Raw genomic sequence first — 72,089 nt, forward strand, 5'->3', positions numbered from 1 at the left:
AAGTGACCGAAAATTTCTGCTCTAGTCATCTAAGGAAGTAAGTGCTGATCAACCTCATGAATCTTGGTTTATATAAGTTGTATTACACTTGTGAACTCATAGATTCATATGGGTAGTTTTATATTATTGGAAATCTTGTGAGTGGGTTCTATGAAATCCCACAATGGTTTGATGAATTGATTTGATGAGATTTGATATTATTTATGTTGGATTAGTGCTTAATCTAGTGAAAATAAGTTGTGTTGTGAAAGAAAACTCAAAGGAAGTGAGATGAGCAAAAGTGACGATTCTGTCCCTGTTTTGTTGTGACCACTAGTGCACTTTTTGTGGCTCAATTGACTTGATTTTGATGTAAATATGTTGTGTGGGTTGTGTGGAAAGTTTCCACCAAAAATCATCCAAATTGGTTGGCCAAAAGTTGAGATTTTGAAAATGTAGCAAAACTGGAAACGTAACCAGAGCCTCTCTGGCAGTGGTTTTGTTTCGGCCATAACTCTTTGCTCCGATGTCGAAATCGAGTGTAGTTTGTGGCATTAGAAACTAGACACTTCTAGTTTTCCAACAGTATAAAATACATGCCCTAATTCCACTTAAGTGAGCTATACCAACCTTGTAAATTTGCCTATTCTATTTCTCGTTTGTACTGAAAGCCCTATTTTAGTACTTTGGAAGTAGTTTCCAACGGTACTGAGTTTTCCAATTTTAGACTTATAGAGAGTGAGATACGATTTTTCAAAGATTGCTCGACAAATCTGAAATTTCCGAACTTAAAGGAAATTGAAGGTTGCGAACTCTCTATTTTCCTTCGATATTGCTAGACCGTTCTACACTTGATTTCAAAGATGAAAATCAAATTTTGCTTGTGTTTTAAAACCCAATTTTTGAGTCTCGATTTACGAGTAATTAAGGCTCTCTTTAACGACATTTTCTTAATATTGTACAAGAGTACAATCTTTCTTATAACAAGGGGGTTTATAAATAACAGTGTGTGATAGTCAATTACTATTTGCTCAGGTGCTCAAGGAGACCTTCAAGAGGATCTCGAGGGGAACACCTAAAGGCTTGTTTACGTACTTACTCCCTTGTTTCGATTAGTGAGTATCAAGTGCTTGAATTTGTTGCTAAGTGGTTAACTATTTATTATCCGTTATGTGAATTTGAAATTTTGAGAGAAGTGTGTACTTTACCGCACTCGTTCTCTTTTGAACGAAATTGTATTCGTATTTTGCTATGTGAATTCATATTCGACTTGTGCATAGTAATATGGATGTGATTCGTATTTGTGATTCGTATATGTGATTCCTATTTGGAATCGTCGATTTGAACGTTGCTCATCGATTTATATTCATATTCGTATTCGTATTCGGGGGACGCCCAAACTCGTTGGCTAAATTTGCGAATTGAGCCAGCATGGCTTGGTCGATAAGCTTAGCAAACCATGAGATATTTGTAAAGTATGATCTGTTGGAGAGATTTTACTCAGCATACTCGCGTAGTACTGCCATGATATATTCGAGTATTATCAGAACTTTGATGAGCGGGCCCAGTAAGGGGGTGTAACGGTGATGGGATTCGAAGAAAAGTGGTGTATCTACGGATTTGATACTTATGTGGTTGACGGAGTGTCAACATGAGTTGTGATCAAGATTTTGACTCGACTACGTGGAATTTAGCTCCTGAGAGCTACAATATCCTTGAATTGTTTCTGTTTATTTTTTCTATTCGAAAGGTGAATTATTCGAACTTTATAGCTTTACTTACTATGTAGTTTGTGGCTACTTGGATTATGTGTTTGCATGTGTGTTTCTTGACCTCACTGAGTATTGGCTCATCCCATTAGTTTGTTTTCCTTAACAGGAACCCGATTGGAAGGAGTTAAGAAAATGCCGACTTGAGACACTTTTGTATTAGTGTTTTGATTGTAATCGATTAGACACTTTTGGATGTTGTATATTTTGGAAAAAGTGATTGTAAATTTGAAATTATGATGTAAGACTGGATATTTATGTTTGGAAATGACTTCGTACCTTTATTTCAACTTTTATTGTTAGTATTAGACTAGGTTTGAATTGGGTTTGTTTCGAGTCCTGGCGAGAGTTGGGCAGGTGTCCCGCGGATGCCCTTGGGTTCACCCTTGGGAGAAGTGGGTGTGAGGACCTGAAAATTTTCTTATTTTTATAGAATATTACTGGAATATTTAAATGATTATTCACTGATTTTCTTCGAATCATTTATTTTGACCATTTTAAATCCATTTATATGCAACGACGCCTCTTTATATTTTTAAAGCGTTTTGTTGAAAAATTCGCTTTTTGAAAATTTGTTTAGTCCGGAACGACGGGTACACGTTTTTCTAGGCTATACTTGAATCGGGAGTGTATTAATATTGGAGAATTAAGAACAATCAATAATAAATTAAGAACAATCAATAATAAATTAAGAAAGGTTAATGGAGAATTAATACTCAATTCACGTGGGGACTCGTAAAATTATTATTTTTAAAATCCCTAATTTTGGCTCAATTAATTATCTATTTGGATTTTTGCCCCGAATATTATTTTCTAACCTTATTAGACCTAAGTACGTGGTTTTATAGTTTCGTTATATTTTTAAAGTGTCTCATTTCAAAAAAATTATTTTCTTAAAAGCTTGATTAGAAAAAAAAAAGAAAAAAAAAAAGAAAAAGTGAGAACGTGTCTAAACACTTTAGCCAATTGGGAATGCAATAAGCTCAAAATTTTGAGATATATACAATGGTCCTAAAATAGGCAATTTAGGTTTAAAAACTCAAGTGATAGTTGGTAGTACGATTGTTATAAGAATTTCTCGAAGGTTTCATTTTATTGCGTCTAAATTGGAAATACGTGTTTTCACGTGCGCGCTTAATTGAGGGACTTTGGACAATTATTTTGGGACAATTAAAAATGAATAATATTTATATGAATGTAAGTGCCCTAGAGGTTTAGTACACTAGTGCAACAAACTTAAGAGAAATCGAACACAAAACGCGCGCGTAGGCGCACTAGTTGCAATTGATTTTTACGTACTTAAAATATTACACGAGTAGCGTTCCTTATACGCCAAAGGATCAGCAAACCATTTCCTTTCTTCAAGCTCCTTGGACGGCTAGCAGCTGCAAAGAAACAACCAAAAACTTTCAGCATTCCCTCTACAAATCTTACTCAATCTACCAAACTCTCAAAAAAATTCAACTGCATCTACCTCAACACTTGGGAAGTCCATTTAGCTACAAAAGGAAGGAGCTATCCACGATTTTCTTCAAGCTTCAAAAGGGCCAAAACTTCTGTCTTGACCAACCATTAAAGTAGGTAATGATCTAATACCTTAAACTTGTCCTATAGAAGTTAAATTACACTTATAAACTTGAATTTGCATATGGGTTGTGGTTGATGTTGGAGAAATTGGAAAAGTGGGCTCTATGAATTCCCACTCTTGGGTTGTTGCTGATTTTGTGCTTGATGATGTTTATAATGTCAGATTAGTGTTTAAGTTAGTGGTTTGTTGAAGGAAAATTGCTGGAAACTCACGTCAGGTGCAAAGGCCAAATCTGACCATTTTACCCCTACTTTGTTCGGCTACTTTAATGCAGAAATTTGAGTATTTAATGGATTGATTGTGTTGTTTACATGTTGTAGAAGTTGTGTACAAATTTTCATTGAAAAATGTTGAGTTTTGGTTGATCAAAAGAATTTATTTCCCAAAGCTGGTAATCTGGAAACGGTTGCCGTTGTAACCAGACCAGTGTTCGTATTTCGTCCATAACTCCATACTCCGACATCGAAATCAAGTGTCATTAGCGGAATTTGAAACTAGACATACCCATCTTTCCAACAGTATATAATGCACATCTGGTTCCATGTGTGTGAACCGCACCACTCTTCTGAATTCAGCTGCCCTGTTTCTCCGTTCTGCCGAAATGATTTGATGATGCTGCAACTCTAGGCTTAATTTTGAGCCAGTTGCATGCTGAAACTTAAAATGATTTCTTCTGTGAAATTTTATCCCTATGAATGTATTTTCTAACAGTATCAACCATGCCCAAATCCAAGTTAAATTGAGTGAGTTATGATCAAAATACGGTGACTGCCTTGTTCTTGAAAACCTTAGATTTGGACAGATTAGATGTGAGACTTGTTGTGGCCTTACCAAATGAATTTCTTGATGCTAAACACCTACCAAATGTACCATGTATACTCCTTAGACTTTTCTTGCACAAATGAACCATGCTTGGAGGTTTTCCTTAGCCGAATGTTTGGAAACGGAGAGAAGGAGAGCTAAAGGCAGTTTGGCCTTAGTAATTTCAAATTTTGGTTGATTGGTTAACCACCTTTCCAAAGGTATTTTTCCACAAAATTTGATTGAGAGATACCCTTCATATAGGAGTATTTTACTACAAAATTTGGTATCAATCCAAGTCCGTTTCGACACTTAACTAAAGGTCCAAAGTCGGAACCAAATCTGGAAATTTGTTAACAGTCTTGAAATTTACCCAACTTTGAGCTACCATATCTTGGTGCTCGAAACTCCGATTCTTATCTACTTGTTCTACCCTAAACCTTACTTGCACCTCTAATTGAGCTATAAATTTCAAGGGCTGATTTGCAACGAGTGAATTCTGCCGAATTTTCAAAGTTAGCGAAAAACCAACCCCGGCTCAATCCTGGGTGATTTGGAACAGCAACGTTAAGCTCATTTTTGAGCACTTTTCACTTCGATTCATGGAAAAGTGTCTTCTAGGAACTTTTAGTACTTTCTAAGAGGTTTCCAACGGTATAAAATTTTCCAATTCTCGACTTATGCCGAGTGAGTTATGATTTTTCAAAGATTCATAACAAAACTGAAAATTTCCAACTTTCAAGGAAATAGAATTTTTCAAGAACTCTTTATTCTTTTGATATTATCTAAACGTTTTATCCCCGATTTCCTAGATAAAGATTTAAATACTTTTGAATGTTATCAAACCCCTCTCGAATCTCGATTTACGAGTAATTGAGGTTCATTTTCACAGAATCCCCTAGATTAATACTAGTGAACGAATTATTCCTTGATATTTGGGATTTGGATGATAATTCACTATTATTTGCTTAGGCGCACACGAGAACCTTCAAGAGGATCCCACGGTGGACGCTTGAACTTTCCTTGACCTTACTTACACCTAATACTTAGTGAGTGTCAGGTGTATGTAAACTTGTTACATGTTTAATTGTTATTAATGATTGGAAATCTTGAAAGTGGAGTCGATTGTGTACTTTACCACACTTGTTCTCATTAGAAATGTATTGAATGAATGATTGAAATGTATTGAATGAATGAATGAAATGTAATGGTATGCTATAGTTGCCTACGTCGTTGGAGTGAATCTTCTCGACACACAAGTGCACATGGGGATGCCCAAATCTCATTGACCGACCTTGGACTCGAGCCGGCATGGGCTTGGTCGGGAACCTTGGCGAGCCATGAGATATATAAGCTTGACCTAGTGAGAGGTCTTACTTGGCATACTCGAGTAGTATCGCCACAAACAAATGACAGGTGGGCCCGATACAGGGGTATGTAAGGTGAAAGGGGACAGGTTAAATGGAGTTCTACGGACTAAACCTACCCGATTGACGGAGTGTCAATTCGTGGAGGTTATTAAATATGCAAGTGGAATATAGCTCCTGAGGGCTCCAGTATCCTTGAATTGTTTCTGGTTATATTTCCAGTAAATTGTTAATTACTAAAATATGATTGCTTGACTTGTAAATTGAGATTGTTATTTGAGCAATGTGCTTGTATGTGTGTTCTTGGCCTCACGAGTGTTTTTGCTCACCCTGTAGATTTGTTTTCCTTAACAGGATTGAACTTGGCGAGATATCGCAGAAACCTTCTATAGACACCAAAATTTTGGTGTTTTATTATTTATTTATTTACTATTTATTTTTTATTTGTTCTATTTTTATTTGTCACAATTAGTTTTATTTACTTTTAGTTTTAGTTATTTTAGCCATTTTTAGCGTAGAATTTCTCAAAGGAAAAAAGAAAAGCGTTCAAAAAAATATGTTTTAGTTGTTTTAGATTTAGTTTCATTATTTAAAAAATGAAAATGAAAAAAAAATGAAAAATTGAAAAATGAAAAAATGGAAAATGGAAATTGCACTTTGTTGCTTCTAGTTTATTTATTTTATCCAATGTTAATTAAATTATTTTTGTTATTTATTTTATTATTATTATCATTTGTGTTAAATTACTTTTCAAAAAAAAAAGAAAAAGAAAGACCGCAGCATGCAAGCTGCGTATTGTCGCAGCTTGCAAAGGACAGATGCATGCCCATCGGATGGCCAGGACAAGAGGTTGAGAGGAGATTGATTGCTGGCCATTGAGAGCAGGGTTTAAGGGTTGAAAACTTGATATAAAAGCTGAAAAAACAGCAGCCGCAAGGGGGGGAGAGAGGGAAGAAGGCTACGGTGAGAAGAAAAGGAGGGTTTTGCTACTGGAGCTGAAAAAACCTTCACTACTGCCAGCCTTCCATCGCCACCAGCAGCTCCTCACCGAAACAAAAAGGGAGCGGAAAAGAGAGGAGAGAAAGAGAGAGGGCAGCAGCTGGTTTTGAGAGAGTGAGGGAGCATTGGATAGAAACCAGAGAGGAAATAGCCAAAGAGGGAGAGTCTGGAGAGGTAGTCGGGGGCTGGGGTTGATGAAAGAAAAGCTGCGGGCTTTGGGGAGAAGGAGCTAAGAAGAGATGACGGCTGGAGTCTTGAGAGATAGAGAGGGACGGCTGAGAAAAATCAGGGTGAAGGTGACGGCTGCAAACTTGAAGAAAAAACCAGAAAAAGAAAAAAAAACAGGGAGTAATGGCAAGGAAGGGTGAGTGGAAGAGACTGGCGGCTAGGTTGTGAGGGGGGAGAGAAGAGCAGCAAACGGCATGGGAGATAGAGAGGAACCAGAAAAAGAAAGCTGAAAAAAAATTCTGAGGGGAGTTTGACGAAAAGAAAATCTGGAGTCAAGGGAATCGTGGGTTTGAAAAAGAAAATGAAAAGCTGAAAGCAAGAAAGGAATTAAGGAAGAAAGGTTGCAACTGAGAGAGGGAGAGCTAACAGTTGGGCTTCAGGAAGAATCTGGGTTGCAAGGAAGGAAGAAAAAGGTTCTGGTTCGTTGGAGCAAGGGAAAGGATCAGAAGGAGGAACTGCTGGAAAACTTCCTTCATCGGCTGATTTTTGTTCACAGACTGCATTAGCTTCTGTCAACTCTTTAAGGTATACTTCCAAGTTCCCCATCAAAGCTATATTTTAGATCTTTACTTGAAGCTCTTGGATGAAGTCTAGTTGTTTTCTTTTCCGTAAATCTGCTGAGGAGGGGATGAACTGTGGATCTTGTTTTCCTTCTTTTCTTGTTTCCATTGTCAAGAGTTTTGTGGGAAAAAGCTAGAATTTTTCTGTTGATTAAAACCTTTTAGCAGCAATCTTAATAAAAATCTGAAGTTTTGTGCTCTTTGGCAGTAGCTTTAAGCGTGGTTTCACTTTCTCTTTTGCTGTACTTCATGCCCTGCTGTTTCATTTAGTTTATGGGAGTAACGGATGTTGTGTTTTCCTTGCTTAAAATCTAAAAGCTGGAAATAACGTTTGATGAACCTGTAGTTTGGTCATAGGAATGTGTTGGTTAATGTTTTTACACAAAGAGAAAAAATTTGCTGCAACAAGCCTGATGCTCTCGGCATGTTGCAGCAGTAGTGTGATTTGTTTTCCTGCTCTCTTGGTTGCTGCAATCTTGGTTTATTTAACTTTTGGTATGTTGTTCTTGGCTGTTTTTGGGTTGCATTTGTTTTGGGTTTTAGCGTGGTGTAATGGGTGGGTTTTCCTTTGAAAAAAATACTTCTTCAAACCAGATTTTCTGAAGAAATTCTAGCATTTCAGTTTCCTTTGTTTTTTATCCTGCAATCAGTCACGGTCTAGCCTAGCTCTTCCTCTTGAATGTTTTGAACCCACTTGATGGAAACCCAGGGACCAGAGTCATTAGCTTTCCTTCACCTATAATTCTCTGCATTGTTAGTTTTTTCCTTTCTTTTCTTTTTCTGAAATTTGCATTCGAAGTTGAGCTAATGGTCAGCTCATTTTATTGCATTTTGTGGTCGGAAGATTGTTGGAACTTACATCTTTCCCTGATTACAAGCTGTCGCATTTGGTATTGTAATGAGTCAGGGTTCATTTGAATAACTTTGCATGAAATTTGTCCCGGATGAACAAAGGTGTTGCAGAAATTTGTTGTTCCTTCATAGCTTGCATGAAGCTTGCATGAAAGTGCTTCCAAGAATTCCATTGTGAATAAGTGTTTTAGCCATACTTAGTTGGAGTTTTGTTAATATGTGTTTTAGCCATACTTAGTTGCATGAAAGTGCTGCATGAATCCTGTTTGCCGAAAATTCCCTGGAGTTGCAAGAGCTCCCGAATGAAAGATGCAGCAGACATTCATTCTGGTTTTTTACGTAGCTTGCATGAAATCAAAAGAAAGATTACATTCTGACCCCTCAAGTCTCCCATTGTCCTACTATGACCCAATCAATTGAATGATTTTCTCAATTTGGTCCCTTGTAGCTTTTAATTTTACAACTTCATTGGTTGTTTGTTTCAATTAATTACTATGCTTTGTTTCAATTGCACTTAAGTCATGACTTTAGGGGCTTTATGACCAAGTGAGCTTGTGTTTGCCTATTTTCTTTAATTTTTCCAAATAAATTGGTACCTTGACCATTTCTTCTATTTTGAAGGATAAATAAGTGACTTCACCCCATTGGAGCTCCAACTCAAGGGAGGTATAACTTCTTTTATCTTTTTTGTCTCTCCTATGTGATCCAACGTGCTATGTGAAAATTGCATGTCTACTTGCTTCCCTTGTTTTTCTTTAATTCCTTTCATTTACTTCATTTACTTTTGCTTTTTATTTAAGTTATTCTTTATGGGGTATGTGTACACCTCTTGGCTTGTAATAGATAGGGCTTAGAGAGCATTTGATGAAGACCTATTGAAGACGTGTGCCTAGCTAGCAAATGTAATAGGTCCATTAGCTTGGTTGCTTGCTATATGTTATGTGTTACTTGCTTTATTAGGTTCTTGCATCTAGTTGAGCATGCTAAGTGTTATGTGCTACGTGTTTATAAGTGTTTGACATGTCTACTTGCTTTCTATAGTAGTAGATGAATGTGATGGATGAATGTACGTCACCACACTAGTCCAATGCTAGTTGTGGCTCATTATTCCGTTAGGAATTCATAGAAAGGGCTAGTCCAATGCTAGACCCTTAGGCATTTCCTTTTCATTAGTGCATACTTGCATGTTCACTACATTTCATGCATTTTTCTTAGTTTTTATCATTTGGCATGCCCCTCCAACCTTTTCCCTCATTTTAGGATTTTGCATCCTCATGCTAGTTATAGGGTACATTTGCTTGACGAGTCCCCTTTCGATAAGGGAAACGAGCGAGTTTGGCTACAAAATAGCCTTAGCACGCTAGTTCTTCCTTCTAATCAAAAGGGAAAATCAAAGTCGTAAAGTTAGGAGTCCTTCCCGTGCCCGACTTGATGCATTTCCTTAGGGTCATACGCTTGCATTCTTTTTATATCACATCCACACTTTTAGCCACATTTTCTCACTAATTAGATTTTTCTCAATTCATTTTCTCACCACCTTTTTCCTATCCCTCATCTATTTTTCTACTTCACAAATAGCACTCAAATTGCACTTATACGTATCTAATACTCTATTTTCATTCATTTGCACACACAAACACCTTTCTTTTCTCACACTTGCACACTTGCACTTGAGTCCTCACTTGCATTAATCACGACTTCCATGAGAGCTTTCCTTATTGGGCACCACAATTCATGTGGTTGGGACCCAAAAGCCTCATGAGAAACATTTTAGGTTTAGGATTGCATTTTTCTTTTTTTTTCGCATCCATTAGTCATATCCAACATGCGATACATACCTTGGGTAGAAAATTAGGAAAAGTGGGGCTAAGTCACGCAACTAGCTCTTGCTAGGGTAAGGGAGTGCCTTAGGCTTTGCCTTTGCCTTCTCCCTTATCAAATGTGACCCCCGATCCCTTTCTTTGGTTGCGTAGACCTAAAAATTCTTTAAAAGGGTTTATTTACTTTTTCGTTCAAAAAACAAAAATCATTTTTGGGTGACTTGGTACACCCTAACTCCATACCAAGTGGCGACTCCATTTTTCATCCAAAAACCCTTTTGAACTTTATTTGGCCGAATCGTCGCATTTTCAAGTCCCACGGCCTTTTATTTTCATTTTTTCACACACGTTCACATACACACTACTTTCACACACACCACCATCAAAAAGTGGGGCGCGACAACTTGGCGACTCCACTGGGGACTTCCTAAGTGGGTCCAAGCATTCGATTTAGCTATTCTTTTCCTTTTTTTACCCCTTTTATGCATTGCATTTTGGATATTAGGATTGCATTTTTCCTTTTTTAGGACTCTTTGCCTCACTCACATCTCAAACTACTCCATCGCTTCCGAATGTATGATTGGTTGATTGGATGTATTTTTACTTATTTTATCTCGCGCTTTGCATTGCATTTGGGGGGGGTGTGTGTCACCTATAGAGTCTCGCGTTGGTTCTCAACCCTTTCCCTCAAAATAGGGAGCACTTCATACGTGCACGTTTATTTATTGTTATCCCATTTTATTTTATTTTCGTGGGCGTTTCCCACACCGCCTTGTAGGATTAGGATCGATCGCCTTGGGTAGGCGGATGGTGTGCGCTGCGCCCATAGCGCTACCTAAGGGATCACTCGAGCCACCGACCAAGGGCCCTGGGAGTGATGACCCTTCGCCTTTAGGTCTGAAGGCTTGGGAGCCGAAGCCTTATCGAGTCTAAATGCATTAGTGAACCCCAACCTCATGCATCCATATTAGAATTGCCTAGGTAAGAGTCGACCTTATCCTGAACTAGGGGCACTAGGCACGAGGGAAGGGGTTCCACCCCTTTTACATGCTTTATTGTATTTCTTTTCTTGATTGCTCCCAATATGTTATGTGTACTATCAATTGCACTAACCATTTTTTTTGTTTTTTTGGGTTGCATTCATGTGCCTTACCAATAAGAGGCCTCTTTGGCACTCTTTTAGTGACTTACCCACTAGATAACTCACATGTTTAAATTTCAGTTATTACACTTAATTTTTAATAAATACATTTCATTTTAGACCTTTTCCCCCCGATGCATTATTTATGTCCTTTAGGCCATATTTGTCACATATTTACAATTGCTTTAATAAATGGCATCATGCATCCACCTTAGAAGAGAATGCCACATAGGGAAACTCGTTTTAGAAATAAGCCACCCTATGTCTCGGATATTTAATCCCAGGAGACTTGCACGTTTACATTTTGTACCATCCAAAGGGGTAGTGCACAAGGTAAGGTAGGATCCGATCATTTTCATAGAGCGATCTTTGGAATATGAGCGTCTAATAATCACTTTTTGGCCATTTTATCGAAATTGGTAAAAATCCCTTGCGTAAAGGACATTAATTTGAAGAAATTCACAAAAAATAATTCTTCACTATTGAGACGATAAATAAATTGAGGCCAAAATTTGATTTTAGAAAGCTTATAGACTAATGCATTGCAATGAATTTTCGAAACTATCAGTGGATAGATTGATTTTTAAATAAGCTGTCAATCCCATTGGATCATTTTATTCATCAATTTCATCCGGTCCATTTTAACAATTTGTTCATTTTTAGGGCAATCTAGTCGATTTTTGAATAAATCACCAATTTCATTCAATTCATTTGATTATTTAAGGCAATTTTGTCGATTTTCGATAAATTATCAATTTCGTCTGATTCATTTGACTAGTTTACCCTTTTAGGGCGATCTGGTCAATTTTGAATAAATTCTCGATTTCATCCAATTCATGTGACCAATTTCATTTTTATGATGATCCGGTCCATTTTGAATAAATTTCACAATTTCATCAAGTTCCTTTTTTTAGGATGATTCGGTCAATTTTGAGTAAGTTTTTAAATATTACTCAATTCATTTGACCCGTTTCCCTATTTAGGGTAATGCGGTCGATTTTAAATAAATTTCATTCAACCCGTTTGATCAATTAGGGTTTCAATGTCGAATTCCAAATTGGGAAATCTAGTCGAATTTGAGAAAACCATCCATTGCATCCAGTCATTTGATCAATTGGAGTTTTGACCCGTGCTTCACTGAGAAAATTTGTTAACGAATTCTAATATCTTCGATAGGAAGTTCGTCAAGGTCCAACCCGTGCGTTTTTGCAAATTCTTGTATCGATCAAAAGTGATCAATCCATTCGGACGTTGACCTCATTTTTGACAAATATTGACCAAATTTTTCAAATTATTTTTCACTCAATGAGTTGATCGGATCCATCAGGTATTGTATAGTGCCTGCTCTAGAGGATTGCATTTTCATGTTAGGCCTACCCTTGGCATAAAAGGGCTGTCCCATAGGACATGCATACCGATTTTATATTCTTATTTACTAACTCAGGGTATTTTTCTTTTGTTTCCCCCCTCCCCTGCATTCATAAAAAATGTTTCAATAAGATGAAAATATTTCCCTATATTGGATAACAATTTTTGATCCAATAAAGTTTGAAGATTACAAGTATTACTTGATTCTTGGGCAGACATTGCCACGAAAACATAAATGATCTATTTGGAAGCTCTATGCTAAAGCCTCTGAGAGATTTTGTAATTATTTTCCAAAGGGAAATTCTGTTTATTTGATTTGTTAATACATTTTGTTCCAAAAAAAAAAAAAGAAGACGAAACTTTATATGTGGAGCTCTTTAGAAGTTTCTCTCTCCTCATTTGTATCGTAATTGAATGAGAAATTTTGTTTCAAACTTTTTCAACAATAAAATTTTTGGACAATCATTGTTTTGTGTATATTTATGTACATTTCATTCTTTATTCTTATTCATTGGAGATTTCATGATGTATTTTGAGAAATAAGACCAAATTGAGATTTTTTCAACCTATAGCCTGAATTTCACAAGTGTATACTCTCTAAAATCCTCACGTACACTAGATTGGTGATCTGAGCTACACAATAAGAGTACTCAAGATTGAAAGAGGTCGCTCAAAAGGCCCAATGAGATACCTTTTCTCCTTCATTTAACCCAAAAATAAAATCAGTCACATTGATTGATAAATTGTAAATTTGGGCAATCTTTGCCTGAGAAATGTCCACTGTGTCTAATTATATTCAACTCACATCTAAGTGAAAGCAAAAATGTGCATTATTCTTGTTTGTTTTGAAAATTTGGAATGATACTTTGAGCATTCGTTTCTCTACCTATACACATTTTATCATTTGCTCTCCCATTTGAACTTTTGAAAGAATAATTTCGTTTCAAATAAGAGCCCTAATGATCACTACCATATATTGGAAAATTTTCAAATATAAAAAAAGGGGGAATGGATTTTCAATGACCATTTCGTTATTTTGGTTGTCATGAGGTGTAAGAATGATACTTTGGCCGTCATTTCTACAACCTAAACACTGATCATCCCTTGCATCCTCATTTGAGCTAAAAATTGGTGGTTCTTTTCGAGTGCACATATGATCGCACCCTACATTGGGGAAGGAGATTGGGGAATTTTGAAAAAGAAAAAATAAAAGGGGAAAGGGAACCGCAAATTGAGAAAATTTGATTTCACTTGGGTTCCAATTTTGAAAAAAAAGAAAGAAAAGGAAGAGATTTGTCCACACGGACCGCCTATGTTTCACAAATATTGATGAACAAGGGTCTTCCTCAGTCAGTTAATTCAGACACATGCAAAAAATTTCGCATTAATGAAAGTTTTCCTTTCAGAGTTATTGTAAGGGACGGAACAAAGATCAGGCCCTCTTCTTTTCCGATCAAGCATTCTATCCTTAGTTATCCCTTTTGAACCTTCAGAATAAAATACTTCATTTGGCAACCCCTGAGAATCGCAAACCCCACACTGGGGGCAAATTTGAGTTGAAAAAGGAAAAAGTTTCCAGAAGTGAAAAAGTGAAAAGCCACAAAATCAAAAGACAAAAGAAGAAAAGAGAACCTCAGTTCACAAATAAATTGGGGCAAATTTTAAAAATTTCAAAAAAATGGCAGAAAGCCGAAAAATCAAAAGAAGAAAGAAAATGAAAGAGAAAAAGCCTCAATTGAGTATAAACTGGGGCAAAATTCTGATTTAGCCCTAAAATAGGGTTGGCGCAACAATGCGATCTCAGATTCTTCAAACCACTTTTGAAATCCGCTTTCAAGCCTTAACTTTTCTAAACACCCCACCTGACCCCATTACAAAAGCCAAAAGTCCTAACTTTTGTTCTTTGCAATGGCCCTGTCAAGAAAATTTCTGATACCGGAAAATTTTAGCTGTATTTCTGAATTGCTTGGATATGGGGTTGGCGCTACTCACCATGTGTAAATCCACCAAGTTGAGGGAAAGGAAAAAGCGAAAAAACAAAACAAGAAAAGAAAATGCAAAAATCGACTCTGAAACCCCTGGTGAAATGATGAGAAAAATGCAAACAAAGTCTGAAATCTTTGAGTTCAAAATATGGACAATTTTGGAAAAATGCGATCTTCGATGCAATGTCCTTGAAAGTTTTATTCTTTAGCTATCGTTTTCAAGCCACATTACAAGCTCATAAAGTCCATCGTTGACTTATTCCTTCATGACAATCCAAAGTGAGATGGCTGGAACTATTTCATGCATGTTTTACCAATATCCATTGAGATTTAGGTTGAGATGTTTAAATAAAAGTTGTAGCCCTTCCTTGTAGCTTCGAAATGGTATATCATCCACCTTGATCCGATATTCCTAGCCTAACTTTTGATCAAAACGATTTGAGATGGCAGATTTGGCCGTTTCCGTTTGCCGTTCCGCGCGCGCGCGTGTGTCCATTTTGCCGTTTCCGCACTTGCATGTGCCAATTTTGCTGTTTTGCTTGTTTTGGGTGTGTTAGTGGCCATTTGTGATATAATGAGATGTAATCTTCTATTTCAGACCGTGGTGAGTTAGGCGGAGCTGGTGGGACCTACTAGCTAACCCACACGAAACAATTTCTGCTTTTGTACTACTTTTGTGTTTTGAGTAAGTATTCAGGCCATTCTTATGCGTTAGTTGCTTATGTGTTATGATTTGTATGAAAAGGGTACCTAGGCGAGGGTGTACTTTATCGCACTCGACCTAAACCCTAATTTGTTCACGTATTTGTACATGGCATATGCATATGAACCATTTTGGAACTAAAACCCTTGAGCTTGTAGCTCGAGGTGACTTTTGGGTAATTTTGTGAGGTTTGTGAGTTTGAGGTCGATCTCAAGACCTAGATGGACTATTCGAGCCGGTTAGGGCTTGGTCGAAGTCAGTCCAGCCTAGTCTGAGGTCACCAAATTTGTGAATCCGGTTCACCGAGCATGTGAACCAAGTTTGTGAACCGAGCTTGTGAACCAAGCTCAATTTCATTTGCTCGAACAAGTTTGTGAGGTGACTGGCCAGCGAGGGTGATAAGGTGTTAGGTGCGAGGACAAGTGGAGTTCTACGGACCTTGTTTATGGTCGACGGAGTGTCGGCAGGAGGTCACGCATGGCAAACGACTTGGCTTTGGAGCCAACTTGTATCCTTCCTTTGTATTGTTACTTTTGTACTTGACTTGACACTTTTGTGAAATAGTTGTTATTTAACTGTGAAATTTATGATTTTACCCCTGTGTACTTACTAAGCATATAACTTACCCCGTTTCCTTTGTTTTCCTTAGCAGGGGACGACACGGGGAACGCTTGGGCTTATTCATTAGTATAGTTAGGTTTGCTTGTAATAGTTGGGCAATTAAGATGTATGTTTTTATTTTGGTGGCTTGTATAAGGACCCTCCTTAGGGTCTACTTCCTGCTGGTTGTTATCACACTGTAGTATAGTGGTTTGACCAGATACTTTTGAAGATGTAAATAGAACTTTTGGTAGTTGTATATATTATAAATAGTACTCTTTTGGTTTATTATAGTTTTATTAGCTTTGTGTTTCGAGTCCTGGCGCAAGCTAGGCAAGCGTCCGCTCGATACCCTAGGATTCGCCCTTGGGAGAAGCGGGGGCGTCATATGTTCTCTTCCTCAAGGATCTTCTAGTGGAAGGTTTAGCAGTTTGTTGTTCCTTAGCACTCTGCTCAGTAGTTTGCTCAACAGAAGGCACAATAGTTTGCCGTTCTTCAGGTTGGGTGGTCTGTTCCTTTTTTGCAGGCTGTTTTCTTTTGCTACCACAGGCTTTAGTTCTTTTTCTGGGCGATTTCGTGATGGAGGGCTCTACAATCTCAATGTCTTCATCCCTCAGTCTAGTGATGCGTCCGGTACTAGTAGATCCTCCTCTCATTCTTACCATGATGAAATACAGAAAGTTTTTGTTGCAGAGTATGATGCGAATGTATATGAGATTGACTAGAAGTGCGGTATGGACTATAATGTAGGCTTGAATCGTCCAAAGAAAGTGAATTTTGAGTGACTAGGGTTTCGATTGAGAATTGGGATTTATAGAGTAGTTGGCAGCTAGAAAAAGTTATGAGGAGTAATGATCGGCAAAAGGAGTGTAATGGCTTTGGACAAATCAATTTCTTGGAACTTGTTTAGAAAAGAGATGAATTTTGAAATTTGAAAGTAAGAGAGGATGAAGAGTTGCGTCCGAGACAACGGCTAAAAATTGAACTAAATGAAGAAGATGACAGACTTATAACAAGCATTTTTGAGTATTGGACAACCGAACGAAGTAAAGCGTCCAACGCTATCGTCCGAAACAAGATTTTTCTAGAAAAGAGACTAAGAACACTGTCAGACGTCCATTCATCAGGTATCGGATGTCCAATAAAGTGTGACCAAATAATTTTTCAGAAAAACTTTTCAATAACGCTCAGTTTTGTTCTAAAAAATACAAAGTGATCCAGTGGAAGGGCTTTTGTAAGAATGTCAGCACTTTGATTTTTTGTGCAAACATATTATACACAAATTTCACTTTTTCGAATGAGATCTCTAGTAAAATGATACTTTATGTCTATATGCTTTGTTCTAGAATGTTGAATGGGATTTTTTGTCAAATTTATGGCAGTTGTGTTGTCACAATACACAGGCACACAATCATATGCTAATCCAAAATCATTCAAGGTGCTTTTCATCGACATTAATTGAGCACAACATGCACCGGAGGCAACATATTCCGCTTCAGCCGTAGATAAGGAAATAGCATTTTGTTTCTTATTTAGCCAAGACACTAAACAATTACCAAGAAAATGGCATGTACCACTTGTACTCTTTCTATCTACTCTACATCCACCAAAGTCAGCATCCGAAAAACCATATAAAGGAAATTCATCACATCTAAGATACCAAAGACCATAGTTCAATGTTCCTTTCAAGTATCTAAAAATCCTTTTCATAGCAAGCAAGTGAGATTCTTTTGGACAATATTGGAAACAGGCACACAAGCAAATAGCAAACATGATATCGAGTCTACTTGCAGTTAAATAAAGTAAGCTGCCAATCATACCTCTATACTTTTTTTCATCAACATTTATACCTCCTTCATCCTTGTCAAGTTTGGTAGATGTGCACATTGGTGTTCCAACTTGCGTTAATTCCTCCATACCGAATCTTTTGAGCAGCTCCTTGGTGTATTTAACTTGATTAATGAATGTTCCTTCTCGAGTTTGTTCCCCTTGAAACCCAATGAAGAAATTCAATTCTCCCATCATGCTCATCTCAAACTCTTTTTGCATAATAGTGAAAAAATCCTTGCACAAACACTCATTAGTAGCACCAAAAATAATATCATCAACATATATTTGCACAATTAGTAGATCATTGGAGCATTGTTTGGTGAAAAGAGTGGTGTCTACAATGCCCCTTTTAAAATCATTTTCAATCAAGAAATCACTTAAGCGTTCATACCATGCTCTTGGAGTTTGTTTTAAACCATACAAAGATTTTGAGAGTTTAAACATATGATTTGGAAACATTTCATTCTCAAAATCAGGAGGTTGACCAACATATACCTCTTGATCAATAAAACTATTAAAGAAAGAACTTTTAACATCCATTTGAAATAATTTAAAATTCTTGAAACATACAAATGCCAAAAATATTCTAATTGATTCTAGTCTAGTTACGGGAGCAAATGTTTCATCAAAGTCTATTCTTTCTTCTTGAGCATACCCCTTAGTAACTAGTCTAACCTTGTTTCTCACCACTTCACCTTTGTCATTCATTTTATTTCTAAACACCAATTTTGTGCCAATAATAGGATGATTTTGAGGTCTTTCAACTAATGTCCACCCCTTGTTCCTTTCAAATTGATTTAGTTCCTCTTTCATAGTTAAAATCCAGTTTTCATCTTTCAATGCATCATCAACATTTTTTGGTTCAAAATGTGAGACCAAAGCAAAATTGTCCATCAAATGTTTTGAAGAGGAGCGAGTTCTTGTCTTTTCGGATGGATCACCAATAATGAGCTCCCTATGATGATTTTGAACAAATTTTCAAACTTTTGGAAGATCCCTAGGTGCATCACCATGATTGTCATTTTCTTATTGTCTTGGGGATCATCTTCCTTTGAGCTCTCATCTTGTGGAGCATTTTTTTTATCATGAATTGTGAGTTTCTTTAGTTCTTCTTGAACATCTACATCAGCATCCTCACAACTACTTTTGAAAATGTTATCATTAGATTCATCAAAGGTGACATGTATGGCTTCTTCAATAACAAGAGTCCTTCTATAGATTCTAAAACCTCTTTTGTTCCCACAATATCCCAAAAAAATGCCTTCATTAGATTTCTTGTCAAATTTTTCAAGGTGTTCCTTGATATTTAATATAAAGCATTTGCAACTAAAGACTTTGAAATAACCAACAATTGACTTTTCATCAAACATTAATTCATAAGAGGTTTTGTTCAAAATAGGTCTCAAAAGAACTCCATTCACAGCATAGCAAGCGGTATTAACGGTTTCGGACCAAAAATATTTTGGCAAGTTACATTCACTTAACATGGTTCGTGTGCCTTCTTGAAGAGTTATATTCTTTCTTTCAACAACACCATTTTGTTGAGAAGTTCTAGCAATTAAAAACTCATGTGTGATTCCATTGTTATCACAAAATTCTAAAAAATCACAAAATTTAATTTCCGAGCCATTGTTACTTCTAATCTTGATAATTTTCAATCCAATCAGATTTTGAACCTTTGCAAGTAGTGAAATAAAACTTTTGAAAACATTATCCTTGTGAGCAAGAAATATCACCCAAGTGTATCTAGAATAATCATCAACAATAACCAAATCATATCTTTTACCACCCAACCTAGCAATCTGTGTAGGACCAAATAAATCAAAATGTAAAAGGTCTAGCGGTTTTGAAGTAGAAACACAATTCTTAGGTTTGAAGGAAACTTGTACTTGTTTTTCAAATTGACAAGCATCACAAATTTTGTCTTTTTCAAAGTTAATTTTTGGTAAACCTCTAACAAGTTCCTTTTTGAAAATTTTTTTTAACAAATTCATATTGAAATGACAAAGTCTTCTATGCCACGACCAAGGATCTTCATTTGCAACTTTAAGACATTTAAGGCTGGAAGAATCAACATTATCAAGAATAACTACATAAATGTCATTCACTCTTTTTTCCTTCAAAAATAATGTTGAACTTTGAGTCAAGAATAAGACATTCATGCTTTTTAAATAGCACAAACAGATTTCTGTCACACAATTGACTAACACTCAACAAATTATAACTCAGATTATCAACTAGAAGAATATTGTGAACAAAAGTTTGACCATTCTTACCAAATCTCCAATTCCAATTGTTTTGGCTTTGTTATCATCTCCAAATGTTACTTTTTCACTTGATTTTGACTTGAATTTGATGAATTGTGATGGATCACCAGTCATATGTCTTGAGCATCTATTATTTATGAACTATTTTGATTCCTTAATGACATTCACCAAGCTTACTTACACAAGAGTTCACAAGATGATATTTGGTACCCATTTACTTTTTGGGTCCTTGAGAGTTAGCATTATGTCTAACTATTCACATACATTTCATGCAATTTCTCATATTCTTCCTTACATAGCAATTATTCTTCATGTGACCAACTTGGAAACAAAAACTACGCATAGTTAGTGAATTGCCTACAATGACAGGTTTAACAAATCTGACTTGGCTTCTTTTATAGATGTTAAATTTGTTTGCTTTAGAGTTCAGCCTTTTCTTATGAATGTCAAAGTGAGGTTTTGATTCATTCTTTTGAAGGCAGTTTTGTTTCTTGTATTTAAGTAGCTCATCTAGACTATCCATTCTTCTTTTCAAGTCACCTTGTTCCTTTTTTAACAATTCACACAGTTTTATTTTTCTATCAAGCTGAAAAAGTAGAACGTTCTCATCCTTTTTCAAGTAGTCATTTTCAACATTTAGTATTTTGTTTTGTCGAAAAAGATTTGCATTGTCTTGAATCAAAAACTAATTTTCTATATTAGTTCCTTGTTTCTAGCATACGATTCTTTCAAGCTATTATGCAATCTCTCTCAATGAAAGATTCAACATCATCTTCAGATTCATCATCACTAATAGGTTGAGTGTTGCAAGTAGTTACCTTATCATCACCAATAGCCATGAAAGCCATTTGAGCAAATTGCTCTTCCTCTTCAATATCACCATCCGAGTTGCAATCATTCTATGTGATTTGAAAGTTGTTGAACTTTGGTTTTCGTTCAACTTTTCCTTCTTTCTTTTTCATCATTAGACACTCACTCATGTAGTGTCCAAGTTGGCCGCATTCAAAGCATTTGTCCGCTAGTTTTTTATTGGTCTCTTGTTTTCCTTTGTTTTTTGCATTGTTGAACTGATGTGGAAATGTATTGATAGGTCCTCCTTTTCTGAATCTCCTTTTGTTGATGATTCTTTTGAAACTTCTTGTAATGAGAGCAAGATCATTATCATCAACTTCTACATCTTCTCCATTCAAGGAAGCCGAATCATCTTCATCTTGAGAAGTTTTTAGAGCAATGCTCCTTCTCACCTTTGCATCTTCCTCCTCTTGTACCTTAGACTTAAGTTTCAACTCATAAGAGGTTAGAGAATTAATGAGAGATTCAATAGTCATAGTATTTAGATCTTTAGGCTCTTCAATGGCAGTCACCTTACTCTCCCAATCTTTGGTCAAGGCATTCAAAATCTTTCTGTTTTTCTCACCTAAGGTGTATTCCTTTTCCAACACCTCTAAGTCCTTAATGAGATCATTGAATCTACAATACATCTTATTAATGTTTTCATGAGATTCCATCTTAAATGATTCATACATAGTAACTAGGATTGATTTCTTTTATTCTCTTACATTTTCACTCCCTTCATGGATCTCTCTTATTTATCCCAAATTTTTTTTGCAGATCTACAACCTTTGACTCTAATAGACTCATTTGAATCTAAAGCACTATACAATACATTCATAGCCTTGGCATTCGAGATGAGATGGGTTCTATCCTCAGCTGTCAACTCGTTTTTGGTTTTTGGTCTTAGTCTATTAGTGGCATCATCAATTGCAGAGGTATCAAATGGACTTTCATTAATAATAAATCACAGTTCAATATCAATAGATTGCAAGAAAATAATCATTCTTTCCTTCCAACTCACATAATTGGATCCATTAAACATTAGGGGCCTAGTAACAGATTGTCCTTCAAAAAATATGGCATTGTTAGTTGTCATTTTTACTCCCAAGCCGATTGAATTTAATCTCTAAAAGACCAAACTCTGATACCAATTGAAAGGATTGAAAACAACCTAAGGGGGGTGAATTAGGTAATTTAAAAACTAACCAAGTTATGAGACTCTTTTTGCCCAATGTAAAATTTACCCTCTTTTCTAAATGACACACAATAGAACAAATAATGAGAAAGCACAAATGTTTGTGAGTAGAAGAGATAAACAATTTATATTGCAAGATAGTAATTGAAAGAGATAGAATAGCAAATCGAATTCCAAACTCCTCTTGAGTTTGAGTATTACTTTATAGAGCAAACTTCTTCAAGTTGATCAATTATAACCAATCTTTGTGTACAAAAGAAGGATCACTTCCTCCTTGTCCAAGCCACACTTGGTCAAATTAGGAAGTTTTACTATCACTCAAATAATCCTCACAAAACTACACTATTGAAGTAATTTTCTCACACAAGAAAAGCTTATTCGAAATCCACACAACTAAGAGTACAAATCTTCTTTGAAGAGGATTTTCTCACTAAAATTGCTCGAGATCTTTTGTAGTCTCAATGTGCAAAAGTATTCCAAAGTGGTTGACTTTGCATTATTTATATGAGACCAAAAAGTTCCTTCATTAATGCTTCAAATGGATAGAAGGCAGCTGAAGAGTCAACAAGCCGTTTGTGGTGTCGGACGTCCAGTGATCAAAAGAGATTTTCTTTAATTCATTCAGACATCTGGTACCTTCATAGTTTGCATCCGAAAGTAGATAATAAAATTGAGAATTTTGCTTCAATCCTTTTGGATGTTCGGTACTTCCAATGCTCTGCGTCCGAAGTGTTGCGCAGATTATCGGACGTCCTGTGCTCTAATATTTTACGTCCGATCGAGGTCAGTAAGTTTAGGAAAATATTTTGATTCTTTTGAATGTCCGGTGATGGAGTTTTTCATGCGTCCGAAGTAGTTCAATGATTGTCGGATGTCCGATTCAGTCTTTACGTGCGTCCGACAGCTTCAGCAACACCTTTATCTTTGAACCTGATTTGCTTCATTTCTGAAAAGGTCTTTAAGGAGATATTAGTAACATTCATTTATTTTGTAATTATCAAAAGCTAAGAACTGAGATTGACAGTTAACGCTTAGAGAAGCCAAGAAAGGCATGCAAACAAATAAGTTCAAATAGCAATAACACTTGTACCAGAAAATAGCCATAACATTCATGTAGTTCACAGTTGACAATTAAGCACAATCAATAAGGATACAAGAGCTCTTAGGAGCTAAATTTTCATTGCTTTGCCAAGACTTGATCCAATACCTCCACGTGATAACACTCCGTCAACCGGGTAGGTAGTAAGTCCATAGAAACCCCGCTTACTACCTCCATCCACCATTTCATCCTCTCGGATCCGTAACTAAATATACACGAAAGGGCTATACTACACAAGTATGCCAATCAAGATCTCAAAAGATCGAGCTTTATAATTTTCTCATAATTCACCAACCTTTTCGACCAAGCCCATGCCGCATCGAGTCGCAAGGCTAGTCAATGAGTTTTGGGCATCCCCAGATGTACAAGTACAATTTGTCAAGTTTATGCAATTCAATTATCACGTCACGTTCACGCAAGTCAATTATTTAGTTAAGTAAAAGAGAACAAGTGCGATAAAGTACACACTCGTCTCGACAAGTCCAAATCACTTAATTAACAAGAAACAATTCAAGTATGTAGCAACAAGTCATGCATTTGACACTTACCGGTTCAAAAAGCAAGTGAGCAAATAATTCCTTTAAAGTTCCTCGTCGGAATTCCTTTCGAATCCCTCTAAAGCACCTGAAGAAATAGTGACCATCCATCACTCACGTATACTATATACCACTTAACATTCAAGGAAGAAAATGCACTTGCTTAAAACTTAAGACAATGTCTCAAAAGAGTTTTTATCATTGAAAATCAAGATTCAAAAATGAGGATTTAAAGTCTCAAGTGAACTCGTATCATTCATGAAATCGAGTTTAAAATGAACTATCAATCTCAAAAAGGGAACTGGAAATTCTTAAACTGTTCAATTCATGGGAAACCAGAAATTCTAGCTTTGGATGACAACACTTGAAAAATCATATCTTCAGTTTGGTAAGTCCAAAAATGGAAAACTTTATACCATTCAAAAAAAAGATTCAAAGTGCTAAAACTTTCCAGAAGACACCTTTATGAGATCCCAATCAGAAATCATTCGAATTTCAGCTCAAAATTACTGTTTCATGAATACAGGGCAAAACCAGTTCTTGTTCTTCAGCAAAGTTTGAAAATTAGGCAAAAGTCACAGGTATGAAATTAACCTTTGAAATTTACAACACAATAAGAGTTTCAAGCCAAGCTTAACACAAGAAGCGGAACTAAATTTGGATTTTTGAACAGCAAGATACAACAGTTTGAAGATGGCTGGATTTCACAACCTACAATTTTCCAGTTTCCAGCTTTGACATAGTTTTGAAATCAGATCATATCTAACTCTACACAAGTCCAAATTCAGAATGGTTTATGGCGTTAGAAATTAGATTCCAAATGGTACAATTCATCAGAAGACATCATTTTAAAAATATTTTCACAAGTGAGATGAAATTGAGCCACAAGAAACAGTTTCCCATTTTCTCTCTGACAAACAAGTAAAACAGGTCAGTCCACTTTACTGATTTGCTACGACTCACTCAAAATGAACCAGCAGGGGAATCTTATACCATTTGAAAGCTCTTGGTGTCTAGTTTCAAATGTCACAAACGACACTCAATTTTGACTTTTGTACAAAGATTTATGGTCAGACAAATATCCCTTGGTCGGCTGCCCTGATAGCTAATTCCCGGATTTGTTCCTTTCTTCAAAATCCAAGTTTTATACAACCAATTCAAATGATTTTCGAAATACAATTTTCACACACATAACACAACATATAATGAGCATTTTAGCAGGCATATAAGCAACAAAAATTTGAAATTCAAGCAAGGCAACAAGCAGCAGTTTTCGGCCAGCTCTCCTCATGAGTTTCTTCCAACTTCCTCTCCTCTTATCAAGCCAAAACCGAGTCATTTATCACACAAACAACAACAATCAAGCAATAACCTCAAGTCAGCTACCAAAAGGCCACCTCAAGACCACTAGTCTAGATGTAAAGTAAGAAATAAAAGTCTTCCTCAAGTCCACTAGTCTAGATTCTTGATTAGGGTTTCAAACCCATGAAATACAACCTCTAATCTTAGTAAAATTTGAAGAGTAAAGAAGGATAATGTGGTTACCTTTCAAGCTCTTGAACCCTAGATGAAGATAAGATTTTTACCAACACTTTCTCCAAAAAAACACCACAAGTTTACACCTTCCTTCTAACTAAAGCCAAATTCCAAAAGTTGTGTGGTTTGGATGATGATTTCAAGCAAGTTTGAAGCTAGAAGATGAAGTTTTCTCTTCCCCTTTTCTTTCCCTTGGTTCGGCCGAAAATGAGAGAGAGTGAGGGAGTGTTTGTGTTTCGAATCTTGTGGAGGAAGAATAAAGGAAAAGTAACCATAAGTTTTGTGCAAAAAGTCAACTTTCAATAGTGGATCAATAATGTATTGCACTAACACTTTCTCTCTTGTTTGCTACACTTATACACTAATCTTCCAAGGTAATTCCTCTAACATTGCAATTACTTATACTTACTAGTCTAGTACTAAATTCTCAAACCTCCAATTAGTCGTGCCGGTGCGACTTTCAAGAAACTTTCGACGCACGCGCGGTAAAAGGTTAATTTAAGAAAAATTCATGCATAATAGTGAAAATTAAATAACACTAAGGCAAAATAACTATAAAATAAACTAAAGTAAAACAAAATATGAGTCCTCATATTCTCCTCCCCTTAAAAGAATTTCGTCCACGAAATTCATACCTTGATTTAGAAATAGGTTTGGATATTTCTCTCGAATCTATTCTTCTACCTCCGAAATTGCTTCCTCTATCCCGTGATTCCTCCATAAACTTTTACCAAAAGGATTTGCTTATTCCTCAATTCTTTCACCTTACGATCCAAAACTTTCACTGGTTTCTCCTCATAAGTCAGTACCTCGTCAATCTCAATATTTTCTGGTTGCAGTATATGAGAAGGATCTAGGTGATACTTCTTGCGCATAAACACGTGAAAAATGTTATGAATTCGAAACAAACTTGGTAACAGTTCCAACTTATAGGCTACGTTTCCCACATGTTAAAGAATCTTATAAGGTCCTACAAATTTTGGTTGCAACTTCTTTCCTCTCTATACCATCAAACTTGCTTTTAGAGAAATGATCTTAAAAAAGACTTGATCTCCAACCACAAACTCCAAATCCTTCCTCCAGTTATTTGCATAACTATTCTGACTGCTCTGAGCTGTTTGAATCTTTTGGCGTATTAATTTCACCTTTTCATACGCCTCCTCAACCCATGGCACTGCAGTTGGTCTAAGTTTTTTCTTTCACCTATTTTATCCCAACAAATTGAAGATCTATACTTCCGGCCATAAAGAGCCTCATAAGGAGTCATTTGAATGGATGAATGGAAGCTATTATTGTAAGCAAATTCCACTAATATCAAGTACTTACTCGAACTCTTTTCAAAATCCAAAATACAGGTTCTCAACATGTCCTCAATGGTCTGAATTGTCCTCTCTGATTGTCCATCAGTCTAGGGATGGTAGGTAGTGCTAAAACTCAATTTAGTTCATAGCATTTCTTGCATCTTCTGCCAAACCGAGAAACAAACCGAGGGTCTCAATTAGACACAACACTTACTGGTATCCCATGTAGGCTTATAATCTCATCCAAATATAGTTTAGCTAGTTTTTCCAATGAGTACTTCATACTAATCGACAGAAAATAAGCAGACTTGGTCAGTCTATCCACTATCACCAAAATGGCATCTTGACATCTTTGTGTCCTTGGTAATCCAGATACAAAGTCCACGGTGATATTTTTCAACTTTCACTTGGGTATCTCCAAAGGTTGCAATAGGTCAGATGATTTCTGATGCTCGGTTTTAATCTACTGGTAAATCAAACAAGTCTAGACAAATCGAGCAATTTTCTTCTTCATATTCTCCCACCAATACAGGCTCTTCAAGTCTTGGTACATTTTATTTCCTCTAGAATGTACCGTATACTTAGAACGATGAGGTTCCTCCAAAATTTCCCTTTTTATCCGTTCATCATTTGGCACTACTATGCGATTCTGAAATTTTAGTACACCATTTACTTCCAAATTAAAATCTGACTTTTCCTCCTTTTTATCTTTTTCCAACCACTTTTGCACCTTTGAATCCTTTTCTTATGCCTCTTTGATACGATCTAACAAAATGGATTTCACGACAATATTCCCAAGGATTACCTTTCTTGGTTCAAGACGAGAGCTCCAAATACTAACCTCTTCCAACAAGTGAAATTCTTTAATCATCAATCCAGCCACTTGCACTTTACGACTCAAAGCATCGGCTACCACATTAACTTTCCTTGGGTGATAATTAATCGTGTAATCATAATCTTCTAAAAACTCCACCCATCTCCGCTGTCTCAAGTTTAACTCTTTTGGGAGAACAAGTACTTAAAACTCTTGTGATCTGTAAAAACCTCAAACGTCACCTCATATAGGTAATGTCTCAATTTCTTCAATGCAAATACTACAACCGCTAACTCCAAATCATGAGTTGAATAATTTCTCTCGTAAGGCTTTAATTTTCTAGAGGCATACGCAATCACCCTTTTATTTTGTATCAATACACACCCCAAGCCTTCTTTTGAAGTATCTGTATAAATCACAAAACTATCATTTCCATTAGGTAAAGCTAACATAGATGCCCTTGTCAAACATTTCTTTAACTCTTGGAAACTTTCTTCACACTTAGAATTTTACATAAACCTCCCACTTTTCTTAGTTAACTCAGTCATGGGTCCCGCAATCTTAGAAAAATCTTTGATAAACCTTTGATAATACCCTGCTAATCTAAGAAATTTCGAACTTCAGTAGGGTTTTCCAGTTGTTTCCACTTAGAAACTACTTCAACTTTGGTCGGATCCACCTTAATTCCTTCCTTGAAAATTATATGATCTAAGAAAGTTACTTCCTATAACCAAAATTCACATTTACTAAACTTACCATACAATTGATGTTCCCTCAAGGTTTGCAAGACAATCCTCAAATGTTTCTCATGATCCTCCAAAGTCTCAGAATACGCCAGTATATTGTCAATGAACACCACCACAAACTGATCTAGATAAATCTTAAAGATTCGGTGCATTAAATTCATAAAAGCTGCAGGAGTATTAGTCAACTCGAACGGCATCACTGCGAACTCGAAGTGCCCGTACCTCAAATTAAAAGCAGTCTTAGGTATATATTTTTTCAAAATTCTCAGTTGATAATAACCCTGCCTAAGATCCAATTTTGAGAATACTATCGCCCCTTACAATTGGTCAAACAATTCATCAATGTGGGGTAAAGGGTACTTATTCTTAATGGTAACATTATTCAAGATTCGGTAGTCTATGCACAACCTTAAACTCCCATCTTTCTTTTTAATAAACAACACAGGAGCTCCCCACGGAGAATCACTTTCTTTTATAAAGTTTGGCTCTAGCAAATCTTGCAATTGCAACTTCAATTCTTTCAATTCAGTTAGACTCATTCTATAGGGTGTCTTAGAGATAGGTGCTGCTCCTGGAGTCACATCAATTTTAAAGGCTATCTCTCTTTCTGGTAGTAAAGACTCTAGTTTCTCGAAAAAAATATCTGGATACTCCTTAACCACTGGCAATTATCTTCTAATCTCACCTTATCACTAAGAGTATTTATAAGAAAAGCTAAATACCCTTGAGCTCCCTTACTCAATATCTTTCTAATTTGAATTCCTGAAATAAGAGCAGATGAGGTTAGTCTACCCCTTACATCCAATTTTAGGGTCACCTCTCTCGGAATACATAACTCTACCATTTTTATCTTATAATTCAACTGAGCATGGTAGCACACTAACCAATCCATTCTTAGGATAATATCATACCCTTTAATAGTTAGACTCATCAAATCGGCCAATAATTTTCGCTCTCCAACCCATATCTCACAATTTCTATACACCAAATTAGCAATCAGACTTTGATTTTCAGTAAGTGTTCTAACCTCCAAGTTATAAGGTAATTTAATCGGGTTCACTTCTACCCCACTCATGAATTTAGGATTTACAAAAGAGTGTGTCGTACCAGGATTAATTAAAACCTTAGTTAAACGGTGGAAGATAGGAATCGTACCTTCAACTACCTCAGTGGAATTGGGAATCTGTTGATGGTCCAATACATAAACCCTAATCGGTACCTTAGGTCGACTCCCTCCAGCACTAGATTATTTAGATGCCGATTTCTCTGGCTTTTGGATACTACCTTCCTCTTTTGGTATATTTGAGCATTTTGAGATCTGGTGCTCGGTACTGCCACAATACAGATACTTTTCCAATTTCTTCTAGCACTCATTCTACGTGTGGCTAGGCTTACCACAGTAGCCACAAACTACTTGAGGAGCCACGGCCTAACCACCAGAAGGTGTTTCTCTCGCTTGACCTTGGTCATTGCGGCCTCCTCTTGATAATACCCTCTTGGTGCTCCAGCAGTCCTTACTCCTCCCGCTTCTCTTCTTATTTTAGGAGGTGGGGCACTCTTACTTGCTTGTCCAGGAGGGTGACTAGGAGAGCCCATTTTCTTGGCATGGAAATCTCTAACTTGTAGCGTTGCACTTTCAACTCTCTGCGCTTTCTCTAGGGTTTCAGTGAACGCAGAGATTTAGTCTGCTGCTCTTGAATCTCCACATTAAATCCTTGTACAAATCACCTTATCCTTCTCCGCTCAGTGGCAACCAATTCCGGAGCGTACGTAGAAAGTTTAGTGAATCACTCCTTATAGTTGGCCACGCTAGAAGCCCTCTGTCTCAACTTTATAAATTCGTCCTCCCGTTTCTCTTGAATCAAAGGCGGGAGAAATTTCTCATTAAACTCTCTTATAAAGTTTTCTCAAGTCCAAGGGATCCGCGCTCTTTCCCATTTTTCCCTTATCACGTTCCACCAAGCATGTTCTGCACTCTCAAATTGAAAAGCAGCAAAGTTCACTTACCCCTCCTCAATATAATCTAAGGCAGCGAATATATTGGTCAATCTCTCCAACTAGTTCTCCGCTAACTCGGGGTCAACTTCTCCAATGAAGTTAGGCGGAGCAAATTTTAAAAATCACTCCAAGGCTCTATCCTCTCCTCTCTCCTGAGCCCCAAGTTGGTTAACAGGTCTTGGACCCTATCGCTCTGTTAACCGTTCTAAAATATCCGTCATATGGTGAATGACAGTAGCCACTTGGTTATTTTCTTTGTTTACTTGCTCTTGACTCGGCCCAGTTGCTGACCCTTGATCATCTCCTTGAACTTGGGATTGCTTGATCCCACGCCCTCGGCCCCTTCCACTTTTTCGGCCGTCCATAGTTTTAATTATATCTAAATGCAAGAATAGAAACAATTATGCGAGAAAATACTTAAAGGCAAAGTCAACACGAAAAGCATTTGAAATAACAATAACTAACATATATTAACATTTCAATGTTCATATAATTAGCAAGTCATGGGGCATTTATAAAAACATAGCACACATGTGCCATAAAAGTACAATCAGTCATGCAGTAAAAGTCACGAGTTTGACAAGTATCAACCCAGCTAATCCCAATTACAAAAGAGTCAAAAGATTCAACATTCCTAACCTAGTTCACAGCAGAACCGCTAGTTTGGATCTCCTTCTCTGGGTCCTCCTCTGGGTCTTACTCAAAAGGTTCCTCCTCAAACGGGCCCTCATGAGCTGAACTCTGAACTCTGCCTACCACCTCATCTATCAGCATGGTGGTGTCAGCTAAAATTCCAACGGCTCGCTCATGGACCTCATCGACTACCCTAACTAGTCGAGCCCTAGTCCTCTGAACTTGGTCACGAGCGGTCTCAGTTTTAGTCTACTCATCGATCACTGTCCCCTCCATCTCTAAGATCATAGCACCCTGGACCTCCACTATAGTCCTCAGCTCCTCAATCTACTCCAGTAGTGCCCTATTAGAAATCAATAGCTGTCGGCGCTTATCATCAGTGGACAGCACTAGATCATTAGGTTAGGCATGCGTCTCCCTACAGGGACAACGAGGGAACCTAGAGGCAGGTGAGTATCGGACATGAGATCCTCCACCAAGTACTCGATATCGAATAGGCCTAAGAGACTCCACATGATCATTAGCATTTCTGTTACCATTAGCCATATGACCCCATTACCGTTCTCCATTCCCACAAAATAACCACAAAACTCATGGTTAGAAACTTAAAGTCACTAATTCACTCAAACATCAACTTAAGGCATAACTAAGTTATCTCATTCCTATTCTCAAGAGTAAAGCCTCTAAAATATCTCCCAAATAGGTCTCTAAACCTAGGCTCTGATACCAACTATGACGCCCCCACTTCTCCCTAGGACGAACCCAAGGGTATCGGCGAAACGCCTGCCTAACTCTCGCCAGGGTTCAATACGAATCAAAGATAAACTTAAAGGTAATCAACCAATAACAAAAGTCAATATAAAGAAAAATCGCTTCCTTATATAACCATTCAAGTCTTACATCACAAGTTTCCAAAAGGTACATCAATTTTTCCAAAAATACAACCATCCAAAGTTGACTAAACTATTTACATCCAAATTCTAATCATAAGGTAATCATAAGGCCAAGAAAGGCATGCAAACAAATAAGTTCAAATAGCAATAACACTTGTATCAGAAAATAGTCATAACATTCATGTAGTCCACAATTAACAATTAAGCACAATCAATATGGATATGGGAGCTCTCAGGAGCTAAATTTCCATTGCTTTGCCAAGAGTTGATCCAATATCTCCATGTGATAATACTCCATCAATCGGGTAGGTAGCAAGTCCATAGAAACCCCGCTTACTACCTCTATCCACCATTTCACCCTCTTGGATCCGTAACCAAACACATACGAAAGAGTTATACTACACGAGTATGCCAAGTAAGATCTCAAAAGATCAAACTTTATAATTTTCTCATGATTCACCAACCTTCTCGACCAAGCCCATGCCGCCTCGAGTCGTAAGATTAGTCAATGAGTTTTGGGCGTCCCTAGATGTACAAGTACAATTTGTCAAGTTCACGCAATTCAATTATCAAGTCACGTTCACGCAAGTCAATTATCTAGTTAAGTAAAAGAGAACGAGTGCGATAAAGTACACACTCGTCTCGACAAGTCCAAATCACTTAATTAACAAGAAACAATTCAAGTATGTAGCAACAAGTCATGCACTTGACACTTACCGGTTCAAAAAGCAAGTGAGCAAATAATTCCTTTAAAGTTCCTCAGCGGAATTCCTTTCGAATCCCTCTTGAGCACCTGAAGAAATAGTGACCATCCATCACTCACGTATACTCTATACCACTTAACATTCAAGGAAGAAAATGCACTTGATTAAAACTTAAGACAATGCCTCAAAAGAGTTTTAATCATCGAAAATCGAGATTCAAAAATGAGGATTTAAAGTCTCAAGTGAACTCATATCATTCATGAAATCGAGTTTAAAATGAACCATCAATCTAAAAAAGGGAATTGGAAATTCTTAAAATGTTCAATTCATGGGAAACCAGAAATTCCAGCTTTGGATGACAACACTTGAAAAATCATATCTTGAGTTTGGTAAGTCCAAAAATGAAAAACATTATACCATTGGAAACAAGATTCAAAGTACTAAAACTTTGTGGAAAACACTTTTCCGAAATCCCAATCAGAAATTATTCGAATTTCAGTTCAAAGTTACTGTTTCATGAAGACAGGGCAGAACCAGTTCTTGTTTTTCAGCAAAGTTTGAAAATTCGGCAAAATTCACAGGTATGAAAACACAGTAAGAGTTTCAAGTCAAGTTTCAAACACAAAAAGCAGAACTAAATTTGGATTTTTGAACAGCAAGATACAACAGTTTGAAGATGGCTGGATTTCACAACCTGTTCAACAATTTTCCAGATTTCAGCTTTGACACAAATTTGAAATCAGACCATATCTAACTCTACACAAGTCCAAATTGAGAATGGTTTATGGCGTTAGAAACTATATTCAAAATGCTACAATACATCAGAAGATATCATTTTGAAAATCTTTTCACAAGTGAGACGAAATTGAGCCACAATATACAGTTTCCCATTTTCTCTCGGACAAACAGATAAAATAGGTCAGTCCACTTTGCCGATTTGTTACGGCTTACTCAAAACTAACCAGCAGGGGAATCTTATACCATTTGAAAGCTATTGGTGTCTAGTTCGGGAAATGGCACTCAATTTTGACTTTTTTAAAAGATTTATGGTCAGACAAAGTGCCCTTGGTTGGCTGTCCTGATAGCTAATTCCCAGATTTGTTCCTTTCTTCAAAACCCAAGTTTTATACAACCAATTGAAATGACTTTTGAAAGACAATTTCCACATACATAACACAACATATAATGAGCATTTTAGCAGCCATATAAGTAACAAAAATTTGAAATTCAAGCAAGGCAACAAGTTTCTTCCAACTTCCTCTCCTCTTATCAAGCCAAAACCAAGTCATTTATCACACAAACAACAACAATCAAGCAATAACCTCAAGTCAGCTACCAAAAGGCCACCTCAAGACCACTAGCTTAGATGTAAAGCAAGAAATAAAAGTCTTCCTCAAGTCCACTAGCCTAGATTCTTGATTAGGGTTTCAAACTCATGAAATACAACCTCTAATCTTAGTAAAATTTAAAGAGCAAAAGAGGATGATGTGGTTACCTTTCAAGCTCTTGAACCCTAGATGAAGGTAAGATTTTCACCAACACTTTCACCAAAAAACACCACAAGCTTGCACCTTCCTTCTAACTAGAGCCAAATTCCAAGAGTTGTGTGGTTTGGATGATGATTTCAAGCAAGTTTGAAGCTAGAAGATGAAGTTTTCTCTTCCCCTTTTCTTTCCCTTGGTTCGGCCGAAAATGAGAGAGAGTGAGGGAGTGTTTGTGTTTTGATTCTTGTGGAGGAAGAATGAAGGAAAAGTAACCATAAGTTTTGTGTAAAAAGTCAACTTTCAATAGTGGATCAATAATGTATTGCACTAACACTTTCTCTCTTGTTTGCTACACTTATACACTAATTCTCCAAGGTAATTCCTCTAACATTGCAATTACTTATACTTACTAGTTTAGTACTAAATCCTCAAATCTCCAATTAGTCGCGCCGGTGCGACTTTCAAAAAACTTTTGACGCGCGCACGGTAAAAGCTTAATTTAAGAAAAATTCATGCAAAATAGTGAAAATTAAATAACACTAAGGCAAAATAACTATAAAATAGACTAAAGTAAAATAAAATATGAGTCCTCACATAGGGCATATCATTTCTAAGGAGGGAATCACCGTGGATTCAAGTAAGATAGAGGCTATCGTTAATTGGAAATGGCTAGAAAATCCTCCTAAAATCCGTCGTTTCTTGGGTTTAGCAGAGCACTATCATCTATATAGTCAGGACTTTTCTAAAATTGTTGGACCTCTAACCAAATTGATCTAAAAACATGTTTAGTTTTTATGGGATGCCAAGTGTGAAGCTAGTTTTCAAGAATTCAAAAAACAGTTGAATATGGCACCTATTTTGGCACTATCGAATGGGAAGGATAGTTTTGCAGTATATACAGATGCATCCCGAGAAGGATTAGGGTGTGTATTGATGCAAGGAGGAAAAGTAATTGTGTTTGCCTTCCGAAAACTAAAACCCTATGACAAAACTACCCAACGCATGATCTGGAGTTAGCCGCTGTCGTGTTTGTTCTAAAACATGGAGACATTACTTGTATCGAGTGATTTGTGAGATATATACTGATCACAAAAGTCTTAAATACTTGTTTTCTCAAAAAAGATTTGAACCCGCGTCAATGGTGGTGGATGGAATTCTTAGAGAATTATGAATGTACCATTAATTATCATTTTGGAAAAGCCAATATAGTGGTGGATCTTCTTAGTAGAAAAGTTCGAATGGCAAGAATGATGGTTAAAGAATGAGGCTTGTTGGAAGAAATTAGTAGATGGAATTCTCGACTCAATTGTCAAAAAGTGATTTTTGGAAATATTATTGTACAACCATTGCTGTCGTATTAAGGATGCACAAAAGCGAAATCCTACTTTGCAAAAATGGCAAGAGAAGGTCTAAGGAGGATAGTTACCTGACTCTGGTATATGGACAGAAAGAGTACTAAGATTTCAAAATCAAATAATTATACCAAAAGATGAAGGGTTAAAATGAGAAATACTAGAGAAAACTCACCGTTCCAAATATACGGGGCATTCCGACAGTAACAAAATGTACCAAGATTTGAAATGGTTATACTGTTGGGATAATATGAAGAAAGAATTTATTCAGTATGTTCAAACCTCTCTTACTTGTCAGCAAGTTAAAACAGAATATCTAAAACTAGCAGGAATATTGAAACTCTTAGAAGTACCGGAGTGGAAATAGGAGCATGTTACTATGAATTTTGTATCAGAATTTCCACATACCTAAAAAGGCCATGAAGGAATTTAGGTCATAGTTGATCGATTAACCAAATCGGCAGACTTCTTGTCTGTGAACATGAGATATTCCCTTGAGAAATTAGCCAAATTGTATTTAGATGAGATTGTTAGGCTATGGGATACTTGTAAGTATAATTTTGAATAGAGATCTCTGATTTATATCTCGATTATGGCAACAAATGTAAATTGCTTTGGGCACTAAACTAAGTTTTAGTACAACCTATCATCTACAAACTAACAAATGTAAATTGCTTTGGACACTAAACTAAGTTTTAGTACAACCTATCATCTACAAACTAATGGACAGTCCGAAAGAACTATTCAGGCTCTTGAAGATATGTTAAGGTCATGTATGATGGATTTTGGAAGAAATTGGGATCAGCATGTGACACTAATTGAGTCTGCCCATAATAACAACTACCATTCTTCCATCCAAATGGCGCCCTATGAGGATCTTTATGGGAAGAAGTGCCGATCTCCGATTTATTGGGATGAAATAGGGGAAAGAAAGATTATAAGCCCAGAAAAAGTTTCATGGGTTGAAGAGGCATATGAGAAAGTAAAATTGACTTGCCAAAGGATTCAAAACCGCTCAGTCGACAAAAGAGTTATGCTGACAATCAGTGTGATGACCCCACCTTCTCCTAGGGCATACCCTAGAAGTTAGCAGATCGCCTGCTTGACTCTCGCCAGAACTCACTCACTCACTTTAACTTCAGAGATAACATTACCATTGGACAACTGAACATTCACTCTTAAGTACATCTCCAATTAGTTTGAAACATAAATTTGTCCAATAAAAGAAACAAAATACCTGCTCTAAATATCCAATCTTAATATCACACCAACTCAAACAAAAATTCAACCATCTTAAAATTCAAAAGAGACCATGACTACACTATATACACAGAATAACGAATCTTCCCAAAATAACTTTCTAGTTCAATCCAATCACTCTTCAATCTTCGACTCCTGTAAGGAAAACAAAGCTAAAAGGGTGAGTTTATGCCCGTGAGGTTTTCATGCAAGCAACAATCAATAAGCACTTAAATCAGTACAGTTAAGCAAGTAGTGTACATTTCACTGTACAATCAGTTTCATTAAGCAATTGAGGAAACACTTCACTTCACTGAACAATCACTTTTAAAAGGATACGGTGCTCGTATTAGAGCCACTTCAATGTCATTGAGCATTCATTTTAGTGTCAAGAGACACTCATTTCACTGTCATTGTACATTAATTTCAATATCATTGCACATTCATTTCAATATCACTGTACTTTCTCCCAATTCACCCCTTATGTTGTCCAAAACAATAAACAATCCCTTACATTCAGTAATCAGTGCAATGATCTCCCAACCTCATGGTAATACTCGAGTATACCGAAACATTTACCCAAAGCTACCGTCCTACCGGACCAACCCCTTTGCTGGCTCGAATAGTCCGTTGAACAGAGGGTTTTGGGGCCCAGTTCAGCCGATGCGGCGAGGCACACATACGGCTTACATTCATGCACACTTACAGTAACATTCAGTCAATTATCGACCTTCAAGCTCAACTAAGTCGAGTGCGATAAAGTACACTCTCGATTTAGAAGGCGAGGCACAATTGAGATACACTTTACACTGAATCATTTAGTAATAATTCATAATAAACACATTTGTCACATAATTTCACTTAGGTACACATAAGCAGTTTAACACATAAATTCGAAAAACACTCACCAAATATCCAAATAAATTACTCTCGAGTCTCGAGTCAGTTTTTCTGGTTCATAGCTACTTTCTAGACAAGTTAATAATTCCAAATCAAATACATAGTTTGTAGATGTTCACTTATTGTTCTTACTTTATCACTTGAACTATTAAAATCAAGTTTGACTTTAAAGTACAAATATAATATATTCAATATTCATTTATCATTTTATTTTGAAACTTGTTGACTTTATTGTTTTAATTAAGAATTATACCTGTTTTCCTAAGTTAATAATTTATAAGATATTTATTTTAGGATTAAATCATATTCCACTCAAGATTCCAAAATTAAGGCTTAGAAGTATTCCATTGGTTCCCTTTTAATTAATTAAACCCTAGGTTATTTGGTAATTAGATTTTATTCCATTACACCAGTCGCTCAAATTTTACAGCCTTAAAATATTTGTGAAGACAATATTAAATAATTAGAGGCCACTTTACGTATATAACTATCGTGAGTTTTTCACTCAATTGCCTTAGTTTAACTCTACTCGTGGAACTAGGTATAGCTGTTAATTCTCAGAACAATCGTAGCTATCATTTAACAATCGTAATTATCATTTATGAAAGCTTACAGAGCTGGAAATTAGATGAAATGCTGATTAAAAGTTGATTCTCACGGCTAGCATTATCGCAAAAATGCATTCAGGAAACAAGAAAGGCAGCTTTGCCACCCTCTGGTGTTTGGATCATAACTGGAGCTATACTTATCGGATTGAGACGAATTTTATAGCGTTTCAAAGCTAAGATATAGACCTACATTTCTTATGAAGACATCGACACCCAGTTCTCACATTTTCAGGGTCAAAAATGGCCGGACAGAAGCACATGCTGCTTCACTCCCTCGGCCAACATTCTGCTTTCACCTGCAGTCATTCCTCCCTTAATGTTTAGTTGTGTTTCTACTCGTTTCTGTCTTTCTTGTTGAAGCTTATGGATGTTACAGCTTACTACACAGGTTTAAGAGCTAAGGGTTGCAGGGGATAGCCAAAGTTCTTTCTTTTCTCTTTCGGTTGCAGTCATAAAATTTCCAGCAAAATCATAGTTTATCATTAGACATTTTCTTACCTTTTCTTCCTCAGTTTTTTGGTCTCAATCATTCATGCAAAGGGTACTTAATCTATCGTAGGTTATCCTAACCTAACGGGACAGTCCATGATCGGGACTTACAGGAAAACTGAGTGGAATTGCAGGTCTGTACAAGACTGCTAAATCTGGTGCATAGCAGCCTGCACCAGATTTCCTTCAGCAGCTATCAGTTCTAAACAAGACTATCCTGTAACAAAACTTAGTTTCCTTGGCCAGGGTCCAGCACACAACATACATATTCAAATATATGAGATGATCGAGAGGTTATATACAAATTTTCCATCATTTATGAGCTGAAGTTCAACAACAGTTCCTAATTTCTTTCAAATTTGTCCAACAGTTTATCTCCTTCAAAGCAGAGTTTCACCTTAGCTAAGGTCCCATTTTCTTTGCTAAATTCACATGCAGCTCATATATACATTCCGTTATACTAAATAAGTGAGTGGTTGTTACAAAATCTTACCTCTTTACCTTGGAATTCAGTAGTTGCAGCCTGCACTATTTCTGCTTCGGTTCCTCTAGTTTTCCTTTCACCAGCTTTCGTGTTGCTTTCAAAGTTCATTTTTTTCTTGTTTTTAACACTTCAAACATTACATGCATGGTCAGATTAAGGTCACCGACGGTGCACCAAACAAGTTCTAACCAGTTTCAACAAAATTTTTGGCCAGAAACCGAAATTCTTTCCCACTTTACCCCATCGGCAATCATCCTTCATTGTATTAAGAATTCCAGCCAGCAGTTCATCATAATTTCATCTTAACAGGTTTTATTTGAAGATATAATCTGTATGTATGTCAAGATATATGGCTAGAGAGTGCATACAACATAAGAAACAACAAGAAAATTACAGCTTAGCTCATCAATATCGGATAACAACTTCAAACGGACATTTCCAGCTTTGTTGATCTTTGCTTTCTTGAAAGTTTCCTTCTTTACTTGGTTCCAACTCAGTCTAAAAGACTACTAGCTAAACGTAGAAGAAATGGAAGAGGAAGACAGTAGTTTACCTCTGGATTCTTATGGCTCTAAGTTAGGAAAATAAAATTCTGGTTTCTCTCTCCCATTCTTAGCTCGATGAACTGCGATCCTTCTTGCTTTGTGGCTGGCTCTCACGGTTGAAGTGGTAAAAGGAATGGTCACTCTCCCCTTCACTCCCTTGGTTGCAAGCTGGAGAATGAAGCTAGCAAATGTCTAACTCTCTCCCTCACTCTCTCGCTGGCAAGCTGAAACAACGAGAAACCAGAAATATTTTCCTCTCTCTCAGTTTTACACCCTCGATTCTGTTTTAGAAAGAAAGCAGGAAAGGAAGGAGGCTGTTTCTTTCATTCCTCTTGTCACCGCCCAAACAAATGAGTCAGCTTCAACTAATTCCTCTCAGCCACCGCTTGACTTAGCAGATTGTTAGCCGCCGCTTTCTTAGTCTTTCTCTCGGTGTTGGTTTGGTAAGGGAAGGAAACTGAATTTTTGTTTTTGCTCACAGCCACCGCCCAAGTATTTAGCAGATAGTTTTCTCCTTTTTCTCTCGGTTGTTAATGGCAGACAAAGGATAAGTGCTACTCGGTTCCTAATTCTCCATTCGGTGCTGAACACTTCGAGGTTTCTCCATTCAGACCAACTCTCCAAAATTTTCCTCCACTCGGTTCCTACGTTAGCAATCTGGTAGCTTGCTTGCTGGCTGCATGGAGGTTTAACTGAACTTCAGGGTTAGTTTGGTCGTTTCATTTTAACTTATTTGGTTACTAAGAGCTATAGTTTTATTATTTCATGCATTAACTCCCAACTTTATTTGTATTTCCTTGATGTAGTAGATTTTCACACTTTAGTTTTAAAGAAAATTAACTAGTCATGTAACTTATTCAACTATATAATATATTCAAATGGCTCAAATTACAATATGTATATTTGATTCATATAAATTTTCCTTTTTACACCATTCTAGGATATTCCTAAATTCTTAATTTTTATAAAAATTCAATTAGATATTTAATTTAACTACTTATTCGTTATATGTTATATTTTCAATATCAAGGTAAATAAAATAAATGCAAAGCACACACGTAATTTTCTCGAGTTCTCACAATTAGACGAAGGATTTGGAATTTAAAGTTAAAGATAGGGATTTCTTAAAATTACACCATTAAAGGGGAGCATTAAAACTAGAAAAAGGAGAAAACTTAAATCGAAATATGTGGGACCCTTTAGAATTCTCCAATGAGTGGGTAAAGTGGCATATCAATTGGAGTTATCTGTCAAGCTGACCAAGATCTATGATGTGTTCCATCTGTCAATGCTAAAGAAATATCATCCTGACATATCTCATATACTCCAACCTGAAGATGTTGAAATGAATGAATGATTATCCTATAAAGAACAGTGCAACTTTTGGATTGAAAAGTGAAGGAATTAAGGAACAAGTAAATTCCTTTAGTCAACGTTTTATTGAAGCATCACCGATTAAAAGAAATAACTTGGGAGTTGGAAGAAGAGATGTGAAAGAAATACCCAAAACATTTTACCCACAAGTGAGAATTTGGAGAATGAAATTCTTTTAAGGGGGAAAAAGTATGAGAGTAAAAAAATGTTAACGTGAAAATTTTGTGTCCTGTTTAAAAATCAGTGCACATTGTATTTTTCCTTTTGTTAATGATTGACTTATACGTCCAATAGTTCTTTTTAACAAATGAATAAATAGGTACACCTTAGGAAATTGTATCACCTACACTATAAAACATTAGTACTAGTTAGAACTAAGAAGTTATGGTGGTAATAGCATGATAAAAAAAAAAAGCATGAATGACGAGTATCATCACACTTGTCCCTTGCACGCTTCATTCCTTCAAACTTAAAAGAATCAAGTGCTTCATTTCTTCAAACTTGAAAGAACCAAGTGTTTCAATCTTCAAAGTGGCCGAGAGAAAAGAGAGAAAGAAAACCACCAGAGAACCAGCAGCCTCTCTTCTTCTTTTTTTTCTTCAAGCTTGAGCCTCAACCAAGAAACAGAAAATCATAACTCATCTAGCTAAGGAATCGGAGAGGAAAACAAAAATTTTTCCAGCCTAGAAACTGTGAGGAACAAGAGGTAAAAACTACTAAGTTTTCCTTCATTTTCCCTCTCCTTTAGGTTAATGATATCTTAGCTTGAATTAGCCCCAAGAAAAGAGGAGTTTGATTGAGGAAAAGTTCATCGAAGTTGAAAATTTTCTGTTCAAGGTGCTACATGAAACCGAATAGAGTAAAGCTGCAACCTTTTGGTTCTTTTCCCTCAAAATTTTGTAGTATTGTATCAAAATGCACTTTACATGCATCCTAACTTCCTTATCTTGACATGCATGCAATATTTGACCTAAATCAAAGTAGGATAAATGTGAATTGTGAAGAAAACCTTGCTGAAGTTTCTATTTTTGATGCTGCATGTGGGCCGATGGAATGAAGTTGAGAATTTTCAGCTTTACCTCCAAAAATTTTGTTGGTTTTGGTAAAAAACTTACTTCATATATCATCCATTTCCTTAATCTAGACATGCATGTGAAATTTGTTGAGATAAAAGCAAGAAAAGATCAATTTTTGAAAGAAACATCAAAGATGGAAAAATTTCTGGTTGAACCATGAAGGATCAACTTTAATTCCTCCTATTTTGTTCCAGAAATTTGTTGAAACTTACAAAGAATTCACTTCCTATCTCATTAATTTCAATTATCTTAACATGGATGAAGTGTATAGTGGATTAAGGAAGGAATTTTGAGATTTTGGGAAGAATTTGAAGCTTATGGTCTCTTGGTTGCATGTTAGGTTTTAAAAACAAGGGGAAAAGGAATTTTGCCGCACATATAACATATTTCTTTTGTTATGATATACATATTAAATATATTTGATTTAGGGTAAAAAAGTTGTGAAAACTTAAATGATAAAAGGGGACGAAAGTTTTATTGAACTTAGGCGAAATTAGATCCTTAGAATTTATGATACTAAATTAAGAAGAAAACTAAAGATGATGAATTTTAAAACAAAAGAAAATAAAGTAACACTTAATCAAAGCTAGAAGGCTAAGTTATTTGAAAATTATAAATACTAAGTATAAATTTTCAGAAAAGTTGGGGTTATTTCATAAATATATAAAGTTTAACAAAATACTAAGGACTAAACTATAACTCAAAACCATAATTTTTGAAGATTTAAACTTGTTAATTAGATTAGTATAGAAAATACACCTTTTAGTATCTTAGAATAAAAAATTTGAGATAATTACATATATAAAAATACTTATGTTGGATTTCAGGAGTTGAATTTAGTCAAAAACCCTACCTCGAAAACATTGTGTAAATTGAACCTCAATCGGTGAGTGTTCCTGTTGTTATATATGATTGAATGATTTTGATTGACACTTGGTGTATACTTGACCAGTTTATGATTGTTAGAATTAAAATGGATAGTTTGGATGACTTATTTTGAATCAGTTGAATGTATAAAACTATTATTGCTGGAAAGGGTGTACTTTATCGCCCTTATTCCAAATGGAGTTGAAAAGTTAATGTTCCAAAAGTTATGTTACTTGTGCATGTTACTTTATCACGTCAGCTGAACAAGGCCCTAAAACCCATCGCTAGACAGCCTATTCGAGCCGACAATAGACTTGGTCGAATAGGCTGGCAGTCTTGGATATCGTAGATTGGTTGACCCATGGGAGATTTATGGGTTTTCTAATGTGTGAAATTGTGGTATAATCGAGTATTGCCTTGTAGCTAGTGATGATTGAATTGCTTATTGATTGAAATAAATCGTTGGACGATTGACAGTGGATAGTACGGTAATAGTGAATTGGCTTCCATAGTGAGCTCGTATCCTTTTAGTGAATTGTGCTATTTTACTTCAAAGTTGTTAATGAGACTTGTGGAATTTGCATATGTTATTATAAATTGATACTTTGGTTGGCAAATACTTGTTTCTTGTACTATTGCTTGCTTGGGACCTCACTGTACGTAAACTCATCCATTAATTGTTTTCCTTGCAGGGACGGCGGCTAAGAGAGACGAGGAATAGTGGATTTAAGTCTCGACGTTTTAAAATTGTAATAAACTTGATTTGTAGTTATGATCTATGATTATAACTTGTACTTCAAGTCCTTTTGAGTTGCAACTAGGGATGGCAACGGGGCGGGGTTGGGGCGGGAGACCCCTCCCCCGTCCCCCGCCCCGTTGCCTATTAGTTCCCCCCGTCCCCCGCCTCCCGCTCCCCCGCCCCGCCCCGCCCCGCCCCCGCCCCCGCCCCGCCTTGCCCCGCTTCCCCCGCGGGGTTAATAAAATTTTATTATAATTAAATTTTAATAAATAATCAAGTACTAAAATATCAACATATCACCAAATTATTATTCATTGTAATTTTACAATTGAAATTCATAAAAACAATCAAACAGAAGTTATTTGAATACAATCCAATATGATGAAATAAATATAACTAAAATAGTCAAGTTTTCACTTTTAGTACAAATGCAATCACTAATTCATTATTGTGTTTGTGCTTTTGTTTTGAGAAAAAAGTGTTATTCTATTAAGTGTAATTAGAAATTTAGTATAAAATGTATTAGTAAATTTAGTATAACTAATTAATAAATTTTATTAATAGACATGTATAATTATTCATATAATTGATAATATCAATTATATTACATAAACTACTATACATTATATAATACATCTAACTAATAATATCATTATCATAAGTTTATAACTAATTAACTTACATATTATATATAATTATATATATATATTTTTTTTTTGCGGGTGGCGGGGCGGGGGTATACTCCCCCGTCCCCCGCCCCGTTTCTAAGAGGGGGGAAAAATTCCCCCCCCCCGCCCCGAGAGCCCCCCGCGGGACGGGTGCCCGCATTGCCATCCCTAGTTGCAACTAGGATTATTGAAATTTTTTTTGAATGATAGCGCTTTTTAGAATTTGATATTTGTAAAATAACAAGGAGGTTGCAAAAATGAAAATATGATTGAGAAACATGTTTAGATGCAATAAAAAAAATTTTAGTAAAATTTAGAAATCCAAATAAATTTTAATAGCATCTAAGCATGGTGTATTGAAAGAGCATCTCTATAAATTTTGAGGTCTAAATCAACCATGTTTCTCTTTTTTAGCATTATCAACAAAAAAAAATGTATGCTTCTATGAAAAAAATGAGCTACTAAAAGAAAAGTTTAGACATATGCACATTCCCAAAAGAAACTGATAATATCCCGATCAGTTTTAGACTTTAAAAATATTTTTCATATTTAATTTTTAATAACAATTTTACCCATTATTAAGTCAAATTAGCAAGATAGTCTTCTCAATCTAAAAAAAAGTGCAATTATGGAATGAAATTTGACTGAGACCATATATGTAAAAATATTATTTTTATTATTATGTTAGGAACATTTATTTTGTAGATATTAATTGCCCTAGGTGTTAAATATTAAAGTTCACTAATAATTTTAATAACAAAAAACAAATTGATAAAAAATGACATTAGGGAATAAAACACAAACAAGGTATACTTTAAGGGGATTTACCATAGTTAACTCTTACGAGTATAAATGTCTTTTTAATATCATCATTACATAATATTAGAATTAACTGAGAGTTTTGGGGTAAAGTGAGAAAAAAAATGATACAAAGTGCAAAAGTGACTATACCTTAAGAGGAGTTTTTGTTAGGGGTAATTCCACTTTGTCCACTCAAATTATTTGTAGAATCTCACTTCAGTCCCTAAATTTCAAAATGGAATACTTAAATCCTTACACTAAAAAATCCGTTCCACTTCACTTTAGTTTTTGATGAAATGTACAAAACCTAACAGAACAATTGCCAATACTGTTAGTTTGTTATTTATACTATATATAATGTTTGAGCATCATTGTATGGTATAAACACATAATGTCATTTTTTAAAATTCCTAATGTACCCTTAATGACAAGGGTAAAGTTGTCCTAGTTTATTAGAAAAAACTTCCTTCAATTAGGAGAGAGCTATTTAAATCAGTTTTTGTTGAGATCATTCACTTTTCCACACTAGCTTCCAACTATCACATAATCTGCTCAACGTCCATCATCTTCCTGTATAAGTATCTACATTATAAAATAATTTAACCATTAAGAAAAGTATTATAGAGAGATAATTTTGATAAATATTTTTTTATTAACTGCACATATGTTAGGGTATGCCTCAAACACTAGTTGTAATTAAACTAAACCAAATATAATAGGGACATAAATGTAATTTCATGAGTACCAAAAAAGAACTATAGAGATTTGTAATTAAGCAGAAATTTTCTTTTCTTCTCACTTTGCCATTTATTGTTCTTCTATCTTCTTCCTCATTCCTTTCCTTCTTCTCTAGGAGCACATCATCAGAGTTCAAAAACCCATGTTATTCTTCCCTTTGAGCAAAACGCCATATTCTTGGGATTTTTCTCTAGGGTCAAAGCATAGATAGTCATACTCTCCTCCTTAAAATCTTCTCAGCCCATGATAGCCATCAGATTCTTAGGATTTTTGGAGCAGAATAAACCTTAAACTACCTTCAAGACAAAATACGTGTAGCAGGAATTCTAGTGGAGTTTGTTTACTTGAATATTGAATATTAATTGACATGTTAGCACAAGTTAATCTTCCTAATTGCTCTATCTCTCTGCTCTAGTTTTTGGTATCAGAGCCAGGCCATAGTTATTGTTATTTTGAAATATTTCCTATCTTAAATTTCTAATTCATGCATTCATGTTTAGATATCTCATTTAAGATCTTATCTTAGCATTGGTAAGACTTTGATGCTTTGTAAGTCGGTTGGTAAGTCCAGGATAGGATGTTCCACACTTAGGCTTGGTTGTTCCTGCTAAGATAAAAGACTAAATAATATGGCAGCATTTCTTAGACAATTGAAGATAGGATCTAATTCAAAACATACAAATATAGTACAAAGTTATGAATATCATATGCCCGTAAATAATTCAGATTGGACTATTCCAAAAGAAAAAATAGAGCATATTTATAGAATAGGCCCCTTAGATTTTAAAACAGCTTTATCAGTTAAAACTCATGAAGAAACATTATCTATTCAAGAAGAATATCACACCATTCCATTTTTGAATCATAATACAATTCAAAAGTATCCTAGTAAAGGGTATAGATATAATCATATAGGATTAATCCAAGTTGCAGTAAAACCTTTATTCCATCTAGGAGTAGATGCTCTTATATATCTAGCTTTAAGAGACCAAAGACCTAAAAGATATAAAACTTCACTTTTATCTATGATCCAAACAAATGTATGTAATAGACCAATTTACTTTAATTATGCTCCAAATTTTTCAGTAGATTTAACTGATCCACATGTTTTAAATTCAGTAATATTGGATATTCATTTACAAGGTGATGAATTTGAAAAACATACAAAGAATTTTGCTGTGATTTACAGAATGTATTATAGACCTTTGTCTTCACAATTAAATCCAAAATTCATTTTGATTCCATCTTTAAAAGAAGAAACAACATTATTACAAGTTGATGCAGATAGACCTACTACTTATACTCCAAAAAGACTAAAATGGAATGAAATCACTATACCTAGTTAATTTATAATACAAAATCTGCAAGTACCAAAAAATATAGAACAAACAAATCCAGAAGATATTATAGAAGAACTTGATGGAAAAATTTTAATGAGATTTTCTTCATTTAGAGAAAGATCTTCAACTTCAAGCCATTCTTGGATACTAGCTAGACAATCTAGTTATGAATCAATTGATACAAATTTTCCCTTAGAAAGTTCTTCAACCTTTAAGTTTAAAACTAGAGTACCAGAAATAGTTAATCAAAATCAATCAGAATATTCTCCAACACATTCTCAAATGAAAGCAAAAACAAATGTAATAACTAGAGAATATAAAATAAATCATAAATATTTTCAAGAAGATTTTGATGATGAAGAAAACACAGAAAAAAGAATTTGATTTTTTCAATTATCTTCTGAATATAAAGAAAAATTAATATTAGAATGAAAAAATGAACTAGAAACTAGAAAGTTTGATTTTCCTTTCTTTACTTGGTTATCATTCTATATTTCAAAAATAGGAATAGAGGATGTATATAATACTCTGCAAATAAATGTTCAATCTAATTTATAAAAAAAATAGAAATTAAAAGACGATCAAGTGATAACTTCAAATCATCCTCCATTACAAGAAGTAAAAATTAACATAGGACAAGGAGATATAATCGCATCCCTTTCTAAAAAAGGAAGAGAAGTTGAATCAAGTAGTAGTAGTAATGTAAATTTGGAAGATATTAAAAAATTATATCAGCAAAATAATTATACAAATCAAATTCTTCACACTATATCACAACATATAGAAGTAATAAATACAAAGATAGATAGTATTCAAAAACCAGTTACTAGATTTCCTAATGATATTTTAGCACTTCATTTTCAACCTAGAAGTTTAACCAGAGAAAGAAAACAAGTGTTAGTTCAAAATGTTAATATTCAGAAAATAAACAATACAGATAATATATTCAATAGAATATCTCAGACGTTGCAGAGTTTAACAACATAAGCTCAAAATCAAACTCCTAAAATAAATACATTAGATAATGTAGTACATGAAGAAATAACATCAGAAGAATCAAGTTATTCAAAAAATGATGAAGATATAATTTCACCCATAGAAGATCAGTTTAAAGAAGAAGGAGATAATCAAATAAATAAAATAAGAAGAAAAAAACCTTTTAGAAGTAATAAAAAAGATTGGCAAATAGTAAGCACTAGAAATTATTATCCAAGACTTAGTCCCCCAAACATTCAATATGAAGAAAAATCAAAATTTCATACTACTAAACATGATAGAAATTCAATTTATGAATGGAATATAGATGGAAGAATAGAATATGAAGTATTAAACACTTTACAAGAAATGGGAATGGCTAGATTAGCTTATAAGATTAAAAATACGAACAGATGTTATTTCATTTGAAAATATTACTTTTGGACAATTATTTGCTTTTGTGAAAAAGAAGGTTTAATATTATGTTCAAAATTAAAACTTCAAATTAAGTATGATTCCAAAACAAAAGAAGTAGGATCATTTTGTGAAGTATTTGGTATAAAAAGAATTAAATCAGCATCAACACATAAAAAAGAAAAGTAAAAATGATAAAAAATGTGACGCCCCCACTTTTCTCTAAGACGAACCAAAGGGTATCCGCGGGACGCCTGCCCAACTCTTACCAGGACTCACTACAATCCACAATTCACAAGTTCGGAATACTTCAATAATATTTCAAATAATTTCAATACATAATAAAAGTACTCCAATATATTTCACACTTACAATTAATCAGCTCTCAAGCTTAATACATCCCAAAAGAATATTTACTACAGCCATCTGCTGTAATACAATTTAAAGTCTTCAAAAGAAGGCAATCTAGTACTATTCACGAGCACTCTTGATCTCGAACCCTGTTAAAGAAACCCAAAACGTGGGATGAGCTACACAACCCAGTGAGATTCCAAGACACTCTAGCAGTTCTAATAAATCAAGTAATTGAGCATACTGCATGTATGGTTCAAGGTTGCACATTGGCATATTAACATAAGATAATAATCATTGTACGGGTAATTTGAGCATATCACAGGTATGGCACATTTACATGAAACGGTTACCATTACGTAAAATAAACACACATTGAAGGATACGGTGTTCCTATGACGCCCCCACCTTTCCCTAAGGCGAATCAAAGGGTATCCGCGGGACGCCTGCCCAACTCTCGTCAAGACTCAAGCAAATTACGTTCAAGCTTATAACGGTACTAGACATTACACCCATATAATATAAATACAATTTGTGCGGAAGCGTTCAACCTTAAAAACGTTTAACAATTACCAAATCCATATAACGGGTTTCCAAATACATCCCATAATATACAATAGCCGAAAAGTCTAGACAATAGAATTGGAACCCTATTACAAAAGTCCACAAAAGTACTCAAAATAGAAATTTCCTTTGAGTCTCATTCCAAGCCCAAACCTGATACAGAAAACAAATCTACAGGGTGAGCAAAATGCTCGTGAGGCCAAGAACACGCATGCAAGCACATTGTTCAAGTAATAATCCCAAATTTACACGTCGAACAATAATATTTCAATGATTAACAATTCATTGGAAAAGTAAAGAGAAACAATTCAAGGATACTGGAGCTCTCAAGGGTTATGTTCCATTTGCATGATCAAGAACCTACACGAATTGACACTCCGTCAATCGGGTAGGTTTAGTCCATAGAACTCCACTTAACCTGTCCCCTTTCACCTTACATACCCCTATTTAGGGCCCGCCTGTCATTTGTTTAGGGCAATACTACTTGAGTATGCCAAGCAAGATCTCTCATTAGATCAAGCTTTTCAATATTTTTTTTCCATGGTTTACCAAGGAGCCCGACCAAACCCATGCTGGCTCAAGTCCAAGGTTCGCCAATGAGATGTGGGCGTCCCCCAAGCATGTTCGAGTGTCGAGGAGATTCACTCCAACGACGTATGCAGCCATAGCATACTATTTCAAGTCAAGCAAGCAAGTAACATGTGCAAGCAATTGAGACATTCGAGAATTCCAAGTGCGAGTCATTTATTTCAAGCGAGAACGGGTGCGATAAAGTACACCCCCGTCTCGAATTTTGAAATTTCAAGTATCAATAACAGGTAACGAGAAGAAAAGGGCACTCGAAACTCAAGCGTCCACCGTGGGATTCTCTTGAAATTCCCCTTGTGTGCCTGAGCAATTAATAAGGATTTATCACTCAAAATCCCCAATTATTACAAAGATTGTACATAGTGCATAATCTAAGAAAAATCCCATGAAACAAATCCCAATCACTCGTAAATCGGGGTTTTAAAATGAAATTTTAAAGCATAGAAGCAATCGAGGTTTCATCTTGAAAATCAAGTTTAATATGCTCAAGTAACATCAAAGGAATAAGTAGAATTCAAAAATCTCCATTTCCTTAAGATTCGGAAATTTCTGTTTTGGTACAAGATCTTTGAAAAATCGTATCTCATTCTTTATAAGTCCAAAATTTGAAAATATGGTACCGTTGGAAACCCCATCCAAAGTACTAAAAGTTTCTAGAATACACTTTTCTAAGATTCCAAATGGAAAATATTCAAAAATGAGCTCAAAGTCGCTGTTTTGGTTCATAAGGCAGATTTAAGTTGGTTTTTGGCCAACTTTGAAAATTCGGCAAAATTCACTTGATTGGAACTAGCCTTTGAAATTTACAAATCTATTAGTGTGATAATCTAAGTTTACAAAAAAACAAGCAGAACAAGAAACGGAGTTGTGAGCACCAAGATATGGTAGCTCAAAGTTACCCAAATTTCCTTGTTAAACAAGGGTTTTCCAATATCAAGTCTTGAACTTTGGTAATTTAGTCGAGCAGCGAAATGGATTCAGATTGGTACAAATTCAGCAGTATAATACTTCAATATAAAGGGTATCCCACTATCAAATTTCATGGAAAAATACCTTCAAGAAGGTAGTCAACCAAACAATCAAAGTTTTGAAAAATCCTAAGGTAGAATTGCCTTGAGCTTTTTGGCTTTCCATTCCAAACATTTGGTCAAGGAAAATCTCTCAAACATGGTTCATTTGTGTAGGAAAAACTTGAGAAACATTCATGGTATATTTGGTAAGTGTTTTAACTCCAATAAATTCGATTGGCAAGTCCACACCAAGTCTAGCATCAATTTTGCCCAAAATTTAGGGTTTTCAAGAACAGAGCAGGTTTCGTATTTTGATCACAAATCACTCAATTCAATTTGGAATTAAGCATGGTTGGTGGCGTTGAAAAATAAATTCATAAAACTATAATTTCACCAAAAAAATCATTTTGAAATTCAGCACCCAACTAGCTCAAATTCGAGCCTCAAGTTGCAGCCTCTGTACTTCGTTCCAGGAAAACAGAGAAACAGGACAGTCATCGTAAAACGGTTGGTACGGACTACTCAGGTGGAACTAGGGGTTGCATTTTATACCGTTGGAAAGTTGGGAATGTATAGTTTCAAATTCCACTAACGGTACTTGATTTTGACATTGGAGCACAGAGTTATGGATGAAAAAAGTAGACTGTCTAAGCATTATGGGAAAAAATTTTCAGGTTTACTAGCTTTGCAAGATTAATCTATTTGACCAACCAAACCTCAATATTTTTTGATGAAACGTTATACACCCTCTATACAACATATAAACATCATATAAAAGCTATCAAAACCTCAGAATTTCACAAAAAGGTGCACGATCAAAGTAGGGACAGAATTGGAAATTTTTCAGCCATGCGTTCCTTGAGGTTTATACTAGTTATGCACCATTAATCTACCAATTTGAGCACTAAACCAACATTAAATCCATCATCAATCATCACATCAGCCATCAACCCAAGAGTGGAAATTCATAGAGCCCACCTTCACAATTTTTCTAACAATAACAAGCCACCCACATGAATAACTAAGCTCATAAGTGTAAATCAACTTCCATAAACCAAGTTTCTAGGTTTAGATGATCACTTACTCTAGTTGATGTCCAAGGCAGTGATTTTTGGTCCTTTTTGCTCCAGCAAAACCGTGAATGTTAGCTCCTTTTTGTAGCTTAATAAGGTCTTCAAGTGTAGAGCTAATCTGAGTGAAATTTGGTGTGAGTTGGATGAAAATTGGTGAAGTTTTGTGAAGAAAATTTGAAGAACAATGGTGTTCTTTTCCCTTGAGTTGGCCGGCCAAAGAGAGGTGAGGAGAGAGAGTATTTTGATCAAATTTAGTTTCCTAAGGAAGATTCATTTGTGTGGCCCATATTTGTGCAAAATTCAACTCTCTAATAGTGCGCGTACGCACGCGTTTCGTGCCCAATTTCTCTTGCATTTATTTTACTAGTGCACTAAACCTCTAATGCACTTATATTCATATGAATATTATTTACTCTTAATTGTCCCAAAATAATGGTCTAAAGTCCCTCAATTAATAGCGCGCGTGAAAACGCGTATTTCCAATTTAGACACAATAAAGTGAAACCTTCGAGAAATTCTTATAACGATCGTACCACTAACTATCTCTTGAGTATTTAAACCTAAAATTACCTATTTTAGGACCATTGTACAAGTCTCCAATTTTTCAAGGTTATTGTACTCTCAATTGGCTAAAATTTTCAAACACGTTTTCACTATTTTCGTTAATCGAGTTTTCAAAAATTAATTTTTTGAAACGAGTCACTTTAAAAATATAATGAAGTCATAATTCCATGTATTTAAGTCTAATAAGATTAGAAAATAATAATCGGAGAAAATATTAAGATAAATAATTAAATGAGCAAAAATAGGAGTCGAAAATAATAGTTTTTACGAGTCCTCACATCCTCTCTCTCTTAAGAAAATTTCGTTCTCGAAATTTACCTTGATTGGCGAACAGGTTTGGATACTTTTCTTGAATTGCTTCTTTAACCTCCCAAGTTGTTTCCTCCAACCCATGGTTCTTCCAGAGGAATTTTACTAATGGTATCTGGTTATTCCTCAGTTATTTCACCTTCCTATCCAGAAGCTTAACCGGTTTCTCTTCATAGGTTAAGGTCTCATCAATCTCAATACTCTCTGGTTGTAAGACATGTGAAGAGTCTGGATGGTACTTCTTAAGCATAGACACATGGAATACATTATGGATTCGAAATAAACTCAGCGGCAATTCCAATTTGTATACTACATTCCCCATACGCTGAATAACCTTATAAGGTCCTACAAACCTTGGTTGTAACTTCTTTCCCTTTCCAGACAGCAAACTTGCTTTTAACGGTGTGATCTTGAGAAACACTAGATCTCCAACCGCGAATTCTAAATCCTTTCTCCGATTATCGGCATAACTCTTTTGACGACTCTGGGCAATCTGGATTCTCTGGCGTACCAACTTTACCTTCTCATTAGCTTCCTTAATCCATGACACTGTGGTCGGATCTAAGACCTTCCGTTCACCTACTTCTTCCAAACAAATCGGAGATCTACACTTTCGACCATAAAGCGCTTCATACGGAGCCATTTGAATAGAAGAGTAGAAACTGTTGTTATAGGCAAATTCTACTAAAGTCAAAAACTTACTCCAACTTTCCTCAAAATCCAGAACACAAGTTCTCAACATATCTTCATGGGTCTGAATTGTCTTTTCAAACTGTCCATCGGTCTGGGGATGATAAGTAGTACTAAAGTTCAGTTTAGTTCCTAACACTTCTTGCATCTTTTACTAGAATCTCGAAACAAATTTTGGATCTCTATCTGACACGATACTGACAGGGATTCCATGTAACCTAATGATCTCATCCAAATACAATTTAGCCAACTTCTCCAATGGATACTTCATGTTAATCGGCAGAAAATGAGCCGATTTGGTCAATCTATCCACTATCACCCAAATCACATCATGGTCTCTCTGTGTTCTTCGTAATCCCGATGCAAAATTCATGGTGATATTCTCCCATTTCCACTCAAATATTTCTAGAGATTGCAAAAGTCCCGATGGTTTCTGATGTTCGGCTTTAACCTGTTGACAAATTAAGCATGTCTGGACAAATTGAGCAATTTCCTTCTTCATGTTCTCCCACCAATACAGACTCTTTAAGTTTTGGTACATTTTATTCCCTCTTGGATGTACCGTAAACTTTGATCGGTGTGCCTTTTCTACAGTTTTCTTTTTAAGCCCTTCATCCTTTGGCACAACTACCCGAATCCGAAATCTCAATACACCATTCGATCCCAAGTTAAAGTCCGACTTGTCCAGCTTTTTAACCTTTTCCAACCACTTCTGCACTTCAGTGTCCTTTCGTTGGGATTCCTTGATACGTTCCATCAAAATGGAATTCAATACAATATTTCCCAAAATTACTTTCCTCGGTTCCAGTCGAGGATTCCAATGACTAACTTCTTCCAATAATTAGAATTCCTTAATCATCAATCCAACCATCTGTACTTGACGACTCAAAGCATCAGCCACTACATTAGCTTTTCCTAGATGGTACTTAATCGTACAGTCATAGTCTTTCAGAAATTCCATCCATCTACGTTGCCTCAAATTCAGTTTCTTCTGTGAAAATAAGTATTTAAGACTTTTGTGATCAGTAAAGACTTCAAACATTACTCCATACAAGTAATGTCTCCTTTTCTTCAAAGCAAAGACCACAGCCGCTAACTCCAAGTCATGAGTCGAGTAATTCCCTTTATACGGTTTCAATTTCCTAGAGGCATATGTTATCACTTTGTCATTCTGCATCAAAACACACCCTAAACCTTCCTTAGATGCATCTTTGTAAACCACAAAACTATCCTTCCCCTTGGGTGGAACTAATACTGGGGCTTTGGTTAAGCGTCTTTTCAAATCCTGGAAACTCTCTTCGCACTTAGAACTCTAAATAAACTTCCCACTTTTCTTAGTCATCTCGGTCATTAGCCCAGCAATTGTAGAAAAATCTTTGATAAATCTTCAGTAATATCCTGCTAATCCAATAAAACTCCGAACCTCATTAGAATTTTCCGGTCGTTTCCATTTCGAAACAACTTCAACTTTAGTTGGATCCACTTTAATCCTATCTTTAGAAATTATGTGTCCCAAGAAAGTCACTTCTTTTAACCAGAACTCACACTTACTAAACTTAGCATATAATTAGTGTTCCCTCAAAATTTACAAAATAATTCTCAAATGTTTCTCGTGATCCTTCACATTCTTAGAATACACCAATATGTCATCAATAAAGACCACCACAAATTGATCTAGATAAGGTTTAAAGACCCTATGCATTAAATCCATGAAAGCAGCAGGTGCATTCGTTTACCCAAACGGCATCACGGCAAATTCAAAATGCCCATATCTCGAGTTAAAAGCAGTCTTGTGTATGTCCTTCTCCAAAATCCTCAACTGATAATAACTCTGTCTCAAATCCAACTTCGAGAATACTACAGCCCCTTGCAATTGGTCAAATAATTCATCAATGTGGGGCAAAGGGTACTTATTCTTAATAGTGACCTCATTCAAGCCTCTATAGTCTATACATAGCCTCAAACTCCCATCCTTTTTCTTAACGAACAAAACTGGAGCTCCCCATGGAGAATCACTCTCTTTTATAAAACCCCTTTCCAGCAAGTCTTGCAGTTGCAATTTCAACTCCTTCAATTTCGCTGGAGCCATCCGATATGGCGTCTTAGAGATAGGTGTCACTCTCGAAATTACATCAATCTTAAAAGTTATTTCCCGTTCTGGAGGTAGAAACTCTAACTCTTCGCAAAAAATATCTAGAAAGTCTTTCACTACAGGCATATCCTCCAAATTCACCTTATTACTAGGGGTATTAATAAGAAAAACCAAATATCCTTGAGCTCCTATACTTAAAAATTTTCTAACCCGAATTCCTGAAATAAATGCAGATGAAGCCAATTTACCCCTTACATCCAATTTCAGGGTTGCCTCCCCTAGAATACACAATTCTACAATTTTCGTAATTGGTTTCAAGTTTATCCCACTCATAAAGTTAGCGTTTACAAAAGAATGTGTTGCACCTGAATCAATTAAAACCCTAGATAAACGATGAAAGATTAGAATTGTACCTTCAACCACTTCAGTTGCCTCAAGAACTTGCTGATAGTCCAGTGCATAAAATCTAGCTGGCACTTTTGGTCGACTTCCTCCAGCATTGGTCTGCTTAGAGGTTGACTTTTCTGGCATCTGAGTGTTACTTCCCATTTTTTGTGCTTTTGGACAATTTGCGATTTGATGTTCAGCACTACCACAAAACAAGCACTTCCCCGAATTTTCTCCAACAGTCATTTTCGGAGTGGTTGGGTTTCCCACAGTATTCATAAGTAACCTGAAGGGTCACTGCCGAACCAGTAGAAGGCGCACCCCTAATTTGAGTTGGGCCACCACGACCTCCTCTAGACAGAGCTCCCCTAGAAGCTCCAGCAGTCCTTGTTCCTCCCGCTCCTTTTCCCATTTTGGAAGGTTGTGCACTCTTACCAGCCTGTCCTGGTGCAGAGCCAGAAGAATGTCTCTTTCTATTGTGAAAGTCTCTCACTTGTAATCTTGCACTCTCAACTCTTTGTGCATTCTCTAAAGCTTCAATAAATGTAGAGATTTGGGCTGCGGCCAAACCCTCCTGAATTTCAACATTGAGCCCTTATACAAATCGCCTTATCCTCGTCCGTTCATTAGTTACCAATTCAGGGGCGTACTTTGAAAGTTTAGTAAATTTTTCCTCATACTCCACTACACTAAGGGTCCCCTGTTTCAATTTGATAAATTCATCCTCCCCTTTTCTTGGATTAAGGGCCGAAAAAACTTTTCATTAAACTCCATCGTAAAATTCTCCCAAGTCCAAGGGGTTTGAACTCTTTCCCATTTTCCTTTCACCATATCCCACCAAGCACGAGCTACTCCCTCAAACTGGAAGGCTGCAAAATTCACTCGCCTATCTTCAGTGTAGTCTAAAGCAGCAAACATGTTGGTCATCCTTTCTGACCAATTCTCCGCTACCTCAGGATCAGATTCGTCAAGGAACTTAGGCTGGTTAAATTTCAAGAACCTCTCTAAGGCTCTATCCTCACCCTTATCCTGTCCCCCAATTTGGTTAAGTGGTTTAGGACCTGTCTATCAGCTAAGCGTTTTAGGATATCAGTTATCCTGTTAATGGCAGTAGCCACTTGATTACCCTCAATATTTTCCTGGCCTTGGGTCGGTCCAGTTGCCGATCCTTGGTCATTCCCCTGAGGTTGGGCCTGTCTAGTTTCTCGCCCACGGTCTCGATCCTGTCTTAGACCTTCCATAATCTAGGCGTGCCTAGTGCAAAAAATAAGTTAATTATGGGGTGAAAAGTAGAAAGCAGGAACAAATCAAGAAAACATTGAAAATAACAATAATTTACATTCATTAACATGTCAAGTTCATACAATTAGCAAGTCATGGGGGAAATCACAAAAATATAGCACACAGGTGCCACAAAGTACTTTTAGTCACAAAAGATTAAAGTAAAACAAGTGTCTCAAAAATAGACCACACAGTCATGCAAAATACAATGGCCTCAGCACTTAGCGTCACCCCAGTTAATTCTAGCTATACTAGTCAAAAGGGTCAAAAGAGAGGTCAATCTGCCTAGACCTAGTCCGTAGTAGGACTATCAGGAGGAACCTCTTCCTCAAGATCCTCCTCCGGATCCTCCTCCTCCTCGGAGTTCTGAATTACACCCATCACCTCATCCACTAGTCTAGTGGCATCAGCTAGGATCCCGGAAGCCCTATCACGAACTTCCTCTCTTAACCTAGTAAGTTGAACCCTAATGCTCCGGAGCTCCTCATTAACAACAGCAGATGTAGCTACCTCGCCCTCAATTACCTCATCGAGCTCGGCGATCCTCTCGCCCTGAGCGCTAACCATCTGTCTAAACTCGTCCACTTCAGCCTGTAAGTCCAAGTTGGCATTCACCAACTGACGACGCTCATTGTCCAAGGCCAGTACAACGTGGTTTGGGTAAGCAAAGGTCACCTTACAAGCACATCGGGGATATCGAGTAGCAGGCGAGTAGCGTACACGAGCTCACCCACCTAAAACTCGGTAGTAGATAGGCCTAGGAGGCACTACATGACCATTTGCATGGCCATTCCCGTTAGCTGCCGAAACTTCATTTCCGTTTTCCATCCCTGCAAAATAATAGCACTTTTCGGGTTAGAAATTTAAATCACTATCTAGTTCGGATGTCGTTTATGCATGCCTAACCCAATCACTAGTATGCTCCAAATACCCCTAAAGGTGCAACTTAATTATCGGGTCTCAGGTCTTAAGGGTAGAGCATCTAATATGTCTCCCATATAGATCTCTAACCTAGCGCTAACCTAGCGCTTTGATACCAACTGTGATGCCCCACTTCTTCCTAAAACGAACCAAAGGGTATCCGCGGGACGCCTGCCCAATTCTTGCCAAGGCTCAAGCAAATTATGTTCAAGCTTATAATGGTACTAGACATTACACCCAGATAATATAAATGCAATTTGTGCGTAAGCGTTCAAGCTTAACAACGTTTAACAATTACCAAATCCATATAACGGGTTTCCAAATACATCCCATAATATACAATAGCCGAAAAGTCTAGACAATAGAATTGGAACCCTATTACAAAAGTCCACAAAAGTACTCAAAATAGAAATTTCTTTCGAGTCTCATTCCAAGCCCAAACCGGATAAGGAAAACAAATCTACAGGATGAGCAAAACGCTCGTGAGGCCAAGAACACACATGCAAGCACATTGTTCAAGTAACAATCCCAAATTTACATGTCGAACAATAATATTTCAATGATTAACAATTCACTGGAAAAGTAAACAGAAACAATTCAATGATACTGGAGCTCTCAGGAGCTATGTTCCACTTGCATGATCAAGAACCTCCACGAATTGACACTCCATCAATCGGGGTTTAGTCCGTAGAACTCCACTTAACTTGTCCCCTTTCACCTTACATACCCCTGTTTCGGGCCCGCCTGTCATTTGTTTAGTGCAATACTATTCGAATATGCCAAGCAAGATCTCTCACTAGATCAAGCTTTTCAATATTTTTTTTCCCATGGTTTACCAAGGAGCCCGACCAAACCCATGCTGGCTCGAGTTCAAGGTTCACCAATGAGATGTGGGCGTCCCCCAAGCATGTTCGAGTGTCGAGGAGATTCACTCCAACGACGTATGCAGCCATAGCATACTATTTCAAGTCAAGCAAGCAAGTAACATGTGCAAGCAATTGAGACATTCGAGTATTTGAAGTGCGAGTCATTTATTTCAAGCGAGAACGGGTGCGATAAAGTACACCCCCGTCTCGAATTTTGAAATTTCAAGTATCAATAACAGGTAACGAGAAGAAAAGGGCACTCGAAGGTCAAGCGTCCACCGTAGAATCCTCCTGAAGTTCCCCTTGTGTGTCTGAGTAATTAATAAGGATTTATCACTCAAAATTCCCAATTATTACAAAGATTGTACTTAGTGCACAATCTAAGAAAAATTCCATGAAACAAATCCCAATCACTCGTAAATCGGGGTTTTAAAATGGGTTTTTAAAGCACAGAAGCAATCGAGATTTCATCTTGGAAATCAAGTTTAATACGCTCAAGTAACATCAAAGGAATAAGGAGAATTCAAAAATCTTCATTTCCTTAAGATTCGAAAATTTCTGTTTTGGTATGAGATCTTTGAAAAATCGTATCTCATTCTTTACAAGTCCAAAATTGGAAAATATGGTACCGTTGGAAACCCCTTCCAAAGTACTAAAAGTTCTTAGAATATACTTTTCTAAGATTCCAAATGGAAAACATTCAAAAATGAGTTCAAAGTCGCTGTTTTGGTTCATAAGGCAGATTTAAGTTGGTTTTTGGCCAAATTTGAAAATTCGGAAAAATTCACTTGATTGGAACTAGTCTTTGAAATTTGCAATTCTATTAGTGTTGTAATCCAAGTTTACAACCAAATAAGCGGAACAAGAAACAGAGTTGTGAGCACCAAGATATGGTAGCTCAAAATTACCCAAATTTCCTTGTTAAACAAGGGTTTTCCAATATCAAGTCTTGAACTTTAGTAATTTAGTCAAGCAGTGAAATGGATTCAGATTGGTACCAAATTTGGCAGTATATTACTATAATATAAAGGGTATCCCTCTATCAAATTTCATGGAAAAATACCTTCGGGAAGGTAGTCGACCAAACAATCAAAGTTTTGAAAAATCCTAAGGCAAAACTGCCTTGAGCATTTTGGTTTTCCATTCCAAACATTTGGTCAAGGAAAATCCCTCAAACATGGTTTATTTATGTAGGAAAAACCTGAGGAACATTCATGGTATATTTGGTAAGTGTTTTAACTCCAAGAAATTCAATTGGCAAGTCCACACCAAGTCTAGCATCAATTTTGCCCAAAATTTAGGGTTTTCAAGAACAGAGCAGGTTTCGTATTTTGATCACAAATCACTCAATTCAACTCAGAATTAAGCATAGTTGATGGTGTTGGAAAATACATTCATAAAACTATAATTTCACAGAAGAAATTGTTTTGAAATTCAGCACCCAACTAGCTCAAATTCAAGCCTCAAGTTGCAACCTCTGTACTTCGTTCCAGGAAAATAGAGAAACAGAACAATCATCTTAAAACGGGTGGTACGGACTACTCGGGTGGAACTAGGGGTTGCATTTTATACCGTTGAAAAGTTGGGAATGTCTAGTTTCAAATGCCACTAACAGTACTTGATTTTGACATCGGAACACAGAGTTATGGATGAAACAAGTAGACTGTCTGAGCATTACGGGAAAATTTTTCCAGGTTTACTAGCTTTGGAAGATTAATCCATTTGACCAACCAAACCTCAATATTTTTCGATGAAACGTTATACACCCTCTATAAAACATATAAACATCATATACAAGCCATCAAAACCTTAGAATTTCGCAAAAAGGTGCACGATCAAAGTAGGGGCAGAATTGGAAATTTTTCAGCCATGCATTCCTTGAGGTTTATACTAGTTATGCACCATTAATCTACCAATTTGAACACTAAACCAACATTAAATCCATCATCAATCATCACATCAGCCATCAACCCAAGAGTGGAAATTCATAGAGCCCACCTTCACAATTTTTCCAACAATAACAAGCCTTCCACATGAATAACTAAGCTCATAAATGTAAATCAACTTCCATAATCCAAGTTTCTAGGTTTAGATCATCACTTACTCTAGTTGATGTCCAAGGCAGTGATTTTTGGTCCTTTTTGCTCCAGTAAAACCGTGAATGTTAGCTCCTTTTTGCAGCTTAATAAGGTCTCCAAGTGTAGAGCTAAGTGTGGGTGAAATTTGGTGTGAGTTGGATGAAGATTGGTGAAGTTTTGTGAAGAAAATTTGAAGAACAATGGTGTTCTTTTCCCTTGAGTTGGCCGGCCAAAGAGAGGTGAGGAGAGAGAGTATTTTGATCAAATTTAGCTTCCTAAGGAAGATTCATTTGTGTGGCCCATATTTGTGCAAAAGTCAACTCTCTAATAGTGCACGTACGTGCGCGTTTCGTGCTCAATTTCTCTTGCATTTGTTTCACTAGTGCACTAAACCTCTAATGCACTTATATTCATATAAATATTATTCACTCTTAATTGTCCCAAAATAATGGTCTAAAGTCCCTCAATTAATCGCGCGCTTGAAAATGCGTATTTCCAATTTAGACGCGATAAAGTGAAACTTTCGAGAAATTCTTATAACGATCGTACCACTAACTATCACTTGAGTATTTAAACCTAAAATTACCTATTTTAGGACCATTGTACAAGTCTCCAATTTTCCAAGCGTGTTGTACTCCCAATTGGCTAAAATTTTCAAACACGTTTTCACTATTTTCGTTAATCGAGCTTCCAAAAATTAATTTTTTGAAACGAGTCACTTTAAAAATATAATGAAGCCATAATTCCATGTATTTAAGTCTAATAAGGTTAGAAAATAATAATTGGAGAAATATTAAGATAAATAATTAAATGAGCAAAAATAGGAGTCGAAATTAATAGTTTTTACGAGTCCTCACAGTTCCATTGGAATCATTTCGGTCATCTGCACCTTATAACTTCCGATCCCCATGGTACTGTCTGGCCATTGCCTTATCCCTCCAGTGGTAATACTCGAGTATATCAAAACGGTGGCCCTGGGTTCCAACCTACCCGACCGAGCCCAATCCTGACTCGAGTAGGTCAGTAACCAAGGGTAGGACCCAAGTTGAGTTTAGAGTTTACAACATGCACAAGTAATCAAATAACTTGGCTAACGCTAAAAATTTATTCTTTTGGTAGGTCGAGTGAGATAAAGTACACACTCGCCTTAAAATGGTGGACAATTTCATATGAGCAATTACTAGCAATAATTAACACATAAACACATAAGCAATATTTGATAATTTCATGTGAACATGTAATTTACGGTAATCAAGTAATCAAGTACCAGGTAATCAAGTAGATAGGAAAACGGTAAGTAATTACGATAAACGGTTAACGGTTAATGGTTAACGGTTGATGGTTAACAGTAGTAATTACGGTTAATTGGTAAACATTAGTCATTTTAATAGGCCGCCATTGGCCGTTTCTCACTTTTACCACTTAAGAGTCGAGGAGATTCACTCCAACCGACTTATGCAGCCATAGCATAATTAATCATTTAAACACATCACATAAATATCCAAATCAAGTATTTCATGTCGAGTAATTCAAGTATACCTTACTTAAATATGCATGAGTGTGGTAAATACTCAACATGTAGCACTTAACACTTAAAGATCATGGAATAAGCATGTCATAGACTTATTCAAATTACGTACTCCTATATGGAACACTCATCTATTGCAACAAAAAAGTAAGTGCGTATACAATCCTTCAGGTGTTCCCCTTGAGATCCTCTTGAAGGTCTCCTTGTACGCCTGAGCAAACAATAGTTGTCCATTACACACTATCGCTTAAAATCCCTTACTTATCGAGAAGGTTGTACTAGTGTTCATTCTAAGGAGAATTCATGAATTGATCATTAATTATTTATAATCGAAGCTCGAAAGTGGTTTTCAAAAGCACAAGAGAAATCTGATTTTCGCCTTTGAAATCAATTATAAAACGGTCTAACAATATCGGAGGAAAATGGAGAGTTTGAAACCCCCAATTCCCTTTAAGTTCGGAAATTTCAGATTCAGCAAGCAAATTTTGAAAAATCAGATCTCACTCTCTATGAGTCCAAGATTAGAAAACTTGGTACCGTTGGAAAATACTTCCAAAGTACTAAAAGTTTCTAGAAGACACTTTTCCATGATTCCAAACGGAAGGTATTCAAAAGTTGGCTCAAAATTACTGCTGTAGAATACTAAGACAGTTTCAAGGTTGGTTTTTGGGCAACTTTGGAAATTCGGTAAAATTCACACAATATGAAATAGCCTCTCAAATTTGAAACTCAATTAGACTTGCAATTGAAGTTTAAAACAAAATAAGCAGAACAAGAATTGGGGTTTTGAGCACCAAGATGTGGCGGCTCAAAGTTGCTGAAAAATGAGACCGTTGGCCTATTTTCCAGATTTAAATAATTGACTTTGGGATGTTGGTTGAACATTGAAACGGACTTGGAATGGCACCAAATTTGGTAGTGTTACACTACCATATAGGGGCTATTCCTCTGTTGAATTTCATGGAAAAATACGTACGGAAAATCAGTTAACAAAGTCATGAAAATTTCTAAATTTTCAAGGCAAAGCTGCCTTGTGCTACCATTTCCCTTTTCTAAATCATTTGGCTAATGGAATATTTTCAAACATGGTTCATTTGTGTAGACAATGTCTAAGTAACATTCAAGATACATTTTCTTGGGTGATTAATACCAAGAATTTTGAAAAAATAAGTCCCAAGTCAAGATTGGCCATTCGGCTAAGAGAAAAGGAAAAGTTTTCCAAATTCGAAGAGTAATTTCGGGACATAATTTGCATATCAAAATGGTCCTAGAATATCACCAAATTTTGTACAATTAAACCTCCATATGAGGACCACTCCTCGATCAAATTTCATTTGAAATTTCACACGGGAAGGTAGTTAACTAAACCATCAAAGTTCAAGAAATTTCCCAAGGCAAAACGGTCTTCTAGCTCTTCTTTCCTTTTTAAACATTTTGTCCAATGCAACCAACCCAAATCTGGTTTATTTGTGAAACAAAGTCCAAGGAGCATCTAATATAAAGTTTGGTAGATGTTGGACATTAAAGTTTCCAAAACAACAAGTCCCCAAATCAAGCTAGGCCATTTAACTAGTCAAAAGAGGATTTTTACTCACTGCATCAGTTTCGAAATATGGCCACAACTCATTCAATTCAACTTAGAATTGAGCATGGTTGGTGGCGTTGAAAACTAGACTCATAAGGCTATATTTTCTCAGAAGAAACCATTTATAAAATCTATCCATAACTAGCCCATTCATGAGCATCAAGTTGCACCTCATGTGCTGCCTTCCAAGAAGCAATGAAACAGGACAGTGGATTTCAAATGAATGGTTTGGCTCACTCAAATGGAATCCGAATGTGTATTTTATACTATTGAAAATCTGGGAATGTCTAGTTTCTAGTGCCATAAACAGCACTCGATTCTGACATCGGAGCAAGAAGATATAGCCGAAACAAAAACACTGCCTGGATGAATACGGGAATAGTTTCCAGATTTGCTACACTTTTGAAATCATCACATTTGATCAACCAAATCATTTTATTTTTCAGTGCAACTTTCTACACAACTCATATAACATGTATACATCATAAACAAGTCATTATAACCTCAAAAACCTGCACTAAAGTGCACAAAATTCATAGGGGCAGAATCGGAATATTTTTGCTCTTCACCTCCTTTGAGTTTCCTTTCATCAATACAACTTATTTCCACTAATTTAAGTACTAAACCAACATTAATAACATTAAAACTCATGAAATCAGTTCTTAAGTCATTGTGGGAGTTCATAGAGCCCACACACCAAAATCCAATATAAATAAAGCTACCAATGTAAATATACAAGCTTATAAGTGCAATAGAACTTCCATAACTTAAGATTATCAAGGTTGATCGTCCATTACCTCCCTTGATGAACTAGACAGAAATTTCAGCCCCTTAGATGCTCAAGAAAACCGTGGATAGCAACCCTCTTTCCTAGCTTGATGTGTTCTCCAAGTGATTAGTTAAGTACGGTTGAAATTTGAGGTGAATTGAAGGGAGATTTGGTGAAGGAATTGAAGAAATTTTGAAGAGCTCTTGAGTTGTTTTTCTTTCTTTGTTAGCCGGCCAGATGAGGGAGCAAGAGAGAGATTGTGATCTGAAATGAGGCTTCCACAGGAAGCTTAATGACTAAGGATTGGGTGCAGAAAAGTCAACCACAAAAAGTGCGTGCACGCGCGCGTTTTGTGCTCAATTCCTCTTAAGTTTGTTGCACTAGTGCACTAAGCCTCTAATGCACTTATTTTCATATAAATATTATTCACTCTTACTTGCCCCTAACTAAGGGTCTAAAGTCTCTCAATTAAATCGCGCGTGTGAAAACGCGTATTTCCAATTTAAGCGCGATAACGCAAAATCTCTAAGAAATTCTTATATCGATAATATTACTAACTAATATTTGAGCACTTAAGCATAAAAATATCTATTTTGAGACTAATGTACAAATCTCCAATTTTTCAAGTTTATTGTATTCTCGATTCCATTATTTATTCCAATCGCGTATTCACTATTTTCACTAAACGAGCCTTCGAAAATTAAATTTTGAAACAAGCCACTCTAAAAATATAAGTAAGTCATAGATCAATATAATTAGGTCTAAAAATGTTAGAAAATAATAATCGAAACAATTGGCCATATAAATAATTAAATGAGCTAGAAATAGGAATTTAAAATAAGCAAATTCGCGAGTCCTCACAAAAAATACATAAGATATAAAAAAATCCAATAGAGTGGAAATTATGAGAAAAAGAAAAGCAAAAAATTTTATAAAAGAAAATTGTTTGTTATAAATGTGGGAAAATAGGACATAATGCAAATAAATGTAAATTAAAAGAAAAATAAATGAAATCTATGCAGAAGACGAAGAAATAAAAAATAAAATAATAAATTTATTAATAAATGAAAAAGAACAAAGTACAGAAGATTATTATTACAATGATGTATGTAGTTCAGAAAGTGGAGAAGATTGTAATTGTTCAAATAATCTAAAATATATAAATGTAATTACAAATCCAAAGTACACAAATGTAATTACAAAAAGGAACATAAAGAATTTTTATTAGATATAATAGAAAAAATAGATGATCCCTTTAACTAAAAAAGAATATTTGGAAAGATTAAAAAGTTTAATCATACAAGAAGACAGGATGCCAAAAATAATTGAACCATTTAGTATTTCAAAATTAATAGATAAATATCCTAATATAAATAGTATGAAAAAAAAACTACTAAAGATTTTCAATCAGAAATTAATAGTTTAAAGACTCAAGTAAAACAATTGCAACAAGAAATTATAGAATTAAAAACTAAAGATCTAGAAATAGAAGCTAAAATGACATTAATAGAAAACAAAAAAGATCAACCTTCTACTTCAAAAACATTAACTACAGAAGAAATAATTATTCTAGAAAAAGCCAGTGAATGAACAACAATATTTAAATGTAATAGAAAAAATGACATTTCAAAAGTGATATGCTTTAGTTACAATAATGGTAGAAGATTTCAAAGAAACATGTGTAACTTTATTGGATAGCAGAGCAGATTCAAGTTGTATAAAAGAAGAAATAATTCCCACTAAATACTGTGAAAGAACAAATGAAACTTTAATGGCAGCAAATGGAGAAAATTTACAAGTAAAATATAAATTTACAAAATGATCAATATGTAATAATAATTATTGTCTTAGACATAATTTTTTAATTGTAAAAAATATAAGCAATGATATAATATTAGGAACACTCTTTTAATTCAAATATATCCATTTTCAGTGGGATATGAAGGAGTCTCTACTAATATTATGGGAAAAATATTACTTTTAAATTTTAACTCCAATTAAACAAAGAGAATTACAAATATTACAATCATCCTCTATTTATAAAACAATAAATATTATTACTAGGAGTGGCAATTTCCGATACGACTTGAAAATCCGACACGAAATTAATGGGTTTGGGTTTAGATTTTGAGGATTCGGATAAGAATCAGGTCAGACCCGATAAACCCGAAAAAAATCGGGTCAAAATCAAGTTGACCTGCTAACCCGAATCTGAAATAAAAATAAATAAATAAATATTAAAAAATTATCTAAACACTAATAGTACACAATTATTAGTGTAGTAACGGTACATAATTGAAGCCTTCAATTTCCCTTGTATTCGATATCAATTGCACTAGCAGTACACAATTATTAGTGCACTAACAGTACATAATTGAAGCCTTCAATTTCCCTTGGATTCGATATCAACTCCTCACGGACCTCACCTAACCCTAAATCTTTCTTCCCTTTTTCTTCTAAATAACAAAACCAGCCGCCTTGCCCAATTGCCCTTCACAGCTTCACTCCACGGTCCACCAATTCGCCTCACTGTCTTCACCTGTTAGTAGCAAACGGCGGTTAGAAGCAACTAGCAAGCAACGATTTTTCTTCTCTGAGATCTGAGCTGCAAGAAAGGGCTAGCAACAAGGGAAGGTGCAGTTTTACAGTAAGTTGTTTTTTCCCTAAATCGATTTCTTTCTTGTGGTGTAAATCCTTCGTCTCCATTTCTGCGTTCACAAAGCGAAACTGTACCACAAAGGGAGGAAACTTCATGAACATAATTTATTAATTATTTCTTCCTTCTGGAATTTGGACAAGGATCATAAAGCATGCTATAGACTCCATAGTTGACTTGATGGAGCATTGGAAGAACATCATTATTCACATCCAAAATTTGACTAAATTCTAACAAATGTCATTTGGGAATCTTTGAATGCTTGTGAAATAAAGAAATTGGCATCCAGTGGGAAGGAAGGAGATGAAAATTTAATGGTTTTCTAACTCTATTTTATGTGGAAGGAAGGAGAAGAAAATTCATAGCTGATCCGTGTAAATGCGACTGATCACAGACCTGTTTGAACTTTGAAGACTCCTGTTCCTTTCTTTCTAATTTGGCTGTCTGGATTCTAGTTTGTTAGTTTTCAAATGCTCACCAGTTGAATTGGATAACTTTCTCGGCCAAAAGATGCCAAAATTATATAGGGATTTAAAAATTATATCTACCAATCGCGATTGTAGTTGATCGGCTAGGCCTTTAGATAAACAACTTGAGATATTGATATCTTATTCAGTAGTATGACATACTAATTTCCCTCCAGTTGTAATTGTATGTTAGTGTTTGTAGTTTCACTTTGTAAGTACATCAATGCTGGCACATTTTCTTGTTACAAAAATGTTCAACCAAAAATTTGTTTATGTACTGTATTTGTTTCAACCAATATTTGTGAGTCCTTAACTTTTGTTTAATTACTGAATATTTGTTTCAACCAAAAATCATAGCTACTGAATTGCATAATTCTTGATGATTAACAGATGGATACAAGTATGACATATCCAAATTCAATCAGTATTGAAGAAGATGGTGATACCGGGAGCAGTAGTGATAGCATCGAGGAAACAGACCATACCAACCAGCAATCTCAATTCCCTGAGACTAGTGCAATTGGGAAAAAGAAGTTACCTCCAAAAGCTACAATCAATATGTCTGGCAAGAAGAGGATATTAAGTTCAGAAATTTGGGATTACTTCAATATTATTTCCAAAAAGGATCCAAATGAAGAGTTGAAGTGCAGATGCAAGAAATATAGGAATGAATATTCTGCTGAGAGTAAAAGTGGGACAGGTAATTTGCATCAACATGTAAAGAGGTGTTTAAAAATGATAACAAAGGACATTGGGCAGTATCTAATCACTTCTGACAAAGGTGCTCTAGCCACATGAAATGCACAATTCAGTCAAGATAAATTTAGAGAATTACTTGTGCATGCCATAGTAAGACATGAGTTGCCATTTGCATTTGTGGAGCATGAGGGAATTAAAAATGTCCTTAGATATTTGGAGCCTCAAATTAAACATATTACTAGGAACACAGCCAAGTTGGACGTTAAAAAATTGCATGCAAAGGAAGTTAATAGACTAGGTAGTGAATTGCGGGGATGTCCTAGTCGAATATGTGTAACTTCTGATGCATGGACATCTATTGTTACTGATGGATACTTGAGTTTGACTGCACATTTTATTAATAGCAATTGGCTGCTATAGAAAAAAATTTTGAATTTTTCTTATATGCCTCCTCCCCATAATGGTGTTACATTAGCTGAAAAAATTTATAGTTTGGCTAGTAGTTAGAGTATTGAAAGAAAGTTGTTTGCCATCACATTAGACAATGCATCTGCAAATGATTCTTGTGTTGCAATACTTAAGAATCGGCTTAAGTTGAAAAATTCTTTAATTTGTGATGGTATGTTGTTTCATGTGCGATGTTGTGTGCATATTCTCAACTTGATTGTACAAGATGGTTTGAAAGAAATTGATAAATCTGTGGAGTTAATAAGAGAATGTATCAATGTGACGTCATCTCTCCTTGGGGCGTACCCTAGGGTTTAGCGGACCGCCTGCCCAACTCTCGCTAGGACTCACTCACTCACATCAAATAAAATAAGGTACAACCTCAATAATAAACGAAATAACAGTTCCCCAGTTTGGAACATACAAATACATTCATTTCTATCTCAACCATCCATACAATCCCAAATATATCAAAAGTTTTAAGTTCTCAATACATTCAACCCTAATAGAGTGACTAGTGCGAGTCCAATTACAAAGTTTCCAAAAAACTAGACTACGCTAGCCTGTACCAGTCTCACGCCTCGCTCGTATCCGCTGTAAGGAGAACAACTGGCGTGAAATGAGCTAAAAGTTCAATGAGATTCCAAATAACAAGTTGACCATTATTTAAAAGGACAAGTAAGCGAGCATAACAAGTTCATAAAAGTGAGCAATAACTCTTCAAGTAGCAAATCTCAAAATGAGCGAATGTAAAATTTTTCAAAAGAAACAATAACCCAATAAGTAATAATCATGTCAAAGGACAAGAATACGGATGGCTCTCAAGAGCCAAGTTCCCATTGCTTCACCAGAGCTTGATCAAGTAGTAGTTGACACTCCGTCAATTTTCACGTTAAGTAACCAATCCAGTAGAGCACCACTTAGCTACAATCTCAGTCTACCAACCAAACCCCTTACTGAGCCCAAAATCCTTAATAAACACTGATGGTAATACTCGAGTATACCGATTAGTCGAGGAGATAGCACTTCACTCAATAACACTAACTACCCAGGATTCGTTATCTAATCGACCAGGCCCTTGCCGGCTCGATTCGATTAACTAGCCACAGGGTTTCTAGAATTCCAGACAAAATACAACTCATATACATGTATATCAATTCAATTGAAATCATTGAACAAGAATATATCACATTAGGGTAAGTGTGATAAAATACACTCTTGCCCTATCAATCCACTTATATATCATGTAATCACATTGGTCAAGTATCAAACACAAGTGTCAAGTTCAATCAGGTATTTGGAAGTACTCACCAAAGATGTAGTGCTTCTATGGATCACGTTCATGTATTACTCCTAGTTGGGATTCCAAATCTACGATAAAACATCGTTGAAAAGTTTTGAAAATCTACTAAAGTTCCAAACTTAAACGTTTCGTTTAACAAGAATCAAGTAATTGAAATTCCTTTGGAGAATATTTGTAAACTCATACTCGCTCTTAAAATTTTGAAACTTTGGAGCGATTAAACTTTGAAATCTCTATTTGAGTCAAAGTGATGAGAAAAATGTATTTCTATTAGTCGTTACTTTCATTTTCCAAGGGTACAAGTTTCGGCCGAATTCTAACTTATATACCTCTATGAAAGAAGACTTGAATACCCTAGATGATTCAAGTGAGATTCGTTCTCAAACCCTTACTCAAGTCACAAGTATCTCTACCTAGCCTCGAGTGAAAATTTAGGCAGCACGCCTTTTGTGTTTACCTATTTTTCAGCCATTTATGGCTTCATTGTTCTTCTCAATTCAGCCCCAAAATCACACACAAATAACCATACCACAATAGCCTTTCAATAGGCTCAATGTCACTCAATTACAAAACAATGCTAGCAAAATGACCGAAACTAATGTTTAAGACAAACATCAAAATAATAGGTTTAACGTCTCTTAGCGTTTCGGTCACAACCAAAGCTACGCTTATCAGATTGGGATATACTTTATACCATTTTAAATTTAAGACAACGGGTTACAACTTTCATGAAGACAACTCAACCCAGTTCACAGTTAATCCAGGTCGAATTTGTAGATTACAGAACCAGAATTTCCTTGTCAGTCTGGTTATCAGCACTGGATTCAAATGGCAATAACTCAGGCTACACAATTCCGATTGAGGTATTTTCAGATGCGTTGGAAAGCTGAAACATAGGGCTAAACTTTTTGTGCTTTGGCCAAAGGCTGATTTGATACAGATCAAGGTGAAAAATGAAGCTAGAAATGTGAAAGCTCAAAACTACCCGCGGAAAAGAACATTTGGCAGTCAAGGGTATTTCAGTCATTTAACATGTTACAGTGCTCCGATTGAACTGAAATTTTACAGGAATCTATATAACATCATTTCCTATAACTTTTATGGTTTTACCTAAGCCTAATTCAGCCTCTAATATGGATGAATGAAACTAGTCAGAAGCAAGGCAGTTCAATCTTTAAAGCTGAAAATTTGATGAATTCAAGGTTTACATTCTCATTCATGTCTTGAACCACTATCCCAACTCCCTATCCCAGCTTATAGACATCATATGCTATTTAAACAATAAGAAATACAACTGAACAACTCAAACCCTAAGTCAAAAATACACTATATCCATCAAAACTACTTAAATTACCATCATTAGCCAAGAGTATAAGTTGCTATACAAACTTAAACACGATTAAGGGAAAGAAATAGGAAGGACAACCATAATACCTCACCAAGATGTTTGCAAGAGAAATCCACCACCTTTCCTTCCAAAACTTTAGCACACAAAACTTTCTAGGTTCCTAAGTAAATGGTTAATCGGTTTAGATTTTTGGTTTTCACTCAAACTAAGCTACAAATCAAGATGGAAATGAAGTTTTCTTCTTTCTTTTTTCTTCCTTGAGTTTCAGGCGCCA

The 72,089-nt window shown here is 35.8% G+C and overlaps 1 long non-coding RNA gene across 3 annotated transcripts; it reads right to left on the bottom strand.

Moving 5' to 3' along the window:
• Nucleotides 1-22,047: 22,047 nt before the first annotated feature.
• On the bottom strand, nucleotides 22,048-39,888 carry LOC140007668 (uncharacterized). 3 transcript variants are annotated; one of them, XR_011815019.1, is made up of 5 exons: nucleotides 39,256-39,888; nucleotides 32,160-36,377; nucleotides 31,907-31,967; nucleotides 23,534-23,609; nucleotides 22,048-22,842 (listed from the first exon to the last, which is right to left on the bottom strand). It is a non-coding gene; the product is annotated as an uncharacterized lncRNA (long non-coding RNA). The 3 variants fall into 3 exon arrangements; XR_011815020.1 differs by having other exon boundaries at nucleotides 22,048-22,832; nucleotides 39,097-39,888; XR_011815018.1 differs by having other exon boundaries at nucleotides 39,097-39,888.
• Nucleotides 39,889-72,089: the final 32,201 nt, after the last annotated feature.

This window comes from Coffea arabica, chromosome 5c (genome assembly GCF_036785885.1).
Source record: "Coffea arabica cultivar ET-39 chromosome 5c, Coffea Arabica ET-39 HiFi, whole genome shotgun sequence".
NCBI lineage: Eukaryota > Viridiplantae > Streptophyta > Magnoliopsida > Gentianales > Rubiaceae > Coffea > Coffea arabica.